Source organism: Haliotis rubra, unplaced genomic scaffold, assembly GCF_003918875.1.
Source record: "Haliotis rubra isolate DU_JTF1 unplaced genomic scaffold, ASM391887v1 Scf717, whole genome shotgun sequence".
In the NCBI taxonomy this organism is placed as follows: Eukaryota; Metazoa; Mollusca; class Gastropoda; order Lepetellida; family Haliotidae; genus Haliotis; species Haliotis rubra.
In genome coordinates this window covers 1-62079 of record NW_025767432.1, presented here as the reverse complement: position 1 = coordinate 62079, position 62079 = coordinate 1, and the positions used below count along the sequence as shown (strand labels likewise).

The 62079-nt window shown below is 40.5% G+C and overlaps 3 protein-coding genes across 3 annotated transcripts; 2 read left to right on the top strand and 1 right to left on the bottom strand.

Annotated features, from left to right (window-relative positions):
* Nucleotides 1-4582: 4582 nt before the first annotated feature.
* On the top strand, nt 4583-40806 carry LOC124259312 (integumentary mucin C.1-like). Its single transcript, XM_046693420.1, has 6 exons — nt 4583-4689; nt 30221-30275; nt 31789-31963; nt 34521-34747; nt 36018-36269; nt 38860-40806. Exons 2-6 carry the CDS (start codon nt 30221-30223, stop codon nt 39318-39320), a joined length of 1170 nt encoding a protein of 389 aa, XP_046549376.1. The 5' UTR covers nt 4583-4689; the 3' UTR covers nt 39321-40806.
* On the top strand, nt 8877-17448 carry LOC124259311 (cell wall protein DAN4-like). The gene is made up of 5 exons (XM_046693419.1): nt 8877-8900; nt 12450-12624; nt 12970-13196; nt 14884-15135; nt 15518-17448. Exons 4-5 carry the CDS (start codon nt 14925-14927, stop codon nt 16645-16647), a joined length of 1341 nt encoding a protein of 446 aa, XP_046549375.1. The 5' UTR covers nt 8877-8900; nt 12450-12624; nt 12970-13196; nt 14884-14924; the 3' UTR covers nt 16648-17448.
* Nucleotides 40807-50794: 9988 nt separating the features above from the next.
* LOC124259317 (angiopoietin-related protein 5-like) lies at nt 50795-54553 on the bottom strand. Its single transcript, XM_046693428.1, has 2 exons — nt 54476-54553; nt 50795-51574 (listed from the first exon to the last, which is right to left on the bottom strand). The coding sequence occupies exons 1-2, from the start codon at nt 54480-54482 to the stop codon at nt 50919-50921; spliced, it is 663 nt and encodes a 220-aa protein (XP_046549384.1). The 5' UTR covers nt 54483-54553; the 3' UTR covers nt 50795-50918.
* Between the last annotated feature and the right edge of the window lie 7526 nt (nt 54554-62079).

The window sequence follows — 62079 nt, the reverse complement described above, 5'->3', positions numbered from 1 at the left end:
AGAAGAAGATCAACAACAACAACAACAACAACAACAACAACAACAACAACAACAACAACAACCGGGTTATTAACACAAAGAAAAGACTAGAAGAAATTAATAGATTACTAGCAACTTGGAGAAAAAGACAGTTGACGCTGATGGGGAAAATTACTGTTATTAAGACATTGGCTCTTTCAAAATTAGTTCATATTTTTAACACTTTACCTAACCCTCCAGATGATTTTCTCACCGCGCTTGAGAGAGTATTTTTTAAATTCATCTGGAATGACAAAAATGACAAAATCAAACGGAGCACTTTAAAAAAAGATTACAAAAGGGGGGGCTACGGATGATTGATATCAAAACCTTTGTTAACGCCATGAAATTATCTACACTCAAACTATACTTAAAAAAACCAAATCCGGATAACCCATGCAATTTTCCTTTTAAGGATATGCTAAAATATGGAGCAAATTTTCAGAATATAGTTGCAGTTGATAATCCTTTTTGGAAAGACGTATTAAAAGCATGGAAATTATATTGTATCAAAAATACCATAAATGCAGAGAACATTAACGAAATTTTAGCCCAACCTTTATGGTTGAATAACAATTTTAAAAACTCAAATCACATCATTAGTCACTGGGCTAAAAGTGGAATCTTGACGGTCAAAGATCTTTGTGATGAACATGGGTTTATATCCTTTGATCAATTGAAGCTTAAATTTGATATAAAAGGTACTCACTTAGATCTTGGATATGTTATATATATTTTACCTGAACCTTGGAAAAAGACTTTAAAGGAATATAGATATATAAACATTAATGACCTCACAATAAATTCACTCCAAAAGGATTTCATATCCCCAAGAAAAGGTTCAAGAATATTTTATGATAAATTGTTATCTGAAAATGTTAAACCTCACATGTGCCAAAAATGGGAAACATTATTTGACTGTATTGATTTTGATTGGCATTTGATTTTTCATACTTGTAGAAAAAATTTAAGAGATGTGAAACTGTTAGATTTTCAATATAAATTTCTGCACGGAATTGTTTATACCAAAAAAGAACTTTTTAGAATGAATCTGGTGGACAATACAATATGTTCTTTGTGTAATGATTCTGTTGAAACTTTATGCCATGTATATTGGGAATGTGATGAAACCAAAACTTTCTGGAAGAAACTTGAACAGTGGATTACGAAACGTATCCAAACACTTAATTTGACAAAATCTTTGATTTGGTTTGGGTTTTTAGGTAAGAACCCATTATTGAACCACATAATCTTATCTGCTAAGAGATATATTTACACTTGCTCTTTGACAAAAAAAATTCCAAAAGTTGATAATTACTTAAGGATATTGAAAGACATATTTACCACTGAATCATTCATCGCCAGAAGAAATAATAATGTTGAAAGCTTTTTAGTCAAATGGTTTCCTCTCATCCCTGAATTTAACCCTGAATGACTATTAAACAAAGAACATATCACTAACATTGATATTCAATGCACTTAGTGTACTATATCGCTATTGAGCCCACTAGCTTGTATGTGCACACATTCCTCTATATGCTTGTACTCATCATGTTTTTGTACTCATCACATTGGGAACAATAAAAACAAAACAAAAACAAAAAAACAAAACAAAAGAAAAACAACAACAACAACAGCAACCACAACAGCAACCACACTAGCAATAGCAACAAACTAAAAGCATAACAAATACCTCAACCCACAAAGAAATGATTTTTTTGTTAATAAAAATACAGAAAACTACTAAAAATCCCAAAGCAAAACAAGGTGGCAGAGTATTCTGACAAGCATTTCCGTAAATAATTCATTATTAATGATGTCTTGTGTTCTTTGCGAATACAACAGCCTATCTCGCCCGGCTGAGCACTTCTGCTGCATGCACCTGTGATGTGAAATGTCGATATGATCAATAACTTAAATACCTGAAAGTTACCAATAAGGTGCCTCGACATTCGATTTTATAAATGTATTTCAGTCCGCAACACTGTGTGTATTTATTCGCTGGCTAAAGTTTTTGGGTACGTACAGTACGTACAGTACGCACAGTCTCGCATCGTTTTGGAGTCTTGACCTTCACCTTATGTTTTGATATCAAACATATCTACACGAGCCGATATCACATGTTACTCACCGGAGTTTGATAAGACGGGTTTCAAACTCCACCCATGTACGATTCGAACCCGAAGTCAACTGACTTCAGCCTCTTACTCTTCAGAAGATGACAGGATACATCATCATCATCACCATCATCATCACATCATCATCATCATCATCATCATCATCATCATCATCATCATCATCATCATCATCATCAGTCTCCTCATCCTCATCCTGTTGGTTCACCAGATAAGAATACAGATCCCCAGCAACCTATACAAGTGGCAACGTACCGGATGGTCAGACTCCCTGACTTGTTGATGCGTGTCAACGTATCCCCTTTGGTGCATCGATGCTCATGATGTCAATCACTGGATGGCCTGTCCCAGATTTTGTAAATACTGCTGTCAGATAGCTGGAATGTTATCTTCCTTCGTACACTGCCCCCTTAATGTGATACGTCGCGTGGTGCTGGGAAAGGGAACGACTATTTGATAGTCAAGTAAAACACTAAGCCTAAAATGTTTAAAAGTCAAAGATCTTGCAATTGTTTCCTTTGTGGATTATAGTTTCTACTTTTGTGAATGACCGAAAGAATAATGATGTTTGCCAGCAATTCGTTGGACAAAACGCATTTTTGTGACTAACAGTTTCTTTGTTTCATGGCATTATTTATTCCTAACATTTTCTAGGAGAATATACATGTAGTTTAAGAAAATATTTCCACTTTTCGGTGTAAACATACACATGTGCCCGTATGATTGTAATATCACCGCATTTATGGTCAAGAGAATAGGGGTGTGAGAGCATTAATCATTTATACATTCAGTCCCTAAGCAGAAGAAGAAGAAGAAGAAGAAGAAGAAGAAGAAGAAGAAGAAGAAGAAGAAGAAGAACCACAACCACCACAGCAATATCAACAAACAAACTAAAAGCAAAATAAATACCTCACTCCCCCAAAGAAATATAAACTAAAAAAATATAAAAATACAAAAAAGTACTAAAAATCCCAAAAAAAACAAACATCTAAAAAAATGACACCAGTCAAGGTGTCTTTCAGAGTATTATGACATTTCCGTAAATAATTCATTGTTAATTATGTCTTGGGTTCTTTGTGAATACAACAGCCTATCTCGCCTGGCTCAGCACTTCAACTGCATGCACCTGTGATGTGAAATGTTGTCGATATGATGAATAATTCAGATTCATTATAAGGTACCACGAAAGTACAGTCGATTTTATAAACTTAGTTCACATAATTCCAATATATTACTCACCAGTGTCTCTGAAAGTTTGATAAGAATCGATTTCAAACTGTACCCATGGAGGATTCGAACTCTGGTCTTTGTCGTGACAGATCGAATGACTTCAACCTCTTACTCTCACTAGAAGATGAGAGGATACATCATCATCATCAGGGGGTAGCCTAGTGGAGAAAGTGTTCGCTCGTCACGCCGAAGACCCGGATTCGATTCCCCATATGGGTACTATGTGTGAAACCCATTTCTGGTGTTCCCCGCCGTGATATTGCTGGGGAGGAAGCGCTTTGAGCATATCCCTGTGACGTGGAAAGGATCTATATAAATGGCCTATTATTATTATTATTATTATCATAATATTGCTAAAAGCGGCGTAAAACTAAACTCACTCACTCATCATCTTCCTGTAGGTGTCCCAGATAAAAAATACAGATCCCCAACATCCTATACCAGGGGCAATTACCGGATTGTCAGACCGGCTGACTTGTTGACGTATCCTATTTCCTTCCATCATGCTCATGATATCAATCACTGGATTGTCTAACCCAGACTCGATTATGTACATACTGCCGTCCTGTAGCTGGAATGTTGCTGTGTGCGTCGTTAAACAAACACTACAGAAGTCGTCAGTCAAAACAGATCAAATTTCTTCTTGAAAAATGCACTTTTATATCCACAGAACTACCGTCAAACGTTTTCCCCTGATGTTGTCCAGTGAAATATGTTATGTTTTGCTTGCTTTTTTCATACTTTTGTATTCACTGTTTACTTATTTATAGTTCAGATATTATTGAATGCATTCCAGGTTGTGTCGGTCCGATACCGCGAAAATCTCAAATTATAGAGAACCGAAACCGCGAAAAAAGATTGCATAATGTTTTGTGCCACAAATTGTTTCTTGTTACCTAGGTATTGCCTGTTTTGCCCTTATCTATTGCCATTTATTGGTCGGAATAAAGGGGTGTCCTCTCTACGTGGTGTTATGTTTTTAGACCCGTGACGTAGACCCGATACCGCGAAAACCTTAGTATCGAATTGTGTGAACACGTGCGGAACCAACTCCGCCTTGGGACCAATTGAAAAACCATACCAGGGAGCGGCATGGTTGACAAGACCCATCATGTAATCTAACTCCACTCAAAGACGTTAAGTAATTCATCAGTTTAAATTGAAGGGTAGAATTTTGTCGCCTCCAGGGACATCGGGATTGCACACAAGTTCGATACTTATTGCTGTTATCTCCCTGTGTACAGTTAAACATACTACGCTGTGAGATGAACTGTGTACAGTTGAAGCTTGTCTTTGTGGAAACATCGTGAGTACAGTTTGTTTTAAAATGAAAACGGTGTATATCTCAAATATATGCAAGTAGCATACGGTTTAATATGAACAAACTTTATGGCTAACAACTTCTTTTATTTCGTGAGTGCGACGTTTCCATACAGATTCTTGTACCGTTACAACGTGTGTCACGGTACAAGAATCTGTATGGAAACGTCGCACTCACGAAATAAAAGAAGTTGTTAGCCATAAAGTTTGTTCATATTGTACTTCTCAACTTCTAAACTGCCATTCAAAGAAGTTAGCATACAGCTTATTGTTTAAATATAGATTCAACAATATTAATGATTTCCATTGCTATGTAAGTTAGCCACTGAATCTGTGAGTCTATGTGTGTGTGTGTGTGCGCGCGCGCGTGCGTGCGTGTGTATGTACGTGTGCGTGAGCTACCCCAAGCTTGGCCATGTTGTGGCGGGTGCGGGGTTGTACCAGGGAGAATAGAAGATTATCCCTGGTTGTACACTCTCCGCCCGAGATCGGCCCGATCCCCAGTGTCAAATTATACCTCAGTTGTTCAACAGTTGAGCACGATCGCTTGTCAGAACGTGTTCCATTGATCTGGCAATAGACCTACTCCGGTGCAATTTCATCGTGCTCAACCTTTACGATAAGTCCTCAGACATGCCAGATTCAACCAGAGGCAGTTTAACAGGATTGTCTTCAGTGACAAGTTCAAATTGCATTTTGCTGGGTACAGAAGTGGCGCAAGAGAATGGAACGTCACGCCCAGCCTTGTGTTCTTAAGGTTGACCAATTTCGAGAGGGTTGCGTAAATGTTTGGGGAGATGTCTGTGCCTTCTTTGTACGACCTCTGTACGACTTGCGCAAATCATTCTGCCTTCTTCGAGCGTTCAGAGGCGTCCTAAATAGTTTTAGAAGGCAAAGAGAAGGAGAACGATAGCCGCCCTGTGTTAAAAGGGTATAAGGTTGACCGATTTCGAGAGTTCAGTGGAAAGGTTTGGGGAGAATTATGTGCCAACGGTCGATCTCAACCGACTGTCGTCCAGGGGAATCTTGTTTCCATCAGGTTTAGGTCTGGGTAACGTGAAGGCCAGTCCATGACATCAACACCGTTGTCAATAAAAAGTTGCTCGTCAGAACCGCAGTAGAGGACGTAGATGATCATGGTGAAATGTCGGTCCAGTGCCATGTAGCAGTACGAATGACAGAAGGACTGTGGTAAAAACCTGATCCCTATACGCCATGGCAGTCATAGATTGTTAAATACGTTAACCTTATATCTGTCAGTCTGACTGCTCCGATGCGAGAGATTAAAAGACGTTATTGGCGGACTATCCTTAGTGTGTCACAGAGACCCTGGAACGAATACACCCAATACAGTCCATGCAAGAATATGTGGCAAGTCTTGATTACTTCAGTTTTGAAAAAGAAGAAATTATCTTTATGAATATAATCTATCGGGCAAAAGAAAGTTATCACTGTTAAAGTAACTGTCAAAAAAAACCAACCCAAAACGCTTGTATAGGTTTAAACCCAAGCAGAAAACATTCGCTGAAACAAACGTCGGTTCAGTCTGTTCAGTCTGGCAGAGTACGAGTTTTTCGACGTAGATGAGAGCGACTGGCGCCAAACTGCGTTCAAAACGTTCAACCGTTCGACGGAGAAGGCGTCATGGTATGAGGCGGCATTTGTGGCCAGAGAACAAGCAAAACATTTACAAATGCAGTAGGACTAAGACTAAACCATGTTTTAATCATGTAAAGAGAGAGATACTTCACTACTATGAGGCAACAAAAATAACATATTTCCAGAAATGTCAAAATTCAAAGTTTTTTGCCAGTTTTGGTCATCGTTTCATACTCTCTTTGCAGAAATTTAAACCCAGCCTTCTAATTTGGCAGCAAAACAGAATGTCTATTATAACATAGCATTTATTGTTTGTAACAGGTTAGTAGTTTGTATTACAGATAACATTATGCACATGTTCTTTCTATCTTACCATTGTATTTTATACTGTATGTGTACATCTGTATGATTCTGCAGTGAAACGCAAATGCTGAATTTAAATTGCAAGATAATTTTCTTTCAAATGCCTATCAAACAAGCGATCCTCTATTTGGTACATGGCAATTCTACCTTTCCATGGTACTTTAGACAGTATTTCTGCAGTGAACTTAAACTGTACATGATATTTCTTGAAAATATAGATTGCCATATAAGACTCTTTGCTGATGACACTTCACTTTATGTTATAATAGAAGATCCCACCGATGATGCTATGCGCCTCAATAAAGATTTAGAAAGGATTTCTCAATGGGCAGTGCGGTGGCAAGTTAAATTCAGTCCTTCTAAGACTGAAAGTATACAGTTTAGTAAAAGACGTTCCATAGTGAATAGTCCGAGATTATTTATGCAAAATATTCCTATAAACGAAGTTTCCGAGCAAAAACATCTAGGTCTCTGGTTTCAAAAAGACGCAAATTGGATTGCACAGATAAATTCTCTGTTTGATAAAGTTTCACCAATGATAAATTGTTTAAAGAGTTACAAATATCGATTATCAAGAAAAACACTATATGTTATGTATAAATCCTTTATTCTGCCATTATTTGATTATTGTAGTTGTATATGGGATAACTGTACAGTTAGCCAGGGCATCAATGCTTGAACAATTGCAGCTTGATGCACTAAGAACAATATGTGGGGCTACAAGGGGAACAAGTCATAATAAAGTATATTCAGAAACTGATCTTTTACCTCTAGCAGAAAGAAGGCGCATTCAGAAACTGACCCTATTCCATAAAATGATACATAACAAAACACCAGATTACTTAAACAGTCTCGTGCCAGAATCTGTCTCTGTTGCAAACCCATATAACTTAAGAAACTCTTCAAATTTGCAGAAAATCCCTATAAGAACTACTTCATATGCTAAATCATTTTTGCCCAGTACTATTGAACTTTGGAATTCTTTATCTGAAGAACTCAGACTTATACAGTCACCAAGTGAATTTAAAAACAAGATTACACTATATTGTAATACTTCATTCGGATTTGATATCAACATTGGAAACAGGTTCTGTCAAATAATCCACTGTAGACTCCGATTAGAATGCAGCGATTTAAATGCCCATAAAGTAAGTAGATTTATATCCGATAACCCATCATGTATTTGTGGTGCCGCCTTCGAGGACACCCTTCATTATCTTTTCATATGTCCCAATTATGATGCCATAAGAAACGATTTATTTTATTTCAAACATGGATATAACATAAATGACGTTTTGTATGGTAACTTAGAATTACCTACATCTATAAATCATGATATTATCAAATCTGTACATACCTTTATTACCAGTTCAAAAAGATTTAATCTGTCTTAAGTTTTCATCTGTCCCTTTGCAGAACTAAAAGTATTTGTGGCTGTGTGGATGTTCATATTCATGTATATTGTATGCTTATTGTTATTTATGACACCATGTATTTTTGTAATATTGTTATGAAATGTAAAGTCGCATAAATGTTGTTTGTTTAAACTGGAGAGGCATTAATATAAGCGTGTTTCTGTAATAATTCTTGTTTGCCGATGCACGTTTCGGTATGAACAATGTATCAGCAAATAAATATGTTTAAACCATTTGTATGCAGAAGGGATGAGATATCCCTGGTCTCTGTTGATTGAGGGCTTTTGTCTCCGGATTTGAACTGCTTCTGCAAGTTTTCTTTTGGTGAAGTCCTGATGGTTTTTCGATAATATCTCTACTTTGTCCCAAATTATGTTGTAATAAGTCTGCAGTGAAAAGTAAATGCTGAACTTAAACTGTACATGATATTTTTTTCAAACGCTTATGGAACAAACGATCCTGTATTTGTAACATGGAAATGGGAAATAAAAGAAAAAAGCAAATACTCCAGTTATTACGAAAACCCATAATGAGATTATGAAGATTCTCTAACATTGTATTATAAGAGTAAAGTATAATTATTATTTTACCAGATGGAGCTCCTGTGTGCAGCTATCGGTTACCTAGAGTAAAGTATAATTATTATTTTACCAGATGGAGCTCCTGTGTGCAGCTATCGGATACCTGGAGTAAAGTATAATTATTATTTTACCAGATGGAGCTCCTGTGTGCAGCTATCGGTTGCCTGGAGTAAATCATGGTTGTTTGTATCGGATACAGCTTATTTTACGCACCCTGGTTGTTTGTATTAGCACCTGTAGTAAGTACCGGCGTTGGATTCATATTTGGTTGGACTTAACTCATGTAAATCAGTGGTTATCGAGCAGAAGGTAGGACAATCCCTGAACTAGAGTAGAACATAACCTGAACATAACCTGACAATATGGCTGCCACAAGCAGGAGTGAGTTTTGTTTTACGCCGTTTTTAGCAATATCCCAGCAATATCACGTCGGGAACCACAAGTGGGTTTCACACATTGTTACCATGTAGGGAATCGAACCCGGGCCCCGGCGTGACGAGCGAACACTTTAAGCGCTAGGCTACCCCACCACCCCGTCACCGTAGCCAAGTGTATTACTTCAACACAGAACTATGTTTCAGATGGTTCAGCGTTTCTTTCCTTAAAAGAAAGAGAGAGTCTTTGTTTCTTAACAACTCAGTTGTCAAATCGACGATCATCAAAGCCGTCAATTTATTGATTCTTTCAAAAGAATTCTTAACTGTATTTTTCTTCTTTTTTCTTTGCAATAGTAAGCGACATGCGAGTTTAAAATATCCTGAGAAATAAACAAATGTGAGCAGCCATACACGAATTGTATTCGTAATCTCATGAGAACAGTCCAGCATTCAGAGTGTATTGTAAGGACAGTGATCAGGTGTCATGTATATGCTTGTTGTTTAATGACACACTCAGTATTATACCAACTGCCGCATTGCCTATATTATAGGGCGGTGGGGTAGCCTAGTGGTTAAAGCGTTGGCTCGTCACGCCGAAGACCCGGGTTCGAATCCCCACATGGGTACATTGTGTGAAGCCCATTTCTGGTGTCCCCCGCCGTGATGTTGCTGGAATATTGCTAAAAGCGGCGTAAAATCAAACTCAGTTAGTCAGTCCTATATTAGACGCTGAGTCGACCTGTAATCGATCAGTGACTACACCAAGTAGGACCATACATTTAAAACACGAATTTAATTAATTAATTTGTCCATCTATATTGCACTAAATTCACACCGACAGCATGCTCACAGCGCAAACAGGATAGAATTTAAGAGTCACTTGTAAAACACAGAGAAAAGGTATGTCTTTAGATTTGCTTTTTAAACGTGTGACTGATGTGCAACATTCCATCTACCGCCCTTCCATTATTAGAGGGGCGGTGGGGTAGCCTAGTGGTTAAAGCGTTGGCTCGTCACGCCGAAGACCCGGGTTCGAATCCTTACATGGGTACAATGTGTGAAGCCCATTTCTGGTGTCCCCCGCGGTGATGTTGCTGGAATATTGCTAAATGCGGCGTAAAACCAAACTCAGTCAGTCAGTCCATTATTAGACGCCGGGTCGGCGTACATTCAAACCTCGGTGCACTTTCCTTACACCCACGAATCATGGTTCCACAAGGGTATGACCCTCTGTTTACCAGACCATGCTTAGAGGCTGAGGTCAGATATAGGTGTCTCGGGATGATACTGGGCAAAATATGGAAAACAGAAGGTCATGATATTTTCATCACTTAATTGAAAACTGTTATAATGATAAAGGTCTTGCCATGAACAGTTTTCCCGTCTATTTTCATAAGACAACCTTTTTACATTTTCAGCAGCCATCCGTACTGTTTTCCATACAGCTCCTTTCTTTTCACCTTAGAGCAGAGAAGTAGGAATGAAGCGCTCAGATGTATTGTCTTTACAGGTGTCCTCCGGATCGCCAGAGTTTCCCCGTTTTGTATCGAGAACTAATTAGTTAATGAGCATGGGTAATAGGTATGTCACGCCTGAATAATTGTTTGAGACGAGGTGACCTGGGTATGGTAGAGTTCATAAATTTTGTTCAGAGGGGGACAATTAGTGTACCAAAGGCACTGAGAACAATGGGGAGTCTGACGACAGTGTACTTGGGATGCAAGCGACACATTTCAAAGGGGAGGTCCGCATATTTAGCATGCTTTTCCTGAATCTTGCCAATCACATTGCTGTCAAAAGGAACAGAAAATTCAATGATATTTAAATTCATTGGCTTATAAAAAAGGACAAGATCAAACTTGCTTCACTAAGGGCTTTAGCATTGCGGGGAGAGCTTGGCAGTAGGAAAAATAATGTGGTTCAGATACTGCGAGACAGGCTATGGTTCACGCTGACGTCCACGCTGCTGGACTTGTCTATGACTGGACCACAATGAAGTAAAATCAAACCACGCATAGGTGTATTTTCACGAATTTAATCTGCTATCTTTAAAGTGAGGTAACACATGTTATTCTGGATCAATTTCACAGTATTAAAGGTTAAATGTTTGTTGACATGAAAAATATTTGAAATTTCATAAATCAATATCACATATGCGTTTCTTTTTTGAGAGTGTATATTTCACAATGTGGGAAACATATCCGCCGTATGGTTTATTGATCTTTATTCGGTATAAATACATGTATACTTCAACAGGATGAATTTTACAGTGGTTTATTATCGCCACTTGCGAGGTTGTTTTCGTCTTCAGTTCAGTTGTTTCTGTGTAATAAAACATATCAGTCTGACCCCGGGTCTCTTAAAGACATCGACTAGAACCCTTGGTTCCAAAGAGGCATCTACTCCACAGCAGGGCTACATAAACCCATTTGGGGTATCTCCTAACGCCACACTCAGTAATATTCCAGCTATATGGTGGCGGTCTGTAAAAAATCCAGCATGGACCAGACAATCCAGTGATCAACAGCATGAGCATCGATCTACACAATTGCGATATGATGGCATGTGTCAACCAAGTCAGCGAGTCTGACCACCCGATCCCGTTAGTCGCCTTTTACGGTACCAAACAAGCAGGTTCAGGCTCATAACGCCGATCTTTCGACCAAACTTCACGGTTGAGTGGAAAAAAAATGGTTCAGGCTCAAAACGCCGTATCTATTCAGACGTAAATGCCACCCTTCCAGGTGGTTGTTGCTTCTTATCCCATCCGAGTTGTGGTGGTTCCATATCGTTCCACTGCGATATGTTTCCTTGTGCGACGAGTTCACCTTATCAAAACATCTAGAGTAGATTATCCGCAACCCTAATTACGCCTAATCAGAACCTAACCTTCAAAGGAAACCGCAGGTCGGCGTCCTGAGACTAGTGGAAAATCGAAAGGTCGGCGTCCTGAGACGACACCAACAAGCAAATACACAGTAACATTGCTGTTTTTCAGAAACTTGTTGAGGATTTAGAACTAACACATAGTGTAGTCAATGAGCTTTCTTTCATGCTTCTTTACACTGTCGTTCAGTCCATAGAGCTCGTATGTATTGACCACAATTTTTGAAAAAAATTAGGGTCTGCATTCTCGGGATTCGAACCCAAGAGAAACATGCCCTGGCTGAGCTGAATACTACCAAAATAATTGTGGAACTCTAGTCTCTCAAATAAAATCATTATAAAATTGTTTTTCGTTATTTATGTTTTAAGAATATTTTCATTTCAGAAACTGAGAAAGTGTCAATTGTAGACTAATTTGCCGATATTGTGTTTTGGGGATCTGTATGAGAGAGAGTTTCGACTTAGAACCTGTTTGTACTCGTACCCCTTGTGTGATACTACATCCCCATTGCCTGCCGCTTGCAGGCACACACGCAGCCAGCTATACAGCTCGGTTATTCACGTACAGTTCGACCGCCGTATCATGGAACACAGCCTACGCTACCTGCTCCCTCACCAGGGGTCACCTCATCACGGTCGACAACAACGTCACCATCAACGTACTCAAGTATATCCGTGCTCAACCGGAGGCCGCAGCTGTGTAAGTCGTCTTGAAATACACGTTATAAATAGATGGGATAGAGGTGTATTATTCAATAATGAGTGAGTGAGTGAGTGAGTGAGTATGGTTTTACTCTGCCTTTAGCAATATTCCAGCAATATCACGGCGGGGGACACCAGAAATTGGCACTTTGTACTCATGTGGGGAATCGAACACGGGTCTTTGACGTGACGAATGTTTCCTTCGGCAGATATGAAATTTAGAATGCGTTGAAGTCAGTATCAATTTTATTTTCATGTTTGCAAATACATGTAAGTACAGGTTGAATATGAGAAGGAACGATTGTCCATGCACCTAAGTCTCTATTATACTTTCCTGGGGCAGGTCAAACGACATCTGGATAGGTTTGTACAACGCTGCACCGACGTCGGACGTCCCTGTGTACATATGGGCTGAATGCAAACACCTCGACGACAGCAACACCGTGTGGTTTCCCGGGGAGCCCAACTTTGTTCAGACTGACCGCTGCATAATTACCTCCCCTGAATACGAGTGGAAGACGAGGAATTGTAGTGAAAAACACGCCTTCTTCTGTGAAACCGTCCTCAACGGTAATTACACCACATTAGCTGCAATCAGTGTGCGAATTAGTTTCCAAATAGTGCTAGCCAGTCGGGCTAGCAATGCCTGAGAAAATAATGCCCACAAAATAATTCACTAGCCCGAAATTTGCAATTGATTACAAAAATAGATGAGAATAAGATATTGTCGGCATGACACGGTTTCATCATTAAGCTGCTAATATGATGAACATTTTTATCAGGCCATAATCTTGCATGATTTGAAAGTCTGAGAGAGTGTTATATTTACAAAATGACCCCATGAAAAGTCACTGTGTAGGGGGCGGTGGGGTAGCCTAGTGGTCAAAGCGTTCGCACATCACGCCGGAGACCCGGGTTCGATTCCCCACAGTGGTTCAATGTTTGAAGCCCATTTCTGGTGTCCCCGCCGTGATATTGCTGGAATATTGCTAAAATGCGGCGTAAAACTAAACTCACTCACTCACTCACTGTCACTGTGTAGATTTACTAGCCCGACTGGATTTGTACTGGCCACGGGCTAGCGGGCCAGTGGCTATTTCGCACACTGGCTGCAATTGCTGTCACACACAACCACCTCCATCATAAATCTGTATTTCATATAATAAAGGTACGCTATGTTCTATGTAGGCTGTTTACTTTAATCCCCAAACATCTGAAATGGTATCTGGATCTATTTCAAAGTACAAGAAACCATGATGATCTTCTGTCGCCCACTTGCACAAAGCGATCTTAGCTCTACGACGATTGTAACTATCATACAACATTGGCTTAAGATAGTCGTAATGCTAAGATCGCTACAGGCAAGTGGTTCCTGGTCATACCCTTGCAGAGTAATGACAAATGTGTACAGGACCTCCAGCAAATTAGTCACTACACTATATAATATACTGTATGATACATGCAGATATAAGTAAAGAGTGTTTACTTATAACTTCACTATGTTCATTCTACCGTTGATAATGGTAATATCCTTTACATGCATGTGTAAAGAGTGTTCATATTGCTAATCCATTTGGACATATATTATATATATATATTATTTGTTTCGTTGTGTTATCATGTAGCGATTTGTATATTATATGCTCTTATCCTTAATTCTCAGTTTAATAGAAATAGCAGAAGCAATCTAAATTAGAGATCACAGTCATCAATATTTTAGTAACTACTGTGCATTAACTGTCAACGGCAAGGGAGTTAACTGACTGTAAGTCTCCAGTAATCTCCATTCCCCTGGCAAGCAATCGACTGAAGTCATTCCAAGGAATCACGGGTATTTTAGTAATAGTGTGGCATCAGCTTAAAATCAAGGCAGCGTAATGCCTTGTAGCTTCTTGCCACACCTATTGCCAAACACTCATGCTTCCCTTGAATGACTTCAGGCGACTGCTTGCCAAAGGCAAGGGGCATTATGTATACAGTCAGTTAACATGAATTATACAACGGTTTTAATCAGGGCCGTAGGTAACTTTTCTTAATAGGGAGGGCACTATCCACATTGAAAGATTGTTAGATCAATACTTTGATGTACAAAAAATAATCTGTAAAAAGATTCTAGGGCTGCCTACGGCCCTGTTAATGAACTCAAATGGGCCGTTAAGTTCGCTCCATATATCATCATATTTTCATCCGAATCGATTCATGATACATAATTTGGCTTGATTTCTTATGATTTAAATAATCTCTGTTCTGTGAACAGTTGACTGTACCTTCGAAAAGCAAACTGGACAAAAATGTGAAATGGGTGGAGTGCTCTTGTCAGAGAAGATGTCGGAAGACGCATGCGCAACTCGTTGTCAAGAGGACATGGATGGAAGTGACGTCTGTTGGGCGTATGAATACAACCTCAGCTTAACACAGTGCAAACTTTTGTTTGGGTCTGATCCTTATATATGTGAGACACTACAGGAAAGCAAGGGTTTTACCACAGGCAGAAGACGATGCTTCAAATGTAGGTTTTTGACGTATTCTTCCAATGCAAATATTAATGCAAACCTGTAAAGAGGCGGATTACCTTTCACTGACGTTTCCTTGCCCTGGCGTTTCCTTCCATGACGTTACATTGCACTGATGTTTCCTTCCATTGACGTTACATTGCACTGATGTTTCCTTCCATTGACGTTACATTGCACTGATGTTTCCTTCTCTTGACGTTTCCTTCACATGACGTGATGTTTCTTTAACTGACGTTTATTCAATTAATGTTCCCCCGCGCGCTTCTTTCCACGTTTCCTCCCCTGACGTTGTCTTAAACTGACGACTCCTTCCATTAACGTTTCATTCGCGTGACGCTCCCTCTCTCTGACATTTCATTGACGTTTCTGCCACTTCAGTTTCAGACATTACCGGATCCGAAGTAGCAAGCCCTGTTGATTTATATCCTGGTTGCAGCACAACAGAGGTGACGACTTCAACTGAAACACCATCTACATCCGTGGAAGCTACAACATACACATCGGCAACGACATCAACAACGCAAACCAGGAGAGTTATGATATCTACACTCGAAACAACAGCAACAACAACAACCACAATACCAGCAACAACATCTGCAGTTACAACATCAACAACGCCAAGCACGACAGTTATGATATCTTCACTCGAAGCAACAACAACAACAACAACAACCCACATACCAGCAACAACATCTGCAGTAACAACGATATCAACATCGCCAAGCACGACAGTTATGATATCTTCACACGAAGCAACAACAACAACAACAACCACAATACCAACAGCAACATCTGCAGTTACAACATTAAATCCAACATCAATGCCAGAAACAACAGCAGATACAACTGTGGCACCCATTAAGTCCGAAACATCAGCAACATCAATAGCTACAACGCAAGATGCAAAGACAACGGCAGAAACGACTCTGGAAACAGCATCTACAGCATCAGACAGCGCCGTTACAACCTCAGTTACCCCTACCGTTACCACAACAACTGCTTCATCTCCGATGGCTGAGGTTACAACTACTATCACGGCTAAAAGAGACACTGACACTCCAACATCTATCCCCGGTTTTTCAACGACTGCACCTTCAAACAATGCCACAGGGACATCCTACTCGCCCACTCTCGACACTTTTCTGTCTCGACTTGAAGCTGTTCAAACCAGTTCCACATCTGCCTCTACCCCGACAGTTATCTCCCCTGGTAGGTATGTCTACGAGGTGTGTGTGGCGGTGCAGACGTTCACCGTTGATGAAAGAAAGAAGCGAACAGACGACATTGTTACTGACCTGACCCTGGACAAGAAGAACCTCTCCTCGTATCGGAGGAAGAAGTCCAGTGCTGAAGATGAGCGTCCGTCTGCCCAGAGCGTGGGAGGAGGAGTAGCCATCATGCTGCTCGTTACGGCAGCTCTCATCATCATCCTGCCTGACTGCTCCAGCATCTTGATGCACGTGTTGCGCGTCCACAAGAAGAAGCAACTTGCGCCTGCACAGCAGTAGCTGTTGATTAGACAACCTTGCAACTAAAACAAAAACTGGGACACTGGCTGCTCACTTCAGTCTCCGCAGGATAATTTTCATTGCTAAAAACTTGGGGCTTTAGGGATATGATAGACAAAATATAATGAAAAGAAGCCCTGATAATTTCTTCATCTAGACCTGCCACATATTCGCGAATTTCACGTTCATATGGACGACACACGGGTTTAAATCTTTGTGGTCAAGACTCTGTGTTAACTTCAAGTAGATTCCAAATGTTGAACCTCTGCGTGTGAGATGTTGGATAATCGAAGTATCTTGTCTGTTTAATGACAGATCAGTTATTTTTGTGTGCGAGAGGGTTATGCAAAATTTTCAAAAATAAGGTAGGAGGGGAGGGGGAACCTGTAACAAAATTGACACAGCTCAAATTCTATTTTTCAAATATTTGTTATTCATTTCTTATGAAGGGGCGGTATGCAGACTGCCACATATAGTTTGTGGTGTTTGGGATGATGCGAGGGTCCGACGGTAAATCAAGGTGGATGGTGGGTGAAAGCTAACAACGGTACAGGTCGCTCTCTCCCACCCAATCAGATCTGCTTATTGTAATTGATACTTCTTATTGCCTAATCAGAGTTGGATACTGTGATTAGATACTACTCATTGACCAATCAGAGGTGGTTGCAGTGATAAGATACCACTCATTGACCAATCAGAGGTGGATACAGTGCTTTAATACCTCTCTTTGACCAATCAGAGGTGGTTACAGTGATTGGATACCTCTCTTTGACCAATTGAGGTGGTTATTGTGATTTGATACCTCTCATGGACCGATATATGTAGACTCCGACACATACCAGTTTATACAAGGGGCATGTAGATGCAAATTTGACACCGCTAGCGTTTATATTGACCACAATTATGTTTTTCAAGGTGAGTTTGTTTAGCAAGGGTTCGTGAAACACATTTATATACAGCTGTGCACATAAATGACATGAACAAAAAGGTGAATGATTCTAGAAAGTGGACATCTTGGTGCAATATATCTATAAGATTGTGCAAGATTTAGGCAAGTTAAAAGTTATCAAAATTCACAAAAATGCAAAATTTATTAACATGAATTCATAAGGAAGACAGTTATGTTCAAGCAGACATATTTGATGAAGCATATATTTACAGCTCTCATAAATTTACCATTTATGTGTACGATAATACATTGAATAGACGTGTGTGCACTATACCATGACTTAGATTTCAATGTGTCATGGTACATACTTTATATTTTACTTGTATATACACACATACATCGAAAAAACATGTTAAGCATCCCAGCATTTTTGGATGTTGGGGGAACTCAAATGATAATCTAGTAACCTTGAAATAGTATATGTGCGGCAAAAGGGACAGATATCAAAGAATAAACATTTGGCAATACAAGAACACCAGCATTGACGAGTTCACTGACACGTTCATTGCAATACCGCATGATGTGCAAATGGGGTAATTGTTTTGAAAATTCATACTGCATGAAACTATAGAGCTGACAAGTTTATCAACTAACATTAGATGGGATTCACGTGGTCACGTGGTCCCAATGATGGCGGTATGCTTGAATTCGCTCCGTGTTTGAAGTGATTAAAATACAACACAGAAGTCAAATTTCCAGTTGCAAGTTGTGCATGGTGTTCATAACATACCCATACTCAAGTAGAGCGTCATGGGTATTCCTATTGAGACCTGGAGAGCCAGAATAGGAACATTTTCACCCCGAATGCGAAGGAGCTCGCTACGAAACCCCGTTTTAAGAAGCCCAGGCGGGACACGCTTGTGCCTGAGACTGTTTACACTAACTTTTACACTGTTAGCGTTAGCGGGTGACGTGGAGATGAATCCAGGCCCACCAAAAAAGGTTAATGATGCCCAGATACAGACATGGCTTTCTACAAAAAATGTTGCAGGTGACGTAGTAACAGATATATCCCAAGATGCTACTACCCTTTGCGACCTCGCTAAAACGCTGACAATCATTCAGGAACAAATTACCTCCCTTAACCGGAAGTTTGAGATGTTTACATCGGACTACAACAACAAACTCGCATCGCTGGAAGGTGAGAATGAAACACTCAAATCACAGATCCAGATGATGGATCGGAACGTGGACTCTTTGGAAGCTCAATCAAGGCGGAATAACTTGATTATACACGGTTTAAATGATAAAAGAGGTGAAACATGGGAAGAAACCGAAACAAAGGTACGACATTTTTTATCTGAGGAACTTTCATATGAATCGGCAGATGATGTTGGAATCGAAAGAGCACATAGACTACACTCAAAAGCAGGAAATCGGCCAGTGATAATCAAATTTACTTATTTCAAGGACAAGAGTAAAGTTTTTATGGCTGCTAAGAAGTTACTGAAAGGTAATAAGATATATCGAGTGGCTGAAGACTTTACCGAGAGAGTGAGGAATATCCGTCATAAACTATTCCCATTCATGAAGAAGTCAAGAGATGAGGGCTGTGTTTCATTTATGAAGTATGATAAACTGATTATAGATGGTGCAACTTACGTTTATGATGAAGCAAAGGACAACATCAAAAGATTGGACATCAAAGGCATTGGGATTATAGAAGCTCTGAACCTTCCAGCAATACAACTGAATCAACTGGATAGGATTTTGGTCGAGGCCCCAACTATACTGAGCAAAAGGACCTTTCTTATTTTCAGCATTCCCTAACAAATATTTGTACTTGGAATGTGCATGGTCTACTCTCAAAACTAACTTTCCCTGATTTTATAAACTTTTGCAAACAATATGAAATATTTTGTCTCATAGAAACATGGCAGATTGAATCAGTTAACATTAATCTAACGTTTGGTGAATATGTGTGCTTCATCAGTGATCCCATAAAATTGTCAAAATATGGTAGACACTCCGGTGGACTGGTTGTTTGTGTTAAGCGACATTTAGCGACTTACTGTAGAAGAATATATGATCACTGGCAAAACTGTGTGTTTCTTAAGATCGTTGATGAATGTGCCACTGAAGATATCTTCTTTGGATTCTTATATATTCAACCGGAAACATCCTCATTCTACGATGACGCAGAAGAAAATGGAATAGACTTATTAGAAAAAAGGTTATTACATATTTACCACGATTTTAGTGACGCTTCTTTGTTTATACTCAGTGGTGATTTCAATGCAAGAACCAGTAACCAAGTAGATTTCATTATTGATGATAATGCAGATTATCTACCCCTTCCTGATGATTATAAGTCGGATTCCTTCAGTTGGCCCAGAGGTCCATGTGATACACTCGTAAATTCCTATGGAAGCCAGCTTCTAGATCTTTGTAAGCTCTTTAATGTGCAAATAGTTAATGGTCGTACAAAATCTGATTCAACTGGTAAACTCACTTTTATATCCCACACGGGAACAAGTACTGTAGATTACTTCCTTGTTTCAAGTCAACTCTTTCATAAAGTTCTGGATTTAGAAATATGTGACCGCAAAGAATCAGACCACATGCCAGCTGCATGTACAGTAGCGTCAATATTCAGTAATACTCCAATGTCTGAGAACGAGACTAAACTTACACTAGTCACGAGATACCGGTTACCGGAGCCAGCATCATCAAGCTACAAAGAACTTTTGAGATCTCCCAATATCCTGGAAGATTTTCTTACAGTTTTACAGTCAGATATCAATGCAGCTGTTAATAAACTTAATGCTATTCTTATCTCATCTGCCTGTACAGCGGGAGGTTTCTGTGTGTCTACAAGAAGAAATAATAATAATAGACAACCAGCTTGGTTTGACAGGGAATGTGATGAACTTAAACATGATAAATACAGAGAGTTGAACTTATTTCGCAGATATACTTGTAAGAAAAATCTGCAAAAGTATGTGGAAGCTAGAAATAAATTTAAATCAACATGTGCTAAGAAAAAGGAAAATCTAGGAAAACAGTTGTCAGATGACTTGTGCCAGGCTGCTAGATCTGGTGATTGCAAGAAATTTTGGAACATTTGAAAACGCTCATTTCGAAGAAAAAACGAACATTTTCCAATACCCGGAGATGACGGAATTCCTCCTGAATTCTTCAAGTTAGGACACTCATCATTGTTGTGTTTTCTAAATCCATTGTTTAACTCAATATTGAGTACTGGCATATTTCCTGAATCTTGGAATACTGCAATAATTATGCCATTATTTAAATCAGGACCTTCAGCTGATCCCAACAATTATAGGGGTATATCGCTTTTAAATGTATCAGGAAAAATATTCACATCCATCCTAGATAAACGTCTTCGTGCATGGACTGATCTGAATGATATATTAACAGAAGCTCAAGCTGGCTTCAGACCCGGCTATTTCACAGTGGACAATATATTTACTCTGCAAACTCTCTGTTCTAAATACCTCTCAAGACCAAAGGGACGATTTTTCTGTGCCTTTGTTGATTTTAGAAAGGCTTTCGATTATGTAGATCGTTCAAAACTTTTATATATATTGTTAAAATCAGGTTGCCATGGAAAAATGTACAATCTTCTGCATAATATGTATTCATCTGTTAGATCCTGTGTAAAAATTGGAAATTGCAAAACTGATATGTTTTTCACTAGTTCAGGTGTACGGCAAGGATGCATTTTAAGTCCGCTTCTTTTTATTCTTTTCATTAACGAACTTGCCGCAGAAATTCATAATAAATGTAAACATGGTGTTTTTATATCTCCAGATATTGAGGATATTATGATGTTATTATTTGCAGATGATATTAATATGTTCTCTTACACAATCATTGGTCTCCAGCAACAGTTAAATGTTCTTCATGAATTTTGCACGAGATGGGGTTTAAGTGTGAATTTAGAAAAAACAAATGTTATTGTCTTTAGAAATGGCGGTGTTTTAAAAAAGGAAGAAAAATGGTACTATGGAAATGTAAAACTTAATTGTGTTTCATTTTATAAATATCTTGGATTGATATTTTCCTCAAGGTTGAATTGGGCAACAACGTGTAAAAGTTTGGCAACACAAGCATCTAAGGCAGCCTACTCTGTTTATAATTTATTCAAAACTAACTCTTTTATCTCTTTCCAAAATGCTTGTACCATCTTTGATTGTAAAATAATGCCTATTCTTTTATATGGATCAGAAATTTGGGGTATGGCGTATTTTCACTGTATAGAAAAGGTACAAACTACATTTTAAAACAATTTCTAAATCTAGGTAAATTTGCTTCTAATAAGGCTATATATGGAGAAACTGGTAGATGTAATATGTTTGTGTTCAGCAGAATAAGAGCAGTTAAATATTGGTTAAAGTTGGTAAAAATGCATTATTTAAGGTATCCTAAACAGTGTTATCTTTTTTTGAAATTACAAGATGATATTGGTAAAGTTAATTGGGTGTCTAACGTTAGATTATTACTCTTTTCTACTGGATTTTCCTATGTATGGCTTGCCCAAGGGGTTGGCAATGAAGACTGTTTTATATCTCTTTTCAAACAGCGCCTATGTGATATTTTCATTCAAGAGTGGTCTATGTCCATTAGTACTTCTAGATATTTAGAATATTATGCCTCTCATAAGTCTTTGCTAGAACCAGAATTGTATATTTTAAATTTTCATGATAAATCTTTGATAAGAGCTTTATGTAAATTAAGAATTGGTTTTCATGATTTCTGTGTAAATAGGGCACGTAAACATGGTATTTCTACAGAATGTAAAAGTGATTTGATCTGTTCTAATTGTAATACAGGCGCTATAGAGGATGAGTTCCATGTCATGTTTGTATGCACCCAGTTTCTAAGTTTGCGAAAAAAGTATATGCCATTTCTTCCACACACTGTTATAGATAAACATTCACTGTCAAATTTGTTAAATTCTAAGAATATTATGACCATAAAGTCTGTAGCAATGTATCTCAAACATGTTTTTACTGTGCGTAGCCATAAATGTAACCATGTATGAAACCATATGTTCACGTGACTTGCAAAGTATTCTGTAACAACAATAATTGTAATGTAGGCCTTAAGGAAAGAATTACTGAATAAACTGAATCTAACATTAGATGATGAGGTCACACAGGGTGTTCACGAGAGTTTGGCTGACTGACTGTCTGAGTTTGGTTTTACGCCGCTTATAGCAATATTCCAGCAACATCACGGCGGGGGACACCAGAAATGGTCTTCATACATTGTACCCATGTGGGGATTCGAACCTGGGTCTTCGGCGTGACGCATTAACGCATTAACCATTAGGCTATCCCACCGCCCCCGAGAGTTTGGAGTCAGCAAGGCGTACCTCCTCCATTTTCCGCATGACGTCATCAACCCTTCGACTCATACCCCAAACAAAACGTTGAAAGAGAACAATGGGTATTCTGTGCCATTCCTCATGTAATGCTTGTTCCAATTCTCTCCAGTTCTGTACCGGAGGGTCTCTCGCCCGCACACAACAACCTAGAAGGTCCCAAATGTTAGGCGTTGTCTTCAGCGGTTGATGTTGCTATGTAGAATCCTGGTTTGCTGCCAGGAAATATGGTGGTCAGAACTTTTTGGTGAGGTCATGAGGGCAGATTTCATGTCAGATATTTCTACAGAGGCCTTGTGTTCTTGAATCCTGGTGGCTATGGGGAGTGATGTCTCTCCAATGTTTTGTCTCCACCGTTGAATGACATTTCAATTTTCATACACACATTCTCTGAGGATTTGAGTCATGGGTGGGGGCTTGGTGCGTGCGATGGTGTGTGTTGGGGGTGGTGTGGGGGTGGTATGAGGTTGTCAGTGGGACCTCTTACGTTGGCATATAACATGTGAAAGTGAAAGTGTCGTCTATTTTGATTGTTCAGGGCCCCGTTTCACAAACCTCTCGTAAGCTTAGGATCTGGTAACTTTCCTCGTACCATTAGTACCTCCTACACTGTAACACTGTAACACAGGAGGTACGAATGCTACGAGAAAAGTTACGAGATCTTAAGCTTACGAGAGCTTTGTGAAACGGGGTCGTGCTGATCTGGGGACTGGTAGGACCTTGGTATGGGATGCTGACGAGGATGGTTGGGCCAGACAATCCAGTGATTGACATCATGAGCATCGATGCATGCAAATGGGATCCGTTGACACGGATCAATAAGTCAGCGAGTCTGACCATCAGGTCCCATGGGTGATAGGACAGGTTTGGGCTTAAATCTGTTTGCTCAGTGACAAGAGGTTTCCGTATGGTTTTCTCCACAAGATGTTTATTGTATCTGTTGAGGACGGCTTGTTGATATGCCTCAACGTATTCCAGCCTAAGTAAAGAAATCATAAATTATGTCTTGTGTTCTTAGCGAATACAGCCTGTCTGCCCGGCTAAGCAGTTCAACTGCATGTACCTGTAATGTGAAATATTGCCGGTCGGATCAATAACTGAAATTACTTAGCATACATTCGTTTTTATAAAATTGCTTCAAATGACAGTCTCTTACACCGTGTGTATGTGTTCGTTGGCTATATTTATGAGTGCAGTTTTACGCCAGGTCTTGAATCTCACCGTATTTTTGATATCATATATATCGACACGAACCGATAGCTTATATTGCTCATCAGTGTCTCGGAGGGTTTGATAAGACGGCTTTGAAACCGTACCCTTGTAGGATTCCAACCGGGTCTTCAGCGTGACAAGTCAACTGACTCCAAACTCTTATTATTGAGAGTGAGTGAGTTTGGTTTTACGCCGCTTTTAGCAATATTCCAGGAACATCAAGGCGGGGGACACCAGAAATGGGCTTCACACATTGTACCCATGTGGGGATTCGAACCAGGGTCTTCGGTGTGACGAGCGAACGCTGTAACCGTTAGGCTACTCCACCATCCCTATTCTTGAGAAGATGAGGGGATACACCACCACCACCATCATCATCATCATCATCATCAAGCTGTAAGGTGTTCCAAATAAAGATACAAAGGAGCAACCTAGGCAAGAGGCAACGTACCTGATAGTCAGACTCGCTGACTTGTTGATCCGTGCCAATGGTGGAAACATCGTGATGTGAGCACAATTAGTTTATGCAAGCATATGCAAGTAGAATACAGTTTATTCTTAAATATAGATTCAACAATATTCATGATTTACATTTTATAAGTATAGTAAACTAGTCGTATGTATGTACATGTATATATAAATGTGTGTGTGTGTGTGTCTTATCGGGATGCCAGAAGAGGCAGTGGAACAGGATTGTCTTCAAAGACGGGTCACAATGCACACATTCTTGTGTTTTTAGCCCCAACCCCCCCTTACACTGCGCCGCGACCGTTTTCGTGGCAATCTTCGAGCGTATTATGCGTTCTTTGAGGTTTCCTTTTTGTCTTCCTTCTGCCTCCCCTGTACAACCATAGGCAACCAACGGCAACCAACGGCAACCAACGGCGAATATTCAACGATGCTTCTGCCTGCTTTCCGACCCTTGAGTACTCTTTCAGCAATCTTTAGCGTTCTCTGTGCGTTCTTTCAGCGATGTGTGGCGACTGTTCAGCATCTTGTATATCCTGGGTATATAAATACGTGGTTATATAATTCCACCATAATTTTTGTTCAAGTAGGCAAAGCGAAACCATCTCATTGCGCCACAACTGGGCATGAACAATTAACTGCTTATGTATACCGTTTTTGCAAGGTCAGCAAGCAATGACTTTTAACCAGACAGCCATTGCCATCCTAACAAGGAGGATAAATAGATGCAGAAGAAGAAGACTGAGACCCCGTTGTCGCCGGACGAAGGCACAGTGATTGCTCAACGCATGGTACTGGTTGCTCAAAGAACGCACATGGAAGGCAGAAAGAAGGCAGAGGTATCGCGCCGGTTCACGGAACTATCACATGGCGTCCTTTCGTCGAGCGTCGGCCGACCGTTGTGCGTTCTTCCTGCGAGCAGGGCGATGCTTCTGCCTCCTTTTTGCCTTGTTCGAGCGTCATTTGTGCAACTTCTCGGCGACCGCTCTGCGTTTGTTTTGTACATGCTCAATATAGTCAGTGTAATGTACAGGGTAATCGATAATAATTACCCTATATAAATATTTTTACTATTTATGACGTATTTTGGGTATACTAATTCCCGCGGTATCAGTTGCACTGTCCATGTAGTGTTGTTCCGTGCCAGTGCACTGCAACATATAGTTTACCGTGATCTTAAGATTACGAGAGCTCATACCGTTGGAATACCGAGGCAGAGGACAAACGGTTCAATGAGCAGTTAACTTTGCGCAGACAAGCAGATGCCTACATCCGAATAATGACCAAGTAAGCTGCCGTTATACTTCGCAATTTTGGAACTATGTCCAGGACCCCGTTCCTCAAAGCGATCGTAGCGCTACGACAGTCGTAAGTCTATGTTAAAGTATGGGAGTTACGATCACCTTTGCGCTACGATCGCTTTCTGGAACGGGGCCCTGATCTCTGGAGCTATCTCTGGAGCTATCTCTGGATCTCTCTCTGGAACTATCTCTGGATCTCTCTGGAGCTATCTCTGGATCTCTCTGGAACTATCTCTGGATCTCTCTGGAACTATCTCTCTGGAACTATCTCTGGATCTCTCTCTGGAACTATCTCTGGATGTCTCTCTGGAACTATCTCTGGATCTCTCTGGAGCTATCTCTGAATCTCTCTGGAACTATCTCTGGATCTCTCTCTGGAACTATCTCTGGATCTCTCTCTGGAACTATCTCTGGACCTCTCTCTGGAGCTATCTCTGGATGTCTCTGGAACTATCTCTGGATCTCTCTGGAGCTATCTCTGGATCTCTCTCTGGAACTATCTATGGATCTCTCTGCTGAACTGGGTTGACCTTACTATTTTGAACTGTATTTAGTCTGGAACTGTGGAAGATATATGTATGTTTGTGATGATTGTGTATAATTCTTGGGAATGGTAAATAGGTAAGTTTTCTTGATTGTATGCTATATGAATTCCACATTATGCCAGTATTATTATCTGTATGAATGTACTGTATATATCATAATTACCATACCTTTGTATATATGTATATCCTCTTCTCAAATACTTTACATCTTATGTCAGTAAATCGAGACGATTTAAAAATAAAAGAGGGGATATTGTAATGTACAGGGTAATCGATAATAATTACCCTATATAAATATCTTTACTATTTATGACGTATTTTGGGTATACTAATTCCCGCGGTATCAGTTGCACTGTCCATGTAGTGTTGTTCCGTGCCAGTGCACTGCAACATATAGTTTACCGTGATCTTAAGATTACGAGGGCTCATACCGTTGGAATTAGTATGTAAAACAGATCCAAGCCTTCTCTTCACCTCGTTCCATCAGTCTACCTGATGTGGCGTAATTTATGTAGCGACTTTGGTGTTGACTTGTGCTGCCTCAGGTAAGCTACGTCTCGACATGGGCGCCGCCATGTTGTGACGTCATAGCGAGGTGTTTTAGAAGGTTTCGTATCCAGGATTTACGTCACAATAGAAATAACGGAGACGAGAGATTCTTCGATTAACGGTTGAAGGAGATAGACGAATCACTGAGAGTTGGATGGTTGCATCTCCATCGTAGGGAAGAACACCATGAATAACCTGTAAGTTTACACCCGGCTTGCTGGAGGCACTCTACTCAATGAAGCGCATGTAAAATATTTCTACTGTTGTAACTATATATAATTGTACTGTACCTTATAACTTGTAGAGTAACGCTTTGGGCGGCGCGATTGCATATTGTCTTTACTGTTAGAAGTTTGCTATAATTGTATATAATACATTTTGCTGTTGGTAACTTTTATGACTTGTGAAATTATTTACTAGTTAAAACTGTTGTGTTGCTGTGGCTGGAAGGGAGAGATCCACATACCCACAATGTCGTAGTACATACCTCTCCAGCCACCCCGTCGACCGTTACAGTCACCATGGCGTTATGTGCTGTCCATCGCGATGTCTGCGCCTTCTTTGTACGACCTCTGTACGGCCTACGCAATCAGTCTGCCTTCTTCGTGACTGCTTCGAGCGTTCAGAGGCGTTCTAAATATTTTTACAACACACAAAGAAGACAGAACGGTCGCCGTCCTGTGTAACGTGGGTAAAAGTTTGACCCATTCCTGGAGGGAAGCGAAAGGTTTGCGTAACATCATGTGCCAGCTGTCGATCTCAACTGAGTGTCGCCCAGGGGATTCTTGTTTCCATCAGGTTTAGGTCTGGGTAACGTGAAGGCCAGTCCGAGACGTCAATAAGAAGTTGTCAATAAGAAGTTGCTCGTCAGAACCGCAGTATAGGACGTAGATGATTATGGTGAAATGTTGGTCCAGTGCCATGTAGCAGTACAAATGACAGAAGGACTGTGGTCAAAACTTGGTCACTATACATTTTGGCAGCACTCTGCCTGAACATTTGAAGGAACCCGACAAATGGGACCAGACCCCAAGAAAATCCCACATATTCTCTTCTGGGAACATGTCAGGGACTTCGCATGCGTTTGTCAACAGGAAGTGGCAAAATGAGAACGTGATACAATGCGCATGTCCGTTTACCTTCTTGTCAGAGATAGTGGTACAAACTGGGCACGATGTGCTCTGATGCAGGTTATCTTACAGTTCAAATGTTCTGGTAATGATTGTAACAATGGCACAACGTCAGGGTGCACAATTTCCCCTGGTCAGTGAAATGTCCATTTAAAATGACCAAACAAGTTCGTCTGTTAAGTACGATACCGCCGTACACCATGATCCATACCGAACAGGGTCAAGAGTTGCTGCCCGGGCATACCGCTCGCCGCTACATCGCCAGCAACGTTGTCTTCTGCCATGTGGACATGGAGTAACGCCATTGGCGCATAGTGAGTCCCTGGTCATCTTGGCCCACCTCAATCGTTGCCGCCTGTATGGTACGCTGCTTGGACCACCCTTCACTTAGTTTCAGGCGGGCTGCATGGAGGAGCCTTTGTAATTTGACTTGTGTTTTTGTTCGAAATTTCCTATTGATAAACGCAATAGATTTAAATCTTTTTCACAGTGCAATTAATTTAATGAGTCGCCCATGTCTCAAAACATGACAGTCGAGAAATTACACTTTTTGATTTGCCACACATTCATGCAACTTGTATATTCACGCCGTCTCCACTCCACCGCCTTGAATGGCGGCCACAAGACGCCATTTTGCCTGTTCATTGAGATTCTTGTGTATTTTTAAACGTGTGCTCAGCTCAAATACATTAGTATAAATCTCCCTGTGTTCACACGTGCTTCACACGTCGGTCGTGCAGGATGATGAAAATGCACAACGACAGCTACAGTCAGTCATGAGTTCCCCTATTTCCTACCGGTGGTATAATTGTGTACAGAACTGAAGCATGAGGACACGAGTTGTCAGACACGCTGATTTGGTTGGTGCACGTCATCGTATGCCAACTGAGCAGATAAATGCTCATGATGCCAATCACTGGATTGTCTGGTCCATACATGTTAGGTCACAGGGGAGGAGGTTTGACCAGAGGCAGGAAGAATGGCAGAAGAATAGTGACAGTCGCTTCTGTTGATCTTTTTAGTGATTTACGTCATCAAACTGACTGACTGAGTTTAGTTTTACGCCGCGTTTAGCAATATTCCAGCAATATCACGGCGGGGGACACCAGAAATGGGCTTAACACATTACGTCATCAAAGGTGTATTGATATATGGCATAGTTATGACCTCAACTTTTACAGTAAAGCATGAGTCCTGAGCAGAGCATAATCAGTAATGTGAACCATATTTCCTATAATAAGCGATGGGCATCTTAATAGGTGTAAGGTACGGCGATTGAGCATGGTTTAAAACTGTGTTTAGTAATATTCCACCAATAATTGCTAAAGTTACGAAAAATGGTAGGAAGACTCTGTAACATTGTATTATAAGAGTGAAGTATAATTATTATTTTACCAGATGGAGCACCTGTGTGCAGCTATCGGATACCTGGAGTGAAGTATAATTATTATTTTACCAGATGGAGCACCTGTGTGCAGCTATCGGATACCTGGAGTAAAGTATAATTATTATTTTACCAGATGGAGCTCCTGTGTGCAGCTATCGGATACCTGGAGTAAAGTATGATTATTATTTTACCAGATGGAGCTCCTGTGTGCAGCTATCGGATGCCTGGAGTAAAGTATAATTATTATTTTGCCAGATGGAGCTCCTGTGTGCAGCTATCGGTTACCTGGAGTAAAGTATAATTATTATTTTACCAGATGGAGCTCCTGTGTGCAGCTATCGGATACCTGGAGTAAAGTATAATTATTATTTTACCAGATGGAGCTCCTGTGTGCAGCTATCGGATACCTGGAGTAAAGTATAATTATTATTTTACCAGATGGAGCTCCTGTGTGCAGCTATCGGATACCTGGAGTAAAGTATAATTATTATTTTACCAGATGGAGCTCCTGTGTGCAGCTATCGGATACCTGGAGTAAAGTATAATTATTATTTTACCAGATGGAGCTCCTGTGTGCAGCTATCGGATACCTGGAGTAAAGTATAATTATTATTTTACCAGATGGAGCTCCTGTGTGCAGCTATCGGTTACCTGGAGTAAAGTATAATTATTATTTTACCAGATGGAGCTCCTGTGTGAAGCTATCGGTTGCCTGGTTGTTTGTATCAGCACCTGTGGTAAGTACTGGCGTTCTAATGTCATTGACTGGATTCAGATTTGGTTGGACTTAACTCATGTAAATCAGTGTTTATCGAGTTAAGGTAGGACAATCCCTGAACTGGAAAAGAACATAACCTGAGATATAACTGCCACAAGCAGGAGTTAGTGTGTGAGTTTTGTTTTATGCCGCGCCAGGAAAACCAAAAATGGGTTTCACACATTGTAATACAGTTTCACACAATCGAACCTGGACCTTCGGCATGACGAGCGAACGCTTTAACCTCTAGGCTACTTCACCGCCCAGGGAGGAGTAGCAGAAACACTATAGCCAAGCGTATTGCTCCAGAACTATAGAACTATGAGATGGTTAAGTGTTTCTTTCCAAGATTAAACTTCCATTGTAGGTTTCTGTTTAATGCCTGTAAATTGAGAGAAATTGAGAGAGAGAGAGACACAGTGACAGACAGACAGACAGACAGACAGACAGAGACAGACAGCCAACCTTTATGCATCAGTCATTCCTATCGTGTTAGTGTTTATCATACTACTGCCTTTTTTCACCTTAAAGCAGAGAATTAGCTAGGAAACGTAAAGATGTATTGTCCTGTAACGTGCGTTGTATGGCTGCACCGATTCACCTAGACCTCGATTCGATTCGATTTTCGATTTTGGACCCTCGATTCGATCATTTTCGATTCGATTCTTCATACAAGTAAAAACATCAGATTTCGTTTAACTCTCAGGGTGGGCTCTTTTAGCGTGAAATCTATCGTCAACTTGTCGACGTCTACAGTTCTCATTGGATAGTTAACCCGGCGTCAACCAATCACGTTTCGCCTTATTTTAGAGCTCGAAACTGTTGGAGTCAAAATTGCGTTCAGGCTTTGTGGAAATAATTTAAATAGGTATTCAAATATTGAATCGAAATAGTGATAATGGTTATCGAAAATCGAAACTAAGGTGTCAGATTCGATTTTCGATGTATCGAACCGAATCGTAATGTACAGCCCTAGTGTGTTGGTGTGAAGCGGTATAGGGAAGGCGGTATAGGAAATGCGGTAGTGAGGCCGTATAAGAAAGGCGGTATAGGAAAGGCGGTAGTGAAGGCCGTATAAGTTAGGCGGTATAAGGAAGGCGGTATAGGGAAGGCGGTAGTGAAGGCCGTATAGGGAAGGTGGTATAGGGAAGGCGATAGGGAAGGCCGTATAAGGAAGGCGGTATAAGGTAGGCGGTAGGTTTTCACCACATCAAAAGTTAAGTATTACTTGGCTGCGTGAAGATCAGGGTTACAAACCATGGTCCCGATCCACAAAGCATTCGTAACGTTACGACCTGTCGTAAGTACATAGTTATTCACAGGCTTGCGAATGTCGTAGCGCTACGAACGTTTTGAGGATAGGGACCCATGCTTGTAGTAACACGTGAAATTCCAGAAACTGTGAAAGTCTCGATTCATATTGTGTTTTAGGATCTGTATGAGCGACTGTACCCCTTGTGAGATACTACATCCCCATTGCCTGCCGCTTGCAGGTACACACGCAGCCAGCTACACGGCTCGGTACTTTACGTACAGTACGACCGCCGTATCATGGAACACAGCCTACACTACCTGCTCTCTCGCGAGGGGTCATCTCATCACGGTCGACAACAAAGTCATCATCAACGTACTCAAGTATATCCGTGCTCAGCCGGAGGCCGCAGCTGTGTAAGTCGTTTTGAAATACATGTTAGAGTGAGTGAGTGAGTGAGTGAGTGAGTATGGGATTACGCCGCTTTTTGCAATATTCCAGCAATATCACGGCGGGGGACACCAGAAATGGGCTTCACATGTTGTACCCATGTGGGGAATCGAACCCGGTCTTCAGCGTGACGACCGGACGCTTTACCATAAGGCTACCCAACCGCCCCAATGCATGTTAGATGGGTAAGGGGTGTATTCTTTAATAATGAGTTTGTGAGTAAGTCAGCATGGTTTAGGCCGCTTTCATCAATATTCCAGCACTATCACGGTTTTAGTAATATTCCAGCACTATCACGATTTTAGCAATATTCCAGCAATATCACGGTTTTAGTAATATTCCAGCACTATCACGGTTTTAGTAATATTCCAGCACTATCACGGTTTTAGCAATATTCCAGCAATATCACGATTTTAGTAATATTCCAGCAATATCACGGTTTTAGTAATATTCCAGCAATATCACGGTAATATTCCAGCACTTTTTAGCAATATTCCAGCACTATCACGGTTTTAGCAATATTCCAGCAATATCACGGTTTTAGTAATATTCCAGCACTATCACGGTTTAAGCAATATTCCAGCAATATCACGGTTTTAGCAATATTCCAGCAATATTCCAGCACTATCACGGTTTTAGTAATATTCCAGCACTATCACGGTTTTAGCAATATTCCAGCAATATCACGGTTTTAGTAATATTCCAATATCACGGTTTTTAGCACTTCAGCATCACGATATTCCAGCACTATCACGGTTTAGCAATATTCCAGCAATATCACGATTTTAGCAATATTCCAGCACTATCACGGTTTTAGTAATATTCCAGCACTATCACGGTTTTAGTAATATTCCAGCAATATCACGGTTTTAGCAATATTTTAGCGGTTTGGCATATTCCAGCAATATCACGGTTTTTGTAGCAATCAGCAATATCTATTCCAGCAATATCATCACGATTTTAGCAATATTCCAGCAATATCACGGTTCTAGTAATATTCCAGCAATATCACGGTTTTAGTAATATTCCAGCAATATCACGGGTTTTAGCAATATTCCAGCAATATCACGGTTTAACTATCACAATATCACAGTTTTAGCAATATTCCAGCAATATTCATATCACGGTTTTAGTAATATTCCAGCACGATATCACGGTTTTCAAGCAATATCACGGTTTTAGCAATATTCCAGCAATATCACGGTTTAAGCAATATTCCAGCACTATCACGGTTTTAGTTTTCCAGCAATTTTAGTAATATTCCAGCAATATCACGGTTTTAGTTATTCCAGCACTATCACCAGCAATATCACGCAATATTCGGTTTTATCACAGTTTTAGCAATATTCCGGTTTTAGCAATATTCCAGCAATATCACGGTTTTAGCAATATTCCAGCAATATCACGGTTTTAGCAATATTCCAGCAATATCACGGTTTTAGTAATATTCCAGCACTATCACGGTTTTAGTAATATTCCAGCAATATCACGGTTTTAGCAATATTCCAGCACTATCACGATTTTAGCAATATTCCAGCAATATCACGGTTTTAGCAATATTCCAGCAATATCACGGTTTAAGCAATATTCCAGCAATATCACGGTTTTGGCAATATTCCAGCAATATCACGGTTTTAGCAATATTCCAGCAATATCACGGTTTTAGTAATATTCCAGCACTATCACGATTTTAGCAATATTCCAGCAATATCACGGTTTTAGTAATATTCCAGCAATATCACGGTTTTAGCAATATTCCAGCAATATCACGGTTTTAGTAATATTCCAGCAATCACGGTATATCGCAATATCACGTTTTAGCAATATTCCAGCAATATCACGGTTTTGGCAATATTCCAGCAATATCACGGTTTTAGCAATATTCCAGCAATATCACGGTTTTAGCAGTATTCAGCACTCAATATTCCAGCAACATCACGGTTTTAGCAATATTCCAGCAATATCACGGTTTTAGCAATATTCCAGCAATATCACGGTTTCATCAATATTCTAGCAATATCACGGTTTTAGCAATATTCCAGCACTATCACGATTTTAGCAATATTCCAGCAATATCACGGTTTTAGTAATATTCCAGCACTATCACGATTTTAGCAATATTCCAGCAATATCACGGTTTTAGCAACATTCCAGCAATATCACGGCGGCGACACGAGACAGGGGCGTCGTTTATAAGACAGCAGACCTGGTATAAATCATAGGGTTTTTATCTATCCCTCATGGACTATGCATAGTTTGGTCGTATGCTTTCTGAAGCTATAGCTGAATAGTGAAAAAAAATCTCAAAGTGAAAAGTTTTACAGAAAACTTGATAGTGACACCAAATTATAAGAAATGTTGTTATAACGTTATGAGCAGACTAAGCATAATGTTTCCTCAACATAAATTTGCAACGCTGTTATTACGCTGTGACTTAACGCTATGAAATGACGTAATACTACAACCTTCCCACAACGTTGCGAAAACGTTGTGTTACCTGAGTTTCATTCTTTCCCTGGACAGTTCACGCATGATCTGGATGGGTTTGTACAACGCTGCACCGACGTCGGACGTCCCTGTGTACATATGGGATGACTGCAAACACCTCGACGACAGCAACTCCATGTGGCGTCGCGGGGAGCCCAACTTTGTTCAGACTCACCGTTGCATAATTACCTCCCCTGGATACAAGTGGAAGACGAGGCCCTGTACTCAAACCCATAGCTTCTTCTGTGAAAGCGTCGCCAACGGTAATTACACTAAATTATCTGGAATACCCCGTAATAATTCTTTATGTCATAGAATAGTGTGGGCTGCGGTGTGAACACACCTATGTTCGCTGTGGGCTGTATCCATTAATCCACAAACATTTGAAATGATATCTGGATCTCTTTCAAAGTACACGAAATGTTAAAGATAGCATCTTTACTTTACTGTAAGAAGGGTGTTTGTTTTGTGTATAGAATCTTATACCGTTGTCAATAAACGGTTGATTCATGAACATTGTACAAAATATTTACGGCAGGTGAAGAAAAAGGCATTAACAATATCAAAAACAACATCCATGTACTTGCAAGAGAAGGATACTATTGTAACAACGTGATGAGCATGAACTTCAAGAGGATGCCATTTAAACAAGATCAGTTACTTAAAGGTCATAACACTTTCCAAGAAAATAGAAATTTGCAGATTTCCACGCCATTAAACACACTTGGAATTTGTAAGTTATATGACAGTGGAACCATTGAAGATGAAGTTTCTGGTCAGTTTTCAGTAACTGTAGATCAATTGGTCAATCTACTGTCGTCCACTGCCACTAAAGTAGTCGGGATCATTTTTATCAAAGCACCGCAGCCATTACGCGCGTTCTGATTGGTTTGTCGTATTTTCGCACATAACAAGCATCGGAGGGGGGTGGGGTGGGGAGTCTTCACGGAAAGGGGGCGAGTGGTGACGAATGGGGGGGGACGAGTCTTCTTGAAGGTTACTGAAAGGGGCGAGTGGTGACGAATGCGATCGTCTAGTTACGCTTGCGTACGCCGCCTTAGCATATTCGTGTTTTTGTTCGGTTGCCGCATGCTTCCTTTGTTTAAAATCGGTATTTATGCCACAGTCTTGCACGTTATTTTGACCAATGTCCCACAATTTAATGCGGCCGTTACTCTCAGTTCGTTTTACGCATTTCATACTTGAATGTACAGGAAGTAACCGGGTCCGACTACACAGCTCGTTCCACCCATCAGTTTGTTACAAGTGTTTTCCTAACAAACTTACTTTACGTTTTATTTACTATGGCTGCCTCCAATCCAGTGACACGATATCATTTGGAAATATAATAATCTCGGTATACATGTATTTAAGTTGATCTGTAAATTTCAGGCCCCTCTCTCATTTCTTCCCTAATAGTTTGTGGCACACGTTTATTGTATATATACACTATAAACCTTTACCCGAACCGATTCGTGATGATTAATTTAGCTTGTTTTCTTATCATTTAAATATTGTCTGTTCCGTAAACAGTTGACTGTACCTTCGAGAAAGAACTTGGACAAAAATGTGAAATGGGTGGAGTGCTCTTGTCAAAGACGATGGCGGAAGACGCATGCGCAACTCGTTGTCAAGAGGACATGGACGGAAAGGACGTCTGTTGGGCGTATGAATACAACAACATTTTCAGACAATGCAACCTTTTGTTTGGGTCTGATCCGTATATGTGTGAGACACTACAGGAAAACAGGATGTTCATCACAGGCAGAAGACGATGCTTCAAATGTAGGTATTTCTTGTATTCTTCCAATGCAAATAGTCATGCAACACCGTAAAAATCCATCACGTTACCTTTCGCTGACGATTCTATTCGGTGATTCTCCCTTCCTCTAACGTGTCCTTCCACTGACATGACCTTCTCTGAGCCTCCCTTCCTCTGACGTGACCTTCCACTGACGTGTCCTCCCTTCCTCTGGCGTGACCTTCCACTGACGCTTCTTTTCCCTGACGTTACATTCCTCTGACGTAACCTTCCTCTTACGTGTCCTTCCACTGACGTGACCTTCGTCTAACGTGACCTTCCCCTGTCGTGTCCTTCCTCGTACGTGTCCTTCCACTGACATGACCTTCGTCTAACGTGACCTTCCCCTGTCGTGTCCTTCCTCGTACGTGTCCTTCCACTGACGTGACCTTCGTCTAACGTGACCTTCCCCTGTCGTGTCCTTCCTCGTACGTGTCCTTCCACTGACATGACCTTCGTCTAACGTGACCTTCCCCTGTTGTGTCCTTCCTCGTACGTGTCCTTCCACTGACGTGACCTTCCTCTAACGTGTCCTTCCACTGACGTTTTTTTCCCTGATGCTCACTCACGTTACCTTTCATTCACGTTACCTTATCAAGATTTTCCCGTCAATTGACGCTACTTTCATTTGAATTTTTCGTCACCAGATGTTTTATTTAACTGACGTTACCTTTCATTGTTGTTACCTTCAGTTATTGTTAACTTTCCGTGACTTCCATTGGCGTTTCCTTCCCCTTATGTTACCTTCCTTTGATGATTTATTTCAAAGACGTTTCCTTTAGGTCACGTTACCTTCCTTGTCGTTTCCTTCCACTGACGTTGCCTTAATTTGATGTTTCCGTAACCTGACTGTTTTTTCACTGAAATGTCCTGCCACTGACGTTACCTTCCCCTTATGTTTCCTTCCACTGGCGTTACCTTAATATGATTTTCCGTCACCTTGCGTTTTTTTTCCTCACTGACGTTTCCTGCCATTGACGTTTCCTTAAACTTACGTTACTTTAATTTGATTTTTCCGCCAATTGGCGTTTTGGGTCGACGTTCCCATCCGTTGACGTTTCCTCACTTTGTATCCGACATCTGATCATTTCGACCCCTGACATTACCTTTCATTGACGTTACATTACATTGGCATTTCCTTTCCCTGACGTTAACTTTCACTGATGTTTCCTTCCCCTGACGTTAGCTTTCACTGACGTTTCCTTCCCCTGACGTTAGCTTTCATTGACGTTTCCTTCCCCTGACGTTAGCTTTCATTGACGTTTCCTTCCCCTGAGGTTAGGTTTCACTGACGTTTCCTTCCTCTGGGATTTGGTTTCACTGACGTTTCCTTCCCCTGGCGTTAGCTTTCATAGACGTTTCCTTCCCCTGACGTTAGCTTTCACTGACGTTTCCTTCCCCTGACGTTAGCTTTCACTGACGTTTCCTTCCCCTGACTTTTGCTTTCACTGATGTTTCCTTCCCCTGACGTTAGCTTTCACTGACGTTTCCTTCCCCTGACTTTAGCTTTCACTGACGTTTCCTTCCCCTGACGTTAGCTTTCACTGACGTTTCCTTCCCCTGACGTTAGCTTTCATTGACGTTTCCTTCCCCTGACGTTAGCTTTCATTGACGTTTCCTTCCCCTGAGGTTAGGTTTCACTGACGTTTCCTTCCTCTGGGATTTGGTTTCACTGACGTTTCCTTCCCCTGGCGTTAGTTTTCATAGACGTTTCCTTCCCCTGACGTTAGCTTTCACTGACGTTTCCTTCCCCTGACGTTAGCTTTCACTGACGTTTCCTTCCCCTGACGTTAGCTTTCATTGACGTTTCCTTCCCCTGAGGTTAGGTTTCACTGACGTTTCCTTCCTCTGAGATTTGGTTTCACTGATGTTTCCTTCCCCTGGCGTTAGCTTTCATAGACGTTTCCTTCCCCTGACGTTAGCTTTCACTGACGTTTCCTTCCCCTGACGTTAGCTTTCATTGACGTTTCCTTCCCCTGACGTTAGCTTTCACTGACGTTTCCTTCCCCCTGACGTTAGCTTTCATTGGCATTTCCTTCCCCTGACGTTAGCTCTCACTGACGTTTCCTTCCCCTGAGGTTAGGTTTCATTGACGTGTCCTTCCCCTGACGTTAGCTTTCATTGACATTTCCTTCCCCTGACGTTAGCTCTCACTGACGTTTCCTTCCCCTGAGGTTAGGTTTCACTGACGTTTCCTTCCCCTGACGTTAGCTTTCACTGACGTTTCCTTCTCCTGACGTTAGCTTTCATTGACGTTTCCTTCCCCTGACGTTAGCTTTCAATGTTGCTTCCTTTCTGCTGACGTGTATTTCCCTGACATTACCTTACATTGACGTTTACTTCCCTAAATATTACCCTTGTCGTTTCCATCGCCTGACACTCCCGCCCTCTGACATTTCATTGACGTGTCATTTGCGCCCCCTGTTATTTACTTTCATTCTTGTGACTTTCCTTTGCCCAGACATTAACCTCTATTTGTGTCTAAAAAAAGTCCCCTAATATTACTTTACCTTGACGTTTCAATCGCTTGCTATTTCTGCCTTCTGACATTTCATTGACATTCTTCTGCTTTAGTTGCAGACATTACCGGATCCGAGGTCACAGGCCCTGCGGATTCATTTCCTAACTGCAGCATAACAGAGGTGACGACAACGGAAACACCAGCAGTTACTCCGACAACGTCTATGATAGGCACAACCGTTGAAACTATAACATCCACATCCGCAACGACATCAACAACGCCAGACACGACCGTTATGATATCAACAACACTCGAAACAACTACAACCACAATACCAACAACTGCAATATCTACATCAGACAGCGCCGTTACGTCCTCAGTTACCCCTACCGTTACCACAACATCAACTACTACTACAACAACACCCACAATACCAACAACTACAACATCTACATCAGACAGCGCCGTTACGTCATCAGTTACCCCTACCGTTACCACAACAACATCAACTGCATCATCTCCAACAGCTGAGGTTACTCCTACTATTACAACTACGGCTACAAAAAGACACTGACACTCCAACATCTATCCCCGTTACTTCAACAACTTCAACGACTGCGCCTTCAAACAATGCCACAGGGACATCCTTCCCACCTTCTGTCGACACTTTTCTGTCTCGTCTTAAAGCAGCTCAAACCAGTTCCAGATCTGCCTCTACCCCGACAGTTATCTCCCCCTGGTAGGTATGTCTACGAGGTGTGTGTGGCGGTACAGACGTTCACCGTTGCAGAAAGAAAGAAGCGAACAGACGACATTGTTACTGACCTCACCCTGGACAAGAAGAACCTCCCCTCGTATCGGAGGAAGAAGTCCAGCGCTGAAGACGAACGCCCGTCTGCCCAGAGCGTGGGAGGAGTAGCCATCATACTGCTTGTTACGGCAGCTCTCATCATCATCCTGCCTGACTGCGCTAGCATCTTGATGCATTTGGTGCACGTCCACAAGAAGAAGCAGCTCGGCCCTGCTCATCAGTAGGACTCTCTTCTGAAGGCAGCTCTACCTGTAACTCATCTCAAACTTTTCCGAATATAAGGAGACACTCTGCAACTCATCATCATCTTGTCCTGTCAGCATCTTGATGCATGTGTTGCACGTCCACAAGAGGAAGCAGCTCGTCCCTGGACAGCAGTAGATGGTGATTTAGCAACCTTAGAACAAAAACTAAAATTTGGACACAGGCTGCACACTTCAGTCTGCGGCAGAATGATCTTTATTGCTAATAACAGGAGGCTTCAGGAATATGATATACAAATTATAATGAAAAGGATCCCAGAGACTTTCTTCATCTAGACTTGCCACATATTCGCGAATTTGACTTTCATATGAACGGCACACTTTGATGTTAACACGTTTTTCACGAGCCTGTATTCTTGAAATGACGTAACACAGACGGACTGCTTCCATATTCCTGGGTAGTTCTTTCTGATCATTTGGTGCCTTTGATCGAACTTCGCAAACTCCGATGTTCATACAGTTCGCTTTATGAACTCAAATAAACTCACTCAAAGTGAGAGTCAGTTCTATAGTAAATACTTTTAAGAATACTCTTAAAAGACACAGAGAGAATATGTTTTCTAAAATGCCAGTTGTATCATTCGGAGGTGGGACTTACAGGAAATAACCCCCGCATTCATGTGTTTAGATAAGGCTTTAAATCTTAGTGGTCAAGACGTGAATCTATGTTAACTTCAAGTAGATTCCAAAAGTTAGATGCCGATATAATCTTGTCGGTTTAGGAACTGATCATAACTTTTTGTGCGAGAGGGTTATGCAAAATTGACACCAGTAAGGTAGGAGGGATGGGCGAACACATAGCAAAATTGACACAGCTCAAATTCTATTTTTCAAATATTTGTTACTCATTTCTTATGGAGGGACGGCATGCAAAATGCGACATATATCGTAGTGTTTAGGATGATGGGAGGGTGTGACGGTAAATAAAGGCGGATGGTGGGTGTAAGCAAACACTGGTACAGTTCGCTCTCTCCAACCCATTCAGAGCTGCTTATTGTGATTTGATACCACCCATTACCCAATCAGAGGTGGATACTGTGATTATATACCACTCACTGACCAATCAGGGGTGGTTACTGTGCTTTAATGCCTCTCTTTGACCAATTGAGGTCGTTACTGTGATTAGATACCACTCATTGACCAATCAGAGGTGGTTACTGTACTTTAATACCTCTCTTTGACCAAATGAGGTCGTTACTGTGCTTTGATACCTCTCACTGCCCAGTTGAGATGGTTACTGTGATCTGATACCTCTCATGGTCCAATATTTGGAGATTTCGACACATACCAGTTCATACAAGGGACATTTATATGCAAAGTTGACACCGCTAGCATTTATATACACCACAATTATGCTTTCAAAGTGATTTGTTTAGCGAGGGTTTATGAAACAGACATTTATATACAGTGTTGCACATAAATGACATGAACAAAAAGGTGTATGCACGATTCTAGAAAGTGGACATTTTGTGCAATATTTCCTACAGTAAGATTGCGCAAGATTTAGGAAAGTTAACATTTTCATATAGTATTAAAATTCACACAAAAGCAAAATTTATGAACATGAACATAAAGAAAAGTTATGTGAACGTGGCCATGTCCAGAGACTAAGAAGTTTATGAAACTCTTAGAATCATATGATTTACGTGAACTCGTTGATGCTGGAACACACCGATCTAGGCACATTCTGGATTACATAGAGAAACTTTGTTAGCTAACATAAGTGATATTTTACAAAATAGATATTTTCTAGATATATGTCTTATTTTATATGGCAATGCAGACCTCTCAGCTGAAGAAAATCTGAATATCTTTAAACATGTCCATCGTTACATCAATCAAACTAAACGATTCCTCTGTTCATCCTAATCTGTTATATTCTCAAACTCAAGATCTCTCGTATAGGAAGGCGTTTCCTATGCTCGCGGTACTTATGGATATCAGCTGAAAAAAACCCACAAACAATTCTTATCGTATGAATGCTTGTTGTTTTTAAATGAAGGGCCTTCTCCTCTAACATCTGCATCTATCAGCTGCCAGATCCATCAGGTAAATTACCACTCGTGAGCCCGGTGATAAACAATGCCATCCGCCATTGACGAAACGAGGCTTCTCCCATTCTCGCGGTGTTACCAGGAATTAACGTTATTGAGTGTATGTAAGAGCAATCCTGCCGGAAAGGGCGAGAAAAAGTAATGATATGTCCAAGTTGGTATAAACTCCCCAATATTCGTGACACTGCAAGATTTTGATCATTCACCGACTTGGTCCACTTCCTAGTTACCAGTCGGTGATGTAAACAACCGGTAAGTGTTGCGCATCGGCGATTTTGGCAGAAAACGTGTTTACCGCGAGAATAGGAGACCCGCGAGAATAGGAGACGGACCTATATATGTTCTCTGTTTCTTATGTATATATAATTGTTGTAAATATTGGGAGAGGGCGTCATTAAGTTGGATAACTTGTGCCCAATCCTTTTCTTCAATGAATAAAATAGTCAAAATCCGATGAGTCGAATCGCTGGGGACCAAGTAAAAGATCCGGCTTTATCGATGTATTCCATTGAGACATGAGGGTAGAAAAAAAAGATGATTCAATATTGAATAATTCCTTTATTCCGCACTTTGAGTTAACTCAATGTCATGTGCTAATTCTTCCGCTTCCGTAAAATCACTAATCTGCCTTTTGAACTCACCCGACAATAGCGGAAAGGTGCGAGCCGCGCTGGTTTGTTAATTGGATCAGTTACATGTAGTTGGATCACCAATTAACTTCTCAGGGACTGACTTCGGCTTATGTATACAAGATTACTATTGTTTGAATCTCAAGGGACCAAATTTCCATTTCGAGTCATCGTGTGTATTTATGAGACGAATTCGTGTAACCGGAACTCAAATGATGACAAAAACAGCATGGAAATGGTCGGGACCGACAGGTACTTCGTGTTATGCATTATATTCGAGACACTTACGGCATTCGACTCATCGGGGATTTGACTGTATGTTTCAATCCATCACATTCTGGATTGGGTCCTAATTAGAGAGCCAAACTCTGTCATTTCTACTGTAACGGTTGACAATAAACTAATGTCTGATCACTTCTTCATAAAACTGTCAATTACTTGTGACAAACTGTCAAGTCTAAGAAGTATGTCACTTGTCTGAATATCAAGAAGATTAACAGAGAGAAGTCTAGAAAAGATCTTGTTGTATCAAGTTTGATATCTGACACCCACTCTGACCTGGAAGTTCTATGTGTGTGCTATGAAACCACCTTGAAACAGCTGTTGGATAAACATGCTCAAAGTAGGGTGATGATATCTGACACCCACTCTGACCTGGAAGTTCTATGTGAGTGTCATGAAACCACCTTGAAACAGCTGTAGGATAAACATGCTCAAAGTAAGGTGATGATATCTGACATCCACTCTGACCTGGAAGTTCTATGTGAGTGTTATGAAACCACCTTGAAACAGCTGTAGGATAAACATGCTCAAAGTAAGGTGAAGATGGTCTCTGATAGAGAATCTGCACCGTGGTATACAAAGGAAATAAAAGCAGCCAAGGCAGATCGTCGCAAATCAGGGTTAAAATGGCGCAAAACAAACCTGGAGGTACACAGGCAAATGTACAAAGTATCAAGAAACGTATGTTTCAATCCAACACATTCTGGATTGGGGCCTAATTAGAGAGCCAAACTCTGTCATTTCTACTGTAACGGTTGACAATAAACTAATGTCTGATCACTTCTTCATAAAACTGTCAGTTACTTAAGACAAGCCTGTCAAGTCTAAGAAGTATGTCACTTGTCGGAATAAGAAGAAGATTAACAGAGAGAAGTCTAGAAAAGATCTTGTTGTATCAATTTTGATATCTGACACCCACTCTGACCTGGAAGTTCTATGTGAGTGCTATGAAACCACCTTGAAACAGCTGTTGGATAAACATGCTCAAAGTAAGGTGATGATATCTGACACCCACTCTGACCTGGAAGTTCTATGTGTGTGCTATGAAACCACCTTGAAACAGCTGTTGGATAAACATGCTCAAAGTAAGGTGATGATATCTGACACCCACTCTGACCTGGAAGTTCTATGTGAGTGCTATGAAACCACCTTGAAACAGCTGTTGGATAAACATGCTCAAAGTAAGGGGATGATATCTGACACCCACTCTGACCTGGAAGTTCTATGTGAGTGCTATGGAAACCACCTTGAAACAGCTGTTGGATAAACATGCTCAAAAAGTAAGGTGATGATATCTGACACCCACTCTGACCTGGAAGTTCTATGTGAGTGCTATGAAACCACCTTGAAACAGCTGTTGGATAAACATGCTCAAAGTAAGGTGATGATATCCTGACACCCACTCTGACCTGGAAGTTCTATGTGTGTGCTATGAAACCACCTTGAAACAGCTGTTGGATAAACATGCTCAAAGTAGGGTGATGATATCTGACACCCACTCCTGACCTGGAAGTTCTATGTGAGTGTCATGAAACCACCTTGAAACAGCTGTAGGATAAACATGCTCAAAAGTAAAGGTGATGATATCTGACATCCACTCTGACCTGGAAGTTCTATGTGAGTGTTATGAAACCACCTTGGAAACAGCTGTAGGATAAACATGCTCGAAGTAAGGTGAAGATAATGAAGGGCCTTCTCCTCTAACATCTGCATCTATCAGCTGCCAGATCCATCAGGTAAATTACCACTCGTGAGCCCGGTGATAAACAATGCCATCCGCCATTGACGAAACGAGGCTTCTCCCATTCTCGCGGTGTTACCAGGAATTAACGTTATTGAGTGTATGTAAGAGCAATCCTGCCGGAAAGGGCGAGAAAAAGTAATGATATGTCCAAGTTGGTATAAACTCCCCAATATTCGTGACACTGCAAGATTTTGATCATTCACCGACTTGGTCCACTTCCTAGTTACCAGTCGGTGATGTAAACAACCGGTAAGTGTTGCGCATCGGCGATTTTGGCAGAAAACGTGTTTACCGCGAGAATAGGAGACCCGCGAGAATAGGAGACGGACCTATATATGTTCTCTGTTTCTTATGTATATATAATTGTTGTAAATATTGGGAGAGGGCGTCATTAAGTTGGATAACTTGTGCCCAATCCTTTTCTTCAATGAATAAAATATGTTTCAATCCATCACATTCTGGATTGGGTCCTAATTAGAGAGCCAGACTCTGTCATTTCTACTGTAACGGTTGACAATAAACTAATGCGCTGGTTCAATGACTGGCTATACATGTACACAATAAACTAATGTCTGATCAATGGTCTTCTTCATAAAACTGTCAATTACTTGTGACAAACTGTCAAGTCTAAGAAGTATGTCACTTGTCTGAATATCAAGAAGATTAACAGAGAGAAGTCTAGAAAAGATCTTGTTGTATCAAGTTTGATATCTGACACCCACTCTGACCTGGAAGTTCTATGTGTGTGCTATGAAACCACCTTGAAACAGCTGTTGGATAAACATGCTCAAAGTAGGGTGATGATATCTGACACCCACTCTGACCTGGAAGTTCTATGTGAGTGTCATGAAACCACCTTGAAACAGCTGTAGGATAAACATGCTCAAAATGTAAGGTGATGATATCTGACATCCACTCTGACCTGGAAGTTCTATGTGAGTGTTATGAAACCACCTTGAAACAGCTGTAGGATAAACATGCTCAAAGTAAGGTGAAGATGGTCTCTGATAGAGAATCTGCACCGTGGTATACAAAGGAAATAAAAGCAGCCAAGGCAGATCGTCGCAAATCAGGGTTAAAATGGCGCAAAACAAACCTGGAGGTACACAGGCAAATGTACAAAGTATCAAGAAACGTATGTTTCAATCCAACACATTCTGGATTGGGGCCTAATTAGAGAGCCAAACTCTGTCATTTCTACTGTAACGGTTGACAATAAACTAATGTCTGATCACTTCTTCATAAAACTGTCAGTTACTTAAGACAAGCCTGTCAAGTCTAAGAAGTATGTCACTTGTCGGAATATGAAGAAGATTAACAGAGAGAAGTCTAGAAAGATCTTGTTGTATCAATTTTGATATCTGACACCCACTCTGACCTGGAAGTTCTATGTGAGTGCTATGAAACCACCTTGAAACAGCTGTTGGATAAACATGCTCAAAGTAAGGTGATGATATCTGACACCCACTCTGACCTGGAAGTTCTATGTGTGTGCTATGAAACCACCTTGAAACAGCTGTTGGATAAACATGCTCAAAGTAAGGTGATGATATCTGACACCCACTCTGACCTGGAAGTTCTATGTGAGTGCTATGAAACCACCTTGAAACAGCTGTTGGATAAACATGCTCAAAGTAAGGATGATATCTGACACCCACTCTGACCTGGAAGTTCTATGTGAGTGCTATGAAACCACCTTGAAACAGCTGTTGGATAAACATGCTCAAAGTAAGGTGATGATATCTGACACCCACTCTGACCTGGAAGTTCTATGTGAGTGCTATGAAACCACCTTGAAACAGCTGTTGGATAAACATGCTCAAAGTAAGGTGATGATATCTGACACCCACTCTGACCTGGAAGTTCTATGTGTGTGCTATGAAACCACCTTGAAACAGCTGTTGGATAAACATGCTCAAAGTAGGGTGATGATATCTGACACCCACTCTGACCTGGAAGTTCTATGTGAGTGTCATGAAACCACCTTGAAACAGCTGTAGGATAAACATGCTCAAAGTAAGGTGATGATATCTGACATCCACTCTGACCTGGAAGTTCTATGTGAGTGTTATGAAACCACCTTGAAACAGCTGTAGGATAAACATGCTCGAAGTAAGGTGAAGATGGTCTCTGATAGAGAATCTGCACCGTGGTATACAAAGGAAATAAAAGCAGCCAAGGCAGATCGTCGCAAATCAGGGTTAAAATGGCGCAAAACAAACCTGGAGGTACACAGGCAAATGTACAAAGTATCAAGAAACGTAGTTGCCAGACTCATCAGAAATTCGAAATCTGACTGTTGCCAGACTCGAATCAGTGAAGCAACTTCTCCGAGCGCTCTGCATAACTTTATGTTCTCTCTAATGGGCAGAGAAAAGAAGAAAGTGTTACCTGATTCAGCAAGCTATGACGTCTTGGCGTCAGATTTCAGCAGTTTCTCTCTGATCAAAATCGAAACTATCAGGAACGACCTTGACTCTGCTTCCCCCACAGTAGCAAGTTTGGAGACACTTGAACCTTACTTGGAATCTGACATCATCAAGATCACAAGAAACTAAAAGCCAACTTATTGCACACATGACCCAGTTCCGACCCATCTGGGTCTGGATCACTTGGACATTCTAGCGCCAGTCATTACAAAGATTGTCAATCACAGTCTTGTAAATGGCTGCTGTGTGTACCTGCATCATTCAAGAAAGCACTTGTGAAACCGCTTCTGAAGAGGAATGGACTTGATGAGAACATTTTCAAAAAAATATCGACCGGTTTCAAATTTATCTTTTTGTCAAAAATAATTGAGAAAGTCGTGAAAATACGACTGACATCCGATCTTGAAGCACTGGGTCTGTATAATAGATATCAGCTATATCACGCTATACACCATAAACAAAACGCATTGATTCATGGTTCGTGCACCCGAGTTCTGTCTCTGTCACATTATGCAATTACACAGAGAAGCAGGTGTGATACTTGTACACATGACATGTTATGGTGTCTGTTGATGGCAAAATGTTAAACACAAAAAAATGAGCATGTATTTACAAAACCCAACATCTATAAACTCACACAAAGAGTGCATCGGCAAATGAACCAGCCAATGAAATATTTTTCGAAGCGAAGCGAGGGAAGTACGTTGCCAACCGTTGCTCGCTTCACAAGCATATAGGAAGAGTGGTCATTTTCTCTTTGTTGCGCAACCCTACTTGTGCTACAGTTTGCCTGTGCGTGGACTGACCGCGGTTGTGTAAATGTGGTGACGTCATGCCCATGTCTTTATTATCTCACCCGTGAAGGTCCGGGTTAGAATTGATCTTCAGTAACCCATGCTTGTCGTAAGCGGCGACTAACGGGATCGGGTGGTCAGGCTCACTGACTTGGTTGCCAAATGTTATCGTATCAAAATTGCGTAGATCGATGCTCATGTTGATCACTGGATTGTCTGGTCAAGACTCGAGTGACCGCCGCCATATAGCTTGAATATTGCTGAGTGCGGCGTAAAACTCAACTCACTCACAATAAACAAATGGCTTGATGAGAACCTTTAATTGTATCTATAACATTGTGATCTAGCTTTCTGAAGAGTGAGTTTACAGTTCAAGCTGAAGCTGATTGACACTGCTGACGTTGAAAAACAAACCCAAGACTTGTGACACAACCGAACCGTAGTAGCTGGTGTTTTGAGTGCATATATGGATGTCAGAGTAAGTACAGATTTTTTCTGTTCTTGTCTCCTGGTTGTCCTAATGTAGTAATAATATTGCATTTCAAACAAGACAATATGTCTATGTCATTGCAGTTTCTATAAAAACGCACACACTTTAAATTATTCAACGTGCAATTAGCTTTACGCATACTCTAGTAAATTGGAGAAGACATAAGCACAGGATTAGTTCTAGTGTTGTGGTGTTAACATGTTATCTCTGAAACATACATGAAAAGGAGCCGTAATTAAGTGTTCCAGACTTCACTTTTTACTTTTGGCAAGCTTCGTTTTGGTACGAAAAGGTTATTTAGGATATTTAAGCAGAATCGCTTGAATTCAACACGTTACCTGGTGATTCAAACTGTCGTCCTAGTAATTCTCACTATCATCTCCGTTTATATCGCATGAAAGGCAGACATGCTGCCTGTTTTTTTTCCCTTACATTCTTTCCAAGAGTGAGATTTAGTGGGTATGGTTTTACGTCGCTTTTAGCAATATTCCAGCAACATCACTGCGGGGGACACCAGAAATGGGCTTCACACATTGTACCCATGTGGGGAATCGAACTCGGGCCTTCGGCGTGACGAGCGAACGCTTTAACCACTTGGCTACCTCACCGCCCTCTTTCCAAGAGAACTATTTCACAACAAAATCACACACATATTCTTCTTAGATGAAGGGAAAATATAAGTAATGCCCACCAAAACCGACCTATATTCTGTACTGTAAGCACGGTGAATATTTAGAGAATCTCACCCAAGTGTCTACTGATATCAATTATATCAACACGAGTTGATAAAGTTACAAATATCCGAGGCTTGCCGAGAATATTTTTACCTTTATCAACAAGTGTTGATATAATTGATATCAGTAGACACGAGGGTGAGATTCTATTTATCATCAAAAATCATTCTTCATTAGTTTTCAATGATAAATGTACATTTCTGAACACTGTACTACCATTAGACTTGCAGTGCAGCGATGTCATAGCATTGTGACGTCATCAAGTTCATGACGTCATAGCATTGTCAGGCATTGTACAAAATCTACTGTCAAAGCGATATCTCATAGGAGATATCGTCTGATCTCACACAAGCAATATCTCGTGTGGAACACAGTTTTGGATGATAAATATTTATGTTTCAGCGGCTATCGTGGAGGGCGTGGATATTTTACAGTAGAAGTTCTAAGATGACAGGGGCGGTGGGGTAGCCTAATGGTTAGAGCGTTGGCTTGTCACGCCGAAGACCCGCGTTCGAATCCCCACATGTGTACAGTGCGTGAAGCCCATTTCTGGTGTCCCCCGCCGTGATGTTGCTGGAATATTGCTAAAAGCGGCGTAAAACCAAACTCAGTCAGTCAGTCTAAGATGACACACTGACATAAGTCCAAATGTATAATATTTACCTAAATTCCTCTCTGTGGGACAAATACAGTCACGCATGCTACTGCATGGGCGGATCCAGGAATTTTGAAAGGGGTGGTGGGGTGTTTCTGGGGATTCGAACCCCCTGCTGGATGCGGCCTTTAACAAAAAACTGTCTCCTAGTGTGTGTTGAATATGCGTTACTCCCACACATTGCTGGGGCGGTGGGGTAGCCAAGTGGTTCAAGCGTTCGCTGGTCACGACGAAGACCCGGTTCGATTTCCCACATGCGTACAATGTGTGAAGCCCTTTTCTGGTGTCCCCGCCATGATGTTGCTGGAATATTGCTCAAAGCGGCGTAAAGATATACTCACCCACTCCACACATTGCTGACATGTTTATGACTACGTCGATAAACAACTTTCACTTACGACTCAGGATTTGTTCTCATGTAATCGACAACCTTCAGTTTCATACAATGTTTATTGTGTCATGTGACCCTTTCTCCATCACACGAACATACTTCAAACATCTGTACATAAATATATCAAAGCATTCCAACACACTGTACAAATTGTACATACAACTTGTTTTTCAACGCGACTAAGACGTCCATGCGCTGTTGCGAATAGTAATATCTAAAGCTGAATATTTCTACAATGAAAGAGAATTTTATAGATGTCAGCTTCTTTGTTATGAGTAACAAAACGTTTGGGAGTATTTACTTATCAGGTGAGTGAATGCTAAGAGGCGGGGAGCAGATATATACAAGTACAGGCGCGTAGCAAGCCAGTAAAGGATGCAAAGCTTTATATTTAGATGGTATTGAGGGCTTGCTTAGCAACAATCATGTCAGTCCGTATTTTTTTATAATGGTAGCTATGCCTCTAATGTAAGAACAATAAAAATAATACGACAACAAAGATGTTGGCTAAACAGAAGTAGCCAACAGTTAACTGCAGCTGATAACTTATTCATTTAGAATTTACTTTCCTGTTGTTTTTTATCAGTACGCGACGGGCATTGTGTCTGACCCATTAGCTGAGAGAGAGAGAGAGAGAGAGAGAGAGAGAGAGAGAGAGAGAGAGAGAGAGAGAGAGAGAGAGAGAGAGAGAGAGAGAGAGAGAGAGAGAGAGAGAGAGAGAGAGAGAGAGAGAGAGAGAGAGAGAGAGAGAGAGAGAGAGAATGAGTGACTAATAAAACTAATTAGAGACAGAGCCAGATGAAGTGAGCATCTGTCTACATTCCTCTGATACGATGACATGCATCAAACAAGTCATTGAGACCACCAGACCCGATTATTTGTACAAAATCAAATGCTCACAGTTCTACCAGCCACATGAACAATCTGTAGGGTACCGTTTTGCCAAGGTCGTTTGTCCAGAATACCTCAGACACAACATTTGTTCGCTCCTCATTCAGTGGACGAAGCAGACGACCATTGGGATTACAGTCTGCGCATGCGTCAAACCAAAACCCGCTTTCGTATCTGACTGCACAACTTCCGGCATCATTGTCGTTATCCCTGTCGTATGTGCTGAATGCAGAACCGTTCAGCGGAGTTAAACAGTCTCCTATAGGGTCACCTCTTTTACCACGTGTCCGCGAAAAATACATACGATACCCATCTGCCTCGTCTGAAAGATAAAAGTTGTCGTAGTACTGTTGCTTAACGGAATTGTCTCGAAATTTCATTTCAATCCTAAGTGAAAATGTTCCAGGTTTACAAATGTGGTACAACTTCTCCAGTCCCAGCCAGTGATCTTTGTTGGTCAACCCGAAACCGTCACGATATTCTGCCCAACTCCGGTTGAAGTCGACAGTGGCAATTGGTGTTTCCATGCGGTATTGGATAATTGTTCTTCCACGTAACCTCATGAGACATCTCACTGTAAATGGCGTAGATGTAGATGTTGGCTGGATGCTGTAGTAGCCGTCGGGATATCCGAAACCACCTGCATTACCATCACTGCAATCTGAAAACAAAATATTGCAAAAATATTACACATGGATGAAGATTTATAACATATTCTATACAAAGATGGGAGCACAAGGGATCAGACGTGCAGCGGTGCGTCCCTTTAAAACAGCAAAACAATATGATCGTGGACTCCCAAGTGAGCTCCAGACGACACGCAATTAGAAAAATAACAACAGCTGTTGCTTTCATCACGTACAAAAAATGCAGGGCAGCTACACCAGTGAATGGGTAGATCGAGAAATCACCATGGTTACGATTCCACGCACCGCAATGATCATTTACAAAAATGCATAATAACTGGCCCTTCTTTGTTTCATCACCCTATCAGTTATATACAAATCATTTAAACAGTCTTTTAAACAGTCCTACACCTACAAGGTCTTGTAAATAATGCTTGGTTCATAACGGTCATTTCCTACTGTAAACTGTCAGGACAGACCGCCAACGCTGAAAAACATCACGCATGCATGTCTGTAAGGTTAAATAGCGGTGAATATTATATGAATGGATCACCATAAATAAAGCGCTCAATAATTTGGTACGGAGATTGTCTCTGATTATCAATATTTGCTTTCATAACAAAAACGTATTATTGATATTGTCTCTGATTATCAATATTTCAAAATCACGTTTATAATGAACGTATCTTTATTTGATCAGGTACCTGGACAATATAGATTTATTTGTTCGAATTTTTTTATTGAGTAAGGACCTCTGAAAGGAAAACCTTGGTCTGAATTTCACAATTGTGTCTGCGAAACGGTTTCAGAACAAGTAAGAACCCATATTGACAAAAGTAGATCAAGAAACCGAGTCGATATTTAAGAAGCGTCAATATATCGATTTCTTAAAATGTGTTCATAAAAGAAATATTTTTAAATGAATCCTGATGAGATGTTACAAAACGTGTTGACGGGATACACATGGTGGGTTACACAACAGAACCTTGGAGACGGGAGAGATATTTACACAACAGATTTGTTTTCCTTTTGTTTCATGTGATCAGATTATCACGACCATGTATCACCCAATTGTCTAGTTTGTGTACAGGATGCCATTGCACAAGAAGAATGCAGATCTGCGAGGTCAGACAACAGACAATTACTGTGCAAGTCAGGTACTACCCGACATGGTTTCCCTTTTCGTGTTCACTTGGTGTCAAAACCTGTTAAATGCACATCGGCTTGTAACGCACACCACACACCCCAAACAACAACAACAACAACAACAACAACAAACAAACAAACAAACAAAATAACAAGAAAACACCAAAAATAAAACCAACAAATTAACCCAACCAACAAAATGGCGCAGCTTTCGAAGACCCTAGCTCCCAATGTACGGTTTCGATTTATGTGACCTATGTCTCATTTAGTTGGTAAATCCAATGGCTTGAGTGTGCGTGAGTGAGTGAGTTTAGTCTTACGCCGCACTCAGCTATATTCCAGCTATATGGCGTCGGTCTGTAAATAATCGAGTCTGGACCAGACAATCCAGTGATCAACAGCATGGGCATCAATATGCGCAATTGTCCAATGGCTTGATATGCCTGTAGGTTTTATAGGGGTATATACTAAGTTCATTGTTGAATTCGTCTGAAATGAACTTGATTTGTTGACCTCGTTACACCCTGTTTCATAGTGCTAAAACCACGTCATTGACAGAATATGCATTGATGCCAGCCTTTGGCGTTACAATGGTTGCATAGTCTACATATAGACCCTGAAACAAATATAACCAAGAAAGTCCAAGTCTAGAACACGTGGCAAGTCTAGATTACCACACTTTCCGTTTCATAAAATGAAGAAAGTCTCTGAGCTCCCTTTTATTATATTTTATGATTATGATTTAGGAACCATTTTCTTCTGTAAAATATGTTCATTTGAGAGACTACATTGTGTATTGGGATAAGCAGTTGCATTGACATTATAACATTGGTTATAATAACGTTCTAATGTTTTGAACATCTCTCGTTAGTCAGAGACAGCTCTTACAATCGGCTTGTCCATATCCAAATCTCTGGTTCACTAACTGGCAATTTCATCACCCAATAAGCTTCAACAATGATAATTCTTTGCACATTTTTTATTGTGCGTTTGTGTGTGGAGCAATGCAGGTTAAATGTATTGATTGATCCCCATTTTCCTTTACATGATGTAGATGTAGTTATTATTTTTAACAACATCACCTTGTGGACATTTTTCGAAAGCTGACTGGAACGTTTTCGTGAAGTAACACATTTGAATTATTCTTGTGCATGAAATTGTGCTGTTCTCTGCTGTCACACCTGTAGTTTCGTGAACAACGATTATCAAAATAAATCATCTGTTCGGAAATAGCAGTGATTGTTTTTCCGTACCTTATAATGAGTGAGTGAGTGAGTATGGTTTTACGCCGTTTTTAGCAATATTCCAGCAATATCGCGGCGGGGGACACCAGAAATGGGCTTCACACAATGTACCCATGTGGGGACTCGAACCCGGGTCTTCGGCATGACGAGCAAACGCTTTAACCACAAGGCTACCCTATCGCCCCGTTTCCTATAATGAAATACGGACAATCAATCGTTTTCCATGAGAGTCAGAATACTGGTATTCCGAAGAATTAATTGTAAATTTGTTAGGGCTTCTCTTAGTGATTTTCAGTGACTGTTAGATAGCATCCATTTGATTTGTAATGAACAGTTTGTTCCGAAATTGCCAAAAGTTAATAGTTTGTTGGCAGTAGCGAAAAAAAATTAATTAATTTTTAAGATTACTTATAAATACAGTTGGTAATAACCTGAAATCATTAATATGAAAACGGGTACTATCCAAAACGTCAAAAATGCACAAATGTTTTTGAAACAGTGAAAATGAAGCGAAATTCCACACACTTCCCCACGCCACCCACCTACCTGTCATTAAACGTTCACACCTTGTACCAACGTAGCCATTGACGCACTGGCAACTCGAGTTGGGTTGTAGAATACCGCCATTTGCACACTCTTGAACCTGAAAATAACCAAATGGAATATGTAACACATGTAAAAATGTTACATGGTTGTATGTTTCGGCTAACAACAGTGGTGTGCACGCACAGTACGTTGGTAAAGATGCATGTTTTTTGTTCTGTAAGATAATGTCTTCACTACAAGAAAACACACACAGTTTGCTTCAACGTTTTAACCATGTCCGTTTTGGCTCAAAACAATACGTGTTACACGTGTGGAGCAGGACAGAGGTGCATCAAAATCGCTTATCTGTAACATGGGACGCTGTAAATAATATCTAGTGTACCCCCCTCGTGCTTGGATAACTGCCTGTACCTTACGTCGCAGAAACCCCGTGTAGCTATCGTCATTCTTTGTGCAAAGCTGCTTCCAATTCTGAACAGGTGGTATGCGCGCTTGTGCCCGATAAAGTTCCAAATGTGCTATAGAGGGTCTCAATGTCTGGACCCACGGCGAACAAAGGAAGGTGCATTATTCTGAATGAATGCTGTCCCTGTGGGAGAACAATCAAGATCGATCTAGTGACAGATATAATCTTATATATTATTTGATTGTGCATCGATCCACGGACGGAAATATTACGTAAATCGCAGTTTTAGGTATAAAGTCATCAGTTATCCAAATTGCATTACATTCGATATTTTCCCACAAAACTGCGAAAATTGTATAATTCCCGATAATTTGTTTCAAACACAAGCCAGATGTTGACCTTTCGATCGCCTCGTTTGGCCATATCCGGACATGCGCACAATTATCGCGCGCGCAAAGGCAGCTGATCGTTGTCAGTTCACTTTGGCGAAGTTCAACGCAATATCGTTCTATTTTCACCATCTTCACGGCATGCTGGTGTTTATTTGGTAAGTATGTCCTTCATGTATAATGAAAACGTAGGAATGCCGTTTAAAATCTAGCAGTAGCAAGAAACTCCGAATTAGGGCTCATGTTTTTATCTCACAAGGTTACCGGTATGTCACAGTGCATGTTTCTCAAAATTTTGTTTTGTTATTTTTCAATATATTTGCATGCATATATAATTTATTATATAATCGAATAAGATTTCCTTTCGTCCCCATCACCTGATTTGAATTTTGCAAATATACATTTTCAAATAATCAATGAAGTACATCAATATAAGGAACCGTTCATAATTAAATATATGGCTGCGGGTGGTGGTGTTGATTGTAAGGGTTGGAGAGTGGGGTGGGGTGTCACCCATTTTGTTTCAGGGGAGCTAATGGGTCCAGCATTTTTGTACACACGCACTATGTGTAGAAATTATGGGAAGGGAGAGGGCGTCATAGATAATGTACATGACATGCAGGGTGGGCCGTCTCTTATTCTGTACATACTCATACACTTTTAGAGGGGCGGTATAATTCACATTGTACATAAAATCAACATCACCCCAAAGCCATACATTATGAACGGTCCCCTAAGGGCAGCTATACAAAATCGGATAGGATTAATCAACATTTTATATTGCATCCCATTATTATGAACATTTGTTCGTTTGAATAGATCTATCAGTAAATGATGCATTGAGTACGCCCTGAACCCTATCAACATATGTATATTATTGGGGGTTGGTTGGTGGAGAATGGCGTAATTTTCACTTTAAAATGTCTTGTGAAAGTCTGTGTTAAGGATGAAATTGTATATAATTTATTTGAACTTTTATTTATTTACAAAAAGTGTAACTTCACTAATGATTTCTTTGATGCGACAATTAACAAAACTGCACCCACAGACTTTCATTCTTACACTTGTTTTGGAAGGGATATGATAATTCATGTCTCTTAAAGGTTTAAATCTTACATACAAAAGAAGTAACTTTAATGTAAGGAACATTTAATTATGAAATAAGATTATTTTAATGGAATTTGCAGAAATCCTCATCTTCGAAGACTGGGTGGCAGCAATTTTGTGGATCACATAAAGGAGCAAGGCTAAGGTAACACGTTTTTAACATTTCCCACTTGTTTTACCAGTATATCACCACAAGTTTAAGAGAAAGAAGATGATAATGCTCTTTCATTACCACCTGTTTTGAATATTTGTGATAATGTTTGGTCTTTTGGTGATAATAGTTGGTCTTTATTTTCATTTATATATTAAGGTTGATCATTTAAGAGAAAAAATTGATGCAAGGATTCTCCCGGAGATGTTTAGTTTAATGAGCACTCCTTGCTTGGCGCCGTATTGTTTTCCGCCGTAAACAGCTGGATGCAAGATAGCACGCGAGAGGACAGAAGTCATACATTTATTGATTGATATATAGAGATGTTTATTTCTGGAAAACACACTCTTCAAGGTATTTGGTCAGCTGTAGAATTTGAATATGATGTTTTATTATTATTGTCAAAGGGTAGGTTTTCATTATTTGCAATCTAATATGTGTGCAGTGAAACATACCGAGATTTGGAAGAGTCCATTATATAAAGTACAGGTGTTGTTAGATATCGGGGTAATAATTTATATTATTAAAGTTTAACTCCAGGTCATGGACAGACGGGCGCCTCACCGCCAGTATCGGGAAAACGGCACCCCGCCACGCAAGCTTGCACGTGCGCGGCGTGCGTACGGGCATGCGACTCGTCGTCATACGGGACGAAGAGTCAGTCTCGCGGCTGCAGTCGACGTGTAAAGAAACTGATCGGTAAGCTAAGCTGGGCAGCACGTGCAATCCGTGGGGACGTACGTTTCTCAGACGGTTGATAGACGTATGTAACAGTGTCCGGCAAAAACATCACTTTATTGCACTAATGCCTCCGCCAGAGCAGATATCAAGTGGTGGTTAGATTTTATGTCAATATTTAATGGTACTACCTTTGTAATCCAAGGCGAACCAATATCCTACGAGGAGTTTGCGACAGATGCGTGCGACACTGGCGGCGGCGGCATTTACAATCGTGATTGGGTTTATATAGCGTGGCGTTCTGACATGGTATGCTTCTGTGTAATGAACATATCAACATCAAGGAACTTGCGATCGTTGGCGTGGCGGCGAGGAGAGATGGGCGGCGGCATGGAGCGGGAAACATGTGATTATTTATACCGATAACTCGGCAACTATGTACGCTATTAACAAAGGTACCTCTCAACATAACCCAGCAGCAATGAAGATAGTAAGGCATTTATTTTGGCTAGCTGCATCCTACGGCTTTCACTTAACCTCTAGACACATTCCGGGTGTGAGGAACACAATCAGTGACAAAATCTCTCGGCTCCACAGAAAAGACAATATGTCATGGTTACAAAATGCTGGTTATGACATGAATTTGTTAAACCATATGACTCTCTGGGTTCTATGACGTTTTGCAGGCCCAGTGGTAGCAGATCTGTGTCGGTTAGACGCCGAGCTGACATCATACAAGCAGGCGGCCTATGCATACACGACTAAGAAAACCTACTCTGCGATGATACGATGTTATCTCAGGTTCTGCGTATATTTCAGTCTTACACCACTTCCAGCTTCTACTTTGACTATAGGCCGGTACATAGCCTTCCTAGCGCGCTCTCTCAACGCTAACAGTATACCCGGATACCTCAACGTCATCAGACTACTACATCTCAACTCTGGCTTTGACAACCCCCTCACTGCATGGACGTTAAAGTCTAGTTAGAAGGGTGTCATGCGTATTAAAGGCAAGCCACCGGCACAGAAATTACCTATCACGCCAACCATTCTGCGACAAATCAGATCTAAACTCGATTTATCTATCCCATTTAACATCGCATTTTGGAGTGCATGTTTGGTGGCTTTCTTCACCTTCATGAGAAAGTCTACACTGTTACCTGGTAAACAAAGTAAGTCTCCTGATCGCCAATTGTGTGTTCGTGATGTTATTGTTAATGATGCTACTGCCTATGCTGACCATTCGACATTCTAAGACTATTCAGTTCGGACAGAGGGTGTTACGACTGCCACTGGCCAGTCTGAAGGGTTCCCCTTGTGCCCCGTTACAGCGCTCAGGTCACTGCGTGAGATCCAAGGCAAGATACCGCCTACAAATCATCTGTTTTCTTTCATGTGTGATGGTAAGATCTGTGGTCTAACGTATACCGCCTTTATTACAGCACTAAAGAAAGTGCTGGGGGCCTGTGGGTACCCGGCAGATAGCTACAGTGGCCATTCGTTCAGGCGAGGGGGGTGTACCTTCGCTTACAAGATAGGCGTGTCACCCATGCTCATTAAACTCCATGGAGACTGGAAATCAAACGCTTACGAAAGATACGTTTCTGTAGATGGAGTAACCCATGATAAACTTTCAAAAGCAATGATAATAGCAGCATCATGTGCAGAATAGGTGTTGGGGGTTGGAGGATTTTATGTATTTATATGAAAAGTTTGTTATTTTATGTGTCAATGTGAATAAAAATTGGCATCGTATCCCCAACACCTATTATGTTATATCATGGAAAGAGTTAAGGGGTAATAATTTATATTATTAAAGTTTAACTCCAGGTCATGGACAGACGGGCGCCTCACCGCCAGTATCGGGAAAACGGCACCCGCCACGCAAGCTTGCACGTGCGCGGCGTGCGTACAGACATGCGACTCGTCGTCATACGGGACGAAGAGTCAGTCTCGCGGCTGCAGTCGACGATGTAAAGACACCCGCCCACCTCCCTGGGCAGCCTGTTTTACTGATAGATTTTACTAGTGTTAAGAAAGGAGGATTTTATGTATTTATATGAAAAGTTTGTTATTTTATGTGTCAATGTGAATAAAAATTGGCATCGTATCCCCAACACCTATTATGTTATATCATGGAAAGAGTTAAAGCATTTTATGTACATGTTCCCTTGTTAAGATTATCTATCGAGTATATTAGAGAAAGGTGTATATTTGTAGTGTTTTAAATCAGAGTTATTTTCAGTGTATGACCTACATTTAATATGTTTTGGCCACCTGTCACCCCTTTGGTCAAATAGAGTAGGACTTCCATTTCTTGGAATTGAGAGTCAGAGATGCACTGTTTCCAAGAATTTGCGTTAGCCAGCGATATTTGTTTACGAGTACATTTAAGTCTTTTTGAGTGTAGATTGGGTTGTAAGAGATGTTATTCAATGTCTTATTATTCATGGTGTGATAGATTATTTCTGACAATGTAGAGTTTAATCTCATTATTTTATTGTTCATGATTCAGAGAAGCATAGTTATGACGTCGCAGATAATACGCACACATAATTCATTATATGAGAGATTTTCTAAGCGTTCCTATAAGAGATTAAGTGTAAAACATATATGAATTATAAAAGAGGTATTTATCTGAGTTTTAATGAGTGTACAAAATGACAAAGAGAGAGAGAGAGAGTAGATAATAGAGAATATATTGTATACTTATGAGAGCTCATTATTGTTTCAGAACTCCATGATCCATACTTCCTTGTGTTTGGGAACAAATGGTGTTGGGAGACCTCCCACAATAGACTTGTTCTTTGACCTGTGAACCACCACCCATTTTGTTTTCTTATCATTTAATGTAAAATGGCTTTTGTTACAATTTATGACTCCTGGTAGCAAAATTGCTACATCAGTTCAACTCCTATTAATTTGAAATAATCATTTCCGAGAATCTCTAAAGAAAACTAAATCTGACAGAATAACAACAATCTTCCATTGTTTTGCAGGACAATGTCAAACAATTTGATGTCAAGAATGAATGTTGATGGGCAAAACGGCAAGTTTTCTTTTAAGAATACAAGGTTGTATTCAATCATCTCTGGTAAGCTAATTACCAAGTGCAGCATTTTCATCATGACCATAGCAAATAATATATGACAGTAAAGCATCGTCTAATTCATCCTACCGGTAATTCATAGTCTAATTAAATAATCAACTTGCATTTGAGGATTTTCTTTGAAAATGTTTAAGAAAACTTCCATTCCTTCGGTTGAAAATATAAATTGTTTACACTTTTCGTCATATTTTGTATTGATGCTGTTCATATGTTCACATGCCAAGTTACAGCAGTGAAATGAACCTTTCAAGTGATTGATTAAACAAATACTTGAATCATTTAAGACAATATATCTTCCATATAACTTATTCATGTATTTAAATATAAAATTTCAGAATGTGTCCTATCTCAAGGGGAATGAGATGGGAATGCATCCGAAGCAAATTTCAAGAAAGAGTTAGGAACGTTTCTAAGTATCCACCTGACCGCCAGGCAGGAGTGTAGAAGAAGAGGAGCTGATAATTTTGTTTTGGAGTTGTAATTGTGTTGAAAAATCTGAACTGTGGTATTGAAATTGGTGGCGTAAATGTCACTTTGATGCTATATGCAGATGATATTGTGTTATTAGCACAACAGAGATCACCTACAGACTATGTCATGTGTGATGTTTTACATTATGCATTAAACCACGTTTTTTCTGTGTGCGTGTGTGTTCATAAAGATTTCATGAAAAGTGATTTGTTTTATGTGCTGTCTTCAGGTATAGTTCCTGGTCATCTTGGATCCCTTTCATGGTGAAAGTAATTGCATTGTGTTTATTCAGAGGTCTGTCTAAGAGCTGAAATTCAGACAAAATGTCTTCTCGGGACAATTTTCACCTTTTCAAGGTAACAATACAACAGTAAATAGTTTTTCTTAATTTGGAATGATCTTTTCTTCTTACTGGAATTATACGTCCAACTGACATAAAACTTAAATGAACATTATATTGAATGTGGAATTTTGACCAAGTATTTTATCAGGTAAATATTTTACTGCAATTTTCTGTTTGAACACTGTTTTATTGCAGGTAGCTTTTGGGTATTTTAGCTGGATGCAGGAGTTTGGTGCTACTTTATTGTAGTTTAAAGATGAAATGCGATTCTATTTACAGGAAAGCGTAATACCTCCCAGACACAACCACGGAACAACCCATTTTCAACGTTAATAATATGTCAGACTTCAACATTGATTCGACGTCGGATATCTACGTCAAAAAAACTTTCATATACAACCTATTTTCAATCTATTTTCAACGTTGAGGATCAACCTATTCGCAACGTTGATAATCGGTCAAACTTCAACGTTGATTCCACGTCGGATATCTACGTCAAAAAAACTTTCATATACAACCTATTTTCAACGTTGAGGATCAACCTTTTTTCAACGTTGATAATCGGTCAAACTTCAACGTTGATTCCACGTCGGATATCTACGTCAAAAAAACTTTCATATACAACCTATTTTCAATCTATTTTCAACGTTGAGGATCAACCTATTCTCAACGTTGAAACAACGTTGATGTGCCTGCTGGGTGTGGTCTAGCGTTGTCATCCATAAATACTGGTCCTGTAGCAAGAGGATGATTATCTACATGACGGACAGCAACTGGACCCAGGACTTCCTGGATATACTGATCACCCGTCAAGTTCCCTGTACTGTCACCAAGTCAGTGCTACAGGTATGAGAGACACACTCCTACACCATGACGGAAACTCCACCAAAGGCTACAATTGGGTGAATGTTTTGGCTGCATATGCTGCATTTAGCTGCCGCCAAACTTTC

Bases quoted from the DNA above. Each gene is read 5' to 3' on its own strand.
- LOC124259312 (XM_046693420.1), top strand. From the start codon at position 30,221: ATGGAGCTCCTGTGTGAAGCTATCGGTTGCCTGGTTGTTTGTATCAGC. The intron at 31,964-34,520 runs GTAAGTCGTTTT...TTCCCTGGACAG, and splicing joins CAGCCGGAGGCCGCAGCTGT to TTCACGCATGATCTGGATGG. The intron at 34,748-36,017 runs GTAATTACACTA...TTCCGTAAACAG, and splicing joins CTGTGAAAGCGTCGCCAACG to TTGACTGTACCTTCGAGAAA.
- LOC124259311 (XM_046693419.1), top strand. From the start codon at position 14,925: ATGGGTGGAGTGCTCTTGTCAGAGAAGATGTCGGAAGACGCATGCGCA. The intron at 15,136-15,517 runs GTAGGTTTTTGA...CTGCCACTTCAG, and splicing joins CAGAAGACGATGCTTCAAAT to TTTCAGACATTACCGGATCC.